This window comes from Calonectris borealis, chromosome 20 (assembly GCF_964195595.1).
Source record: "Calonectris borealis chromosome 20, bCalBor7.hap1.2, whole genome shotgun sequence".
Classification (NCBI taxonomy): Eukaryota; Metazoa; Chordata; class Aves; order Procellariiformes; family Procellariidae; genus Calonectris; species Calonectris borealis.
In genome coordinates, this window is record NC_134331.1 from 11,634,111 (window position 1) to 11,704,655 (window position 70,545).

The 70,545-nt window shown below is 53.1% G+C and overlaps 1 protein-coding gene across 1 annotated transcript; it reads left to right on the forward strand.

Moving 5' to 3' along the window:
• Positions 1-16,435: 16,435 nt before the first annotated feature.
• On the forward strand, positions 16,436-52,634 carry HS3ST3A1 (heparan sulfate-glucosamine 3-sulfotransferase 3A1). The gene is made up of 2 exons (XM_075169812.1): positions 16,436-17,007; positions 51,626-52,634. The coding sequence occupies exons 1-2, from the start codon at positions 16,436-16,438 to the stop codon at positions 52,242-52,244; spliced, it is 1,191 nt and encodes a 396-aa protein (XP_075025913.1). The 3' UTR covers positions 52,245-52,634.
• Positions 52,635-70,545: the final 17,911 nt, after the last annotated feature.

Consider the following 70,545-nt stretch of genomic DNA (forward strand, 5'->3'; position numbering starts at 1 on the left):
GTGAGCCACCTGGTGAAAGACAGAGACCTCAGCGCCGGCTCTGAGCTTATTACTGAAGACCGACAAATGCTTCTAATTGGGTCGGTGGCAACAATATTATTGACAGCAACAGAGAGAACAACCCGCTACAGTTTATTTGCTTTGCCGTGGGTACCCGTGCTAATAATATGTAAATTGAGGTTGATGGATAAGACTTTGTGGAGAGCTGCTTCTCCACCTTATTAGATTAACACAGAGACCTAAGCAAAGAGAGAGATGTTAGGGAACGAGGTGAAGCCTGCGGAGACAAGCGCTGCTCTGAGGTGCAGGCAGATGTGCAAAGGGAGTCACGCGGCATAAAGGCATTCCGTGTTTTCAGCCAGCTGCACCCAAGCGGGAGCCTGGGGGGAGGAGGGTAAAGGAATATTTTCCAGAAATCCAACCCGTTTGCTGTTGGGTTGAACACGGCAGTCCTGAAACCCCACCATGCTGCACGTGAACGGGGAGTTTTCCCAAAGGGCTGCTACTGCAATCAGAGCAAAAATCCCATTTTCTCAACTGTCTCCCAGTGATGGAGATCTCAGAAAATGGGAGAAATGAAATTAACTGGGAGAGGGTGCAGGACTCGGAAAGACTTTTGCCTTCTGTTCCTGGTTCTGCCGTATATTTGCCACACACAACTTATTTCCCAGAGGCTGCAGTGCTGTCCCCGTGTCACCAGGGATGATGTGGCACTTGATTTGTTGCTGTTTGCAGAGCATTTTGAGGTCTTTGCTTGAAAGGAGCTTTTATTAAAGTTCCTGCATGCTAAGAACTGCCTAGGACTAATAAACACGGTTTAAGAAAAGTAATTTGGGGACGTGACAGCAGCTTGGTTCTGTGTGCTTTTGGGCGCGTAATCGTGCGCGTGTGTGTGTGCGTGCGCGAGTGCATGTAGTTCACAAATTCTCCTGAGATCCCCCTTCCATTTGGAGGCAAAAGACTCCCATGTGAACATAAGACTTGGTATGGCAATATTTTATATGCAAGTATTAATCCTCTTTTTAAGCAGCCCGTTTATTAAAACTCGGCAAGTTTCAATTTTTGAAGCTGGGTTCCTGAGATGTCATTATCCTCCTGCTGGAGCAGATTAGCGGATTGCTAGGAGGATGCAATTTGAGCTCAATTAATTCTGCTTCAAGTCCCAATTCAGTGTTGCTAAATAGCTTTCAAAACCTCTCATCAGGCTATCTGGCACTCCGCTGCCTGGTGCACGCTGCCTTGAGACTGCATTTCTGCGGGGCCGTCCTGCCCGGCTCTGCCCGACGCCCACCCCCGTAACTGGCAGACACCGGTCGTGTTTGCACCATTGCTCCCTTTTTTCTAGAGGACTTTTACAAGACTTTCTGCTCAGTTACTCTAAAGCATCTTGTGTCCAGGGAGCAAATGCTGAGTTGGTCTTGCAAAATACCAACCCCAGCATTCCATTTTTCTTCTGTTTTGTATCACTTCTGTTAAATTAGTTAAACCATTGGAGCAATCATTTTCATGTCTGTTTGGAGACAGCAATGAGAGGGAATGGCAGAATAAAGCAGAAAAAATATGAAGCAGTGAAATAAAAATAGTCAGTTCACAAGACAGCGTTTCTTTTTTTTCCTTGGGTAAGACTTGCCTTGACTGTCATAAGCAAGATTAAACCAGAGCCTTGACTTAGCCTACCGGACCCAGAGCCTGCAAATCCTCACTCACGTGGCTAGGTTTATACGGGTGGAAATTAGGCTCCTGGCGCGTGTAAAGCACAGACTGTAAATCACCACCGGAGCAGAGCCATCGACTGCTCGTTTTTCCAGGCAGAAATTGTCTTTTCTTTACATGCCTTTGCAAAACCTGTAAAATTGGGCCCAGATCCAAGACTATCCAAATCATTATTAATCTTGACCTAGTTTACAAACAGGTATCAAGTCCATTTTCTTTGTTCCTGTCCTTCCTCTCTCTTCCTTCCTTGCTCTCCCTCTTGTGCTCACACGTATATACTGCACGTCCTCTTTCCTGCTTCCAGCCAGCATCAGTTACCATGAACCTACCTTATTTATTGTTTTAAACAGAAATACAAACCTTATCACGATACTCAACCACTTCCCAGTCTGCCATATCTACTCTCACTGGATGCTCAAAAGAGAGGGGAGTTTAGGTACCAGGAGGCCATCTAAGGCATCACCATCAGCATGAATACGGAGCAGATGACTCTTGTAGCTGCTTCTACTACTTTTATTTTAAGACAAGGAGGACTTCTGAAATACAGACCATCCGAAAGAGAAAGGACTGGGGCAAGTGGAGGGATGGAGCTGTTTTCTTGGCGAGGGAGATGCAATGGCCAGGGTGTTTCCAGCAGTTGTGCAGAGGGAGGTAAAGACCCATGACAGCTGCAGACTCATCACCCACAGCCTCCTCTCTTCAAATGCCCAAGCTGCAATGTAACAAAACAGATTCTGAATTGCCAGGTGGGACCACAGGGCCCAAACAGCAAAAGCTCTTGACCTGGGTTCTAAGACACTAGTGGAAATGCCCATGTTCCTGTCTTCTTCATAGTGGTCTTCTAGATTTCTCAGGGACTTGCTTTTGTGCTGACATATACCTGCCCATAAACTTTCAAGCATCCCCCTAGGGCAGCTACACTTGAGAAGGTTCAGTCCCGTGGCATCGCTGCCGGCACAAAGATGCAAAACAAACCAGACAGAGACTGTCCCATACACTGAGCTTGATGCTATCATTTACGCCCAACTGAGTGTGCACATCAGCCTTGGGAGCTGGCAACATTTTGCACATGAGCTGAGGACAGTCCAAGGCACTGGCAGCGCAGATGAGCCTTTCTGAACATGTCTCCAACTAAAGGGAGAAAATAGGGCTCGCTGAGAAATGTCAGCTTCAAAAGGATTCCCCTGGCGCATTCCAGACCCTTGGCCCACCAGGCAGCAGCCTGAAAAAATACTTAGTCCCTAAAGGTCAGCACGCATCACAGCAGTGGCCCAGCCGGGGAGTGAAGGGCACAGCTGAGGGACATCGGGGAAGGTCCACAGGTGCCACGCGCCAGCAATCCCCTGCCAAAACGCCTCTGCTGTCTTGGCGTACTCTGTTTTCATTCCCCTTTGCGTTCAGGTTGGGACAGAAAGCCCTGTCCCCAGCTGTGGTGTGCACCCACATCTGCCAGCGACACCCAGCCCGCGGAGCAGAGCGGGCTCCAAGTGCAGGGATGCTGATGGCAGTGAGACCTTGCTCCCCGGGATGGATGGGGAAACCTTGGGAGAGATGCCACCGCCTCCGTGGTTGGTGTCTGAGTGCCATGGACCTGCTCACCTGAACCCTGCGGGGTGGACCACAGCAGCATGGGGGCAGCCAGCACCTTTTGCGCTCGATGAGCCCCGGCTGTGACGAGGAGGTGACCTGCACCCCTGCGCTGTCCCCTCTCGCTTACGCAGCCAGCAGCCTCTGCTCTCTTCTGAAATGTTCTCCTTCCCTGCTATAAAGCTTGCGGTGTCAATGCCAATTGCCCTCTTGCCTGTCCCACATCTTACAGTTGAACACACAGGCGGATTGCTTGGCTTTCCTGACGCTGTCCTTCATACGCGGTGATATTAAAGTGTGGGAGTGCTCACAGGGGCGTATGTTAGCACGTATTCCCCAGGGATTTGCTCTGACCCACCGATCCAGCTGTGCCCTATGGAGATGACGTCCAAGCAGGGAAATCTGCATCACCCTCCATGTCCTGCAGCACAAGCTCTGGCTCTGGTGGGTCCGTACAGCCATGGCACCACTGGGACGGGCAGCCTTGCATGGTGGCAGAGAAGCCAGGTCTGTGTTCCACCTTCTCTACCCAAATCACCACTGTCACGCTGGTGGAGATGCTCCCAGGGGGGCTGAGGGCATCCATCTCCGCTGCCGGCCACCCCTGAACTGGCGGGTACTGGGGCTGCCTGTTTTCCCATGCGCGGCCATTGCCCCAGGGCAGCACATCCACAGCTGCCGGGGCTTTGCCGCAGGTAAGGGGAGGGTATGGACACAGCCACGGTTGCAGAGCATGGTGGAGCAGCACAGTGCCAGTCCTTCAGCTGTTGTTTGTTCTACCATTGGTGTGCAGAGTTGGTAAAAGCAACTTCGCGCTGCTAAAACACCCTTTCTCAAAGCCTGTGCCGTGGATTGGAGGTCGAGGTGAGCATAAAGTCAGTGCAAGTTGCTCAGATGGGCCGATCACGTCCAGCCCACCCTGACGGGGCTGAGGCTGAACCAGGGGCTCAGAGCACAGTGTGGTTCGTGGGGCTTCACTACCCCCCTAATGTGGCTGCACCCCAGCCCAGCCCTCTCTCAATAATGCTGAGCAGCCCTTTCTGCCTGCCGTGGCTGTGGTTTGTCACTATTGACTGAAGGGAGCTGGATCGATACAGAATCTGTGTTGCCTTTCTGGTTGGAATCCTCCAAAACACAGTTAAATGCTTGGACAGGCCCAAAGAAGGATGTTGCAGCTGGGGATCGTGACCCCAGCAGATGCCTGCTCCCGTGGGGCCACCCTGCCTTTCCCAAATATCCCCACGGGGTGATTCCCTGCTCGTGGGAACGACTGCGAACTGCACAGACGGGGCTCGGGTGCCAGCAGGTGGATATCAGCTTACCACCCCAAGGCAGGACAGCCTTGTGCATAGACCCAGCGGGCGGTACTCAATAACTACCACCTGGGATAATCTTCATTTTGGAGCATGATTCCCACCTTGAAGCCTTTAGGCTGTGCAAGTGTCCCAGCAGAGCTGAAAGCACCAAGCCACCCAACATCCCCCATGAGAAGGCTGAGCTGCCCTTGCCAGGGCTGTACAGAGCTGCTTGGAGGTCAGAGCCACAGCCCTGCAGACTGCGATGCCGTAACAACTTCTCTTTACACATTAATTTTCCTGGGAGAACCCCAGGACTTGGAGGGTTAATAAGAGCATCAGCTAAACGGGGAGGGAGACTCAGAGCAGCTCATGTGGATGGCGTTGGGGGGCTTCAACTGCTGCACCTCCCTGCTACAATTTCCAAGGCGGTTTCGCCAGCTTACATCCACATCAAGTCTTTTACCCACCGCTGCGTCAGTCAACCAGCAGCTCATAATGCCCAGCCCGTCTGGAAAGAGAAGAAGCAGCTTCCAAAAATCGCAGCCCCGAGTCTCACCGCCAGCACTAGCACCGAGGGCAGGGGCAGGAGCCGAGTAGGCCCGGAGAAGGGGCAGGCAGGGGATGCAGGGGAAGAGTGGGCAGGGAGGAAGATGCTTTTGGCAAGCAGAAAAAGAGCGAATTAGTGGAGATCTTGTTATTTTTTTTGATAACTGTGAAACGCGGTCATATTTTTCAAGGACCTTTCCCAGTGATGCCATACCGCTGGAGGTGATCTACCACTAAAATTACCATTACTGATGGATTAAACAAAAACCACTCCCACCTTAAGCCTTGGTGCTTAGCCGATGCACCACCTTCCCTTGGTGAAGGCGGTGTTGGAAAACAAGACCACCACCACCAAACCCCTTAAACGGGAGGTTCAGAAGGGCTGATCCAAGGGTGAGGATCAGCTCCACAACACCATCCAGAAAGAAAAATCACCTGGCATGTCTCTAGAGCGATTAGATCCCGAAAGAAGGCGATTTGTTAACGCCGCGGGTCCGTCTCTTTTGTGCGGAGCCCAGACATCTGGCAGAAGCACGAGGTGCCGGTGGTGGCCGGCTCCATCCCCATTGCCGGCCAGCGAGCTGTGCTCATTGAAACACTGACCGCGATTCTCATGCAAATGGCCGGACGGCGAGAACAGATGTGAAACATTTGGTTCTGTTCTTGTTGGCTTGTAAAGAAATAATGCGACTGGAAGGGGGGAAAAAAGGGGCCAAGCAGGGTGCGGGGGGAGAAAGTTTATAACAATGGTTCTCCCTTGGTGGCCCGAAGCGATGGAGTTTATGTCAGGCTGTGCCAAATTCATATCTCTAAGTGAATGGGACTAGCCCTGTCAAGCTTTGAGGTAGGGGCAATACACAAGTATTATAAATACAGGGAAGTGTAGAAGCTGTGTCATGTCCAGTGTGGAGCCATCAATCATCTCCTCCCCGTCCTGAGTTTATAAAGTGGTTTCTGATGGTACTTAGACAGTTTACGCCGGCCGTGTGGACTGGCTGGAAAAGCTGACTGCATGCTCCAAGTATGTCGCGTTTGCTCTCAGGGAGCTCCGGTGATGAGGTGCCCTGGCAGGTTTTGTTGATATTAGCAGACAGAAAGGAAAAAAATCCACCGCCGCAAAGAAAGAGGCAAGCCGAAAACACAACCCACGCTCCGAGTGAGCCCAGGCTGGAAGGAGCAGGGGGTGTCCGTCACCTCCCTCCCCACAGCCTTGTTCAGTGCACGGGATGGGGAAACGAGGCCAGTGGGAGAAGACATCTGGTAGTGACACGGATGCACGATGATGCTCAGTCTTCTCTGCTGTTTTTCATCATTCCCCTGGAACTACTGAGTTACTGTTGTCTATTGGTATGGGACGCCCGTCCAGACATAGATATGTCTTCAAAAATGTGTGAGACCCTTTTGCTGTGGACATCCATGCTGAGAAACCTATGAAGACACCCAACCCCCAGCAAAAAATATGCATGACATGCAGATGCATAGAGCTTGCACATTGCAAACATGCAGCTGCTCCCCACAACCTTCTGCATGCCCATACTCCATCTGCCCTCCGGTGCGTGCATGCAACTCAAATGCTTGTACACAGACAAGAGCATCCCTTTTTGCACGCACACACACTGGATCCTGAGCTTGACTTTTCCCTTCTTTATCGAGCTGGATACCTCTGAGCTGGGACACAAGCTCACAAAATGAAGGGGAACCTCAAGGCTGAGCTTTTCCCACCTTCAGTAGTGACTGAGCCCTCCCGGCATATTGCTGCAGGTGCCTCTGACAGCTCCCAGGAGGGAGGGAAAGGCTCGTGGGTGAACACGGAGGCCTGGAAGGGAGTGGAGAGAGTGGGAAGGTGGAGTCTGGGGAGTTGGGGGGCTGAGAAATGGCAGATCTGGGTAGTGCATGGCAGATGTGGAGGCCAAGAAGGGCTGTTGTTGGTTATCAGCATGTTCAGACTAACCTGACCTCATCTCAGCCCTCTTCCCTGTGTAGAGGTGACCACGTCTCCCTGGGCTTGTCCAACTGAGGCGGGTCGGGTGGACCTGTCTGATCTCCACCCAACCCCACCGCTTCTCTTAGCCAAACCTCAGGTGCAGCTGCGGCGAGGGAAAGGTGTCTGCTTATGTTTCGTGAAGCGGTAAAAATCATGTTTTGAAACAGCCGAGCTGACGACTGCCTGCGCAGCTCAGTAATTACACACTCGGCGCTGTGCTGTACATGCAAATTAGGCCTAAAATGACACCGGGATGTTGCGCTCCCAAGTTGTCAAAAAATCAGTCCTGGGATTGCCTCCAAAACTCTCCAGCGCCTGGGATGTGCTCCTGGGGGGAGCTGGCTCTCAGGGTCGTGAGTCGCACCCCGCTCCGGTGGTATCCAGACCTCATCCCAGCGGGGCGATGGGCTTATCCGCGACTGGCGTGCGGGTGTGAATCCCCGTAAACATCCCAGTGCACACCGGCAGGTGGGTGCGGACGCAACAGGGCAGGTTTCCCCCCCCCCCAGGATTTTTCTGGTGGGTTTAGCGTGGCGGTCGCCGCTGCTCGGCCATCGCCCAGCCCTGTCTCGAAGCCTCAGCCAGTTATCCAGGCGTGACTTCACCCGCCGCTGAAGCACAGCCATCTCAGAGCTGGCAACCTTCTTTAGCATTGCGTAGCAGCAGCGCGGGCTGTCTGAGGATGGGATGCTAAGAATACAGTATTCAGCCCAAACTCCTGGGGTGATGCAAGCAGGCCAAATTTCCCATACAAGGCAGGAATGCGCGTCTCTCATTCCCCCTTCCAGCAGGAACTAATGCTATGTTACTGCTTTGCTTCCTTTTAAAGTGCTCTCTTCAGCCCAGCAAAGCCAATAAGCTGAGCTGTCACCAGCTCCGCTCAGCCAGGACGGAGCGGGAGCGGCAGCGCAGGGTCTCCCGGGGAGGGAGGCAAAGCCCGTGCCCTTCCCTCGGCAGCCCCCCGGGATTTGCTGGCTCTGATGCCGGTTTGCTGGGGGTACACCATTGCCCCCCTCTGCCTCGGTGCTGCTGGTTACACCGTAGGGCTCGGTGTTTTCTGGGTGTTACAAACAGCCCGGGAGCACCGTGGGGCTCCGGGCTCAGGTTCTGTTGCTGGACCAGTCGTTTCCAGCTGTGGTTTCAGCCCTCCTGAGGGGAGGTGGGATATTTCAAAGGCATCACATGGAAAGAGCAAGCCATGAGGCTGAAAGCGGCACCTCCCCTTTCAACCCCCACTAGTACCATCGCTGTACAAAGGACAAGTTATCCCTGAAAACCTGCTGTGAAGGGAGACGCTCATGGGCTTTACAGCCAGCCCCTTGTCAGTGCCTCTCTGGCTCTCCTGCCCAGTACGCCTGCCTTCTCCCAGCCCTTCGGGAGCCTGATTCAGCCCTCGATGCTCTCCAAGCATTGCTTGATATCCAATAAAGTCAATGAAAAGACTGCCCTTAACTTCAGAGCCCCGTGGTTAAGCTTTTGGGGAGACCCAAGGCTTTGTATGCTCTCTTATGAGGACCAAGGTGAACCAGATCCATCCCCACTTAGGGTGAGCCTTGTCTCCAGTCCGGTCCTTCAGGTCATTTTCTCCAGCTGGCATGTCCATCCTGGACCGGGACAACCTTACCAAGTACATCTCCATCAAAGCCAACCTTCCTTCACGAAACACGCCACTTTCCCCAAAAGCACACTTTTAACAGAAAAAAAGAAAAGTTTTATCAATAGTTTGAAACCAGCCTTCCCTGTACGTTTAATATGGAACCATAAATGCAGATTTAGGGTTTAATTTTCCCTGTATTGTTTTCATTGTCTGGCTTGGCTTTTTTTTTTAAAAAGTAGAGAATAATATTAAAAAGTACAAAAGGCCTGGAAGGTATTTATTGTTGTTCCAACCCGTAGCCAGTCACAACTGTATCAAACCTCGCACAATGAAGCACGCAGCGCACAAATAAAACGAGACACAAACAAAGGTAATAAAAGAGACAAGTATCTGTTTCAAAAGCACTGGAAGAGCAGCAGGAGTGTAACTACTTCATGTTCCAGCTAATATAGCTGTCTGGAGTGATCCTCAGAAAGCTATACCAGGGAGCAGTTTATGGGTTTCCCTTGGAGAGCTCTTGTAAATATTTGCCTGCAGTGGCTGAGGACCACTGGGAACGCTGGGGAGGTGTTCATCATTTCGGTTTGCCAGCCCAGCTAACAGACCCGCTGTCTGGGGTGTCCGTATAGCACACCCTGCACCGCGGGCTGTAGGCACGGACGTGCAGACAGGGCATCACGCCGTTATTCTCAAGACGTGCCCGATGCTGGGTTACTCCGAGAGTGATTTTTCCATGGATGAGAGCTGCTGAGGCGTAACAGCTTGCTTCAGGTGTGCCGTTCCCCTGTGTGCGGATTTGTACTGAGCACCGCGCAGCCCCAGGCAGCCGCCTGCCCCAGCTCTCCGGGTGGAAATCCATCCCGCAGCCCCTTGCTGCCTGGGGAGGGGTGGATGTCATTCGAGCCAACCCAGAGTGACATAATGCCTTTCCTCATTGATAAAAGCCAAGATGAGAGCCGGGCTCAGCACCCAGACCCCTCAATGTAGCACCTAGACCTCTCAATGTATTTCTCAGATCCCCCAGTGTAGCACCCAGACCCCTCAATGTAGCACCTAGACCTCTCAATGTAGTTCTCAAACCCCCCAGTGTAGCACCCAGATCCCTCATTGTTGCTCCCAGACCCCTCAATGTAGCACCTAGACCTCTCAATGTAGTTCTCAGACCCCCCAGTGTAGCACCCAGATCCCTCATTGTTGCTCCCAGACCCCTCAATGTAGCACCTAGACCTCTCAATGTAGTTCTCAGACCCCCCAGTGTAGCACCCAGACCCCTCAATGTAGCACCTAGACCTCTCAATGTAGTTCTCAGACCCCCCAGTGTAGCACCCAGGCCCCTCAGTGTACCTCCCAGACCTCTCCATGCTCTTCAGGCTCACAGCTCTTTGCAACCAAGCGACTCCCACCATGGTACTGGTCTGCCTGGTGTAAAGGGGTCCTTGCCTGCTCTTGGGGTGCATTGGGGGGGCTGCAGCCGTTGTCATGGTGCAGACAGCCTCCCTTATGCGGACAGGATGGGTGGTTGCTTGCCCGTGGGGTACATTGCCCGTGACTGGCAACGTACCCCACATGCCTTGTGTGTTTTAGATGGCTGAGGAGTCTAATAGATGCAGTGCCAGTCCCCTGAGGATGCTGCTTGCAGTAAGTGCCACTAGCTGAGGTCCATGGGGCTGTTCCTCTGCTGGACCTGCCCGTGGATGAGCACCAGAGGTGGGCTCGGTGCACCAGAGGTGGGCTCGGTGCACCAGAGGTGGGCTCGGTGCACCAGCGAGGGCCCTGCTCCCTTCATGGGCTGCAGGAGGAGCTGGGGTGGGCAAGCACCCAGCGGAGCATCTCAGCCAAGCGCCAAGTGCCGGATTCGCCCTGCCTGGCTCTGCTGTCTCCCAGCCCCTTCCACCATCACAGCAGTGGCTTCAGTAAACAGGGGAGAGGCGTGATCGGTCCCGCTGGCCCTGGAGGGTCCATAACCCGCTCCAGTCTTTGGGAAACCCTGATGCAGCTGCTTTCATGGGAGGCTGAGCCATTAACGAGCTGCGGAGGCCCTCCAGATAAATCATCAGCCCGTATATCTCGGGGGATGACAAACGGGGGTCACTTAAACATCAGCCCTTTTGCCCCCTAGATTATATAGCGCATGACGAGGCGCCCCGCTCCAGGCCGTGCTCTCCTCTCCTTTATGGCAGAGGCATCATGAGCGCGATGGGCGCTTTGGGAAGGGCAGGTCCAGAGATCAGGACCCTGCCTGCAGCAGCCCCGAGCTCCCGTCGGAGCTCTGAATCCCATTCGGTCTCCTCCTCTTACTGGTTCTTATTAATTCATGCTCCCGATCTGAGGCCTCCCAGATGTCCTCACATCTTGTGCCAGCTCTCTAATCGAGTTGGCCTGTTCTCCATCCCCGCTGGGCAGGAGGTATCAGATACAAGGTGGACAGCGTGCCGTGTCCAGACATCAGGTACAGAGATACGTTGCCTCCTGCCTCAGCCAAAGCAGGACTAAGATTTCAGCTGCTTTCTGCTCACAGGTCTGTTTGCTTTCTGGGTGCAGGCATTGCATATTCTGCAACAGGCCAAGTCATTTGGTCAGGTTAAGTGAGTGCAGGCTGAAAATACTCCCTCAAAACATTTTTTTCTTTTTTTTTTTTTTCTGGTCTATATGATATTTCCTGTGGATACTCTTGTCCTTCCAAAAAAAAAAATATTAAAACCAAAAGAAAAATCCCGTCCCTACATTTTTAGTGTCTATGGCTCAATATTTCAGGATACCTTTTCAACAAAACCCCCATCACTAGGGATGCTGCTCGGCTCTCCAGCACGTCTCCAGCACCTGCCCCTACCTGCTCGGCCCCCGCGGTGATGCTCCGTGGGGATGCAGCTCCCATTCCCGGTGCTCGCATGGCTCTGCCGCTGCCCTGTACGCCCTCGGCACGTGCTGCGCCTACCAAGGGCTCTGCAGATCCTGTAAGAGAAAGACCACAGTTCCTTTTTTAATGGTATGGGAGCATTCGGCTGGGACCTTGCTGCACCAGGCTCTGTACATCCACACATGCTCTGCCCCAAAAGGCTTGGTGGAGCCAGAACCCACCTGGCAGCCAGAGAGTGCCGGGACAAGGCCAGCAGCCACCGTCCTCCTGCCACCGCTGCCAGCCTGGGGCTGGGGACATCCCAGGGCTGCCCTGGTGACAGCAGTGGCTCATCCCTGGCACCCAGGCCCGCTCTGGGGCACTTCCCACCAGCCTTCCCCACGCCACACCTCGCTGGCTGCTGGTCCCACCGGCTCTGGAGGACAATGCATGTCCCTACAATCCAAAGGCAGAAAGTCCTTGAACTTTCTGTGTGATTTCAAGGGGGGGGTAAGCCCAGGAGATTACCGAGATCAATAGAGGATTTTGGTAAAACAGGACTCACCATTGACTCCTCCCTCTCCTCCGGGCTCTCAAATCCTCGGCTGCTGCTGGCCTGTCCCCATTAGCTATTGTTCCTATTCATTTTAGATGAAGGGGCTTTTGTTGCAGGAGCCCATGCAGGGTCACATCGCCCCTCGGTTATCAATCTGTTTCTCTCTCCTCTGTCCCATACTCCATCTCCCCGGTACAATGGGATGTTTTCTTCGGCAGCAGCTTCCTGACAGGCAGCGGTTCCCTTTGCCTTCAGACCTTATAATCACTTGTTAAGCTGCGTTAGCCTCGGGCTCCCCGGTCCCTTTTCCACCATACTCCCAGTTTAACCCCTGATCCCATCTATGCTACGGGTCACCGGGAAAGGGGAAAAAATACAGCCATCCCAGTGGGGCTGGCGCGGGCTGTGCATGCACGAGGCATCCGAGCTGGAAGCCTTCCACTTTCCCGATTGTACAGGAGCACCTGGAAATATCAGATGGTGGAAGCGAAGTCTTCAGCTCTTGTTTGCCAAAGCGACGGGGGATTTGGGTTGCTGAGCTTAAACCTTTGCAGACTCACTTGCCAAAGGGCTCTCCCGGTAAGCAAGTCTGTTTCCTTGGTGCCCCGTGAAGGGACCCCAAAAGAAGGGCATCCCAAACCAGCCCATTTGGAATAATTTGGGACCTTGCTAATGGGCTGCTGCTGGTGGTGGAGGGGGATTTTGGGGATTCTTCCAGGCGTGCTGGAAAAAGAGCCCCGCTCGCTCTCAGAAGTAGCACCAGAAATGACTTGTGCAGCGGAGCATTCCTCAGGGGGGAGGCAGGAGGGGAGCAAGCAATAAAATAATAAATAGATAAAAGGAGAAAGGAACAACCGCGCAAGGTAAGGAACGAGTGCAAACAGGACCACGGAGGAGAGCCTGCCAGGACCATCCCCGGGCTGAGCCCACACCAGCAGCGGGGCCGGTGCCAGGGAGCCGTGAGTCACGGGCACGATGCGCAGCCCTGCGAGCTGGGATGGCCGCGCTCGCCTCCGCCCTGCCAGCCCACCGGGGAAGGCGATCGCACGCCCACGCGCCCGCCACGGCACATGGAGCTCCCGCGGACCCTGGGGGATCCCGGCACCCCGAGGCATCCCGCTGCTGCCAGGCTTTGGGAAAGCAGGTGTCTGTAATGGGGTGTAGTGAAAGGCTTTGAAATCGGTAGATCGATCAATGCGGCAGAAATTTAAGGGGAGAAGAAAGAGGCTGCACTCAAAATGTTAAGTCAGTTGTGTAAGAGGCTGAGTAAAATGGAAAGCACCTTTTGCTCTAAGCCCCTAAGTCATTAAAAAAACCCCACGTTATCGCTGAGAAAGATTATTTTTGCATTAGGGCTAAAACAGGTAAGAGATGTAAATTCTCAGAACTGGATGTCATGGCATCAGCCACCCAATTTTTCTGGCTTTATAGTACAGTGTTCACCAAACGGTCTTTGTACCGAGAGACACTCATCTAAAAATAAGGACAAAACCAGTCTGCTAATAAACCTCTATGGAATCTTATATTTGCAGCTGTACTAGCAGAGTCCGCAGCAATATGGGGTACAGAGGGGTGAAACTATTCATTTATTTCCCTGTATTACCCTTTCTACCAGGTAAGACACCTTCCTTCTCGGAGAGCTGTTGCTGGCTGCCGGAGCCACCGGTGCCTTCAGCCCCAGCAGGCAGAAACGATGAGTCAGGTTCTGAAAAAAATCACAAGATTGCCTTAAATATCGTAAGGCTGTTTTAAATACAGATATATTTGGCTTATTTCTTTCTAGACGCCGAAACTTTTTAAATAGACTCTGGTCATATTTTCCCTAGGCAACTAGCGACTTTTTAAAGGAAAGCTGAGATTCTCACCAATATTTCCAGGAAAAAAGCAGGAAACGTGAGTCCTGCGATACGATCACAGCAGATACACACACATCGTCCCTCTTTCACACCAATTTCACTTCTCTTCTCTTGTTTTCTCTGCTTGAAATGACCATTTATTCAAACAGAAAATGTAGCATTGTTCTAAGTGTCTAGGAAAAAAGTATCCTAATAACCAGCATAAAGAAGTCAAACCACTTTGCATTGATCGCGCTCCTTCTACAGGGCCCACTCCAAAGCCCATTGATGTCAGCAAAGTCTTTTCATTGACTTCAATGAGCTTCGGATCACAGCGCAGATTTATAAAGGCATTTAGGTTCCTAATGATGTAAGTAGTTGCCTAGAGGTGTTAGGGGCCTAACCTGCGTATAGCCTTTTGTAATTCACACCAGGCATCTACTTACATGTTGAAGCATTGAAATACCTGAAACGCTACAGTATCCTGAAGTCACCAAACACACCGAGTTGGAATTACGCTCACTAATTTTAGATAAAGTGATCTGGCTGCGTTGCAGCTGGAGTGGGTATGGATTTGGAAATCCATATATTCAAGATAAGTTTCTTTGTCAGAGAGGAAAAATGTCATAAAGTTGGGAGAAGATCTAATAGAATAATTCATTGCAAATAACATTTGTTATTAATTTTGGCCTGTTTACTATTTGGAAACACATTTTTACTAGCCAGCCAGCTCTGCAGATGGCTGATTATTATTCATTGCAATTTTTCCCCCACTTTTCATTTAATAATTTGTGGATACACCAGCTTTATTTCCAAGTAGTTGAAGTTTAATTCCTCAGCTAGGTCCACACTAAACAGAGGGGGAAAAAAAAGATTTAAGTCAAGTGTTTCATGTGCAAGTTTATTTAAAAATTCTATAATCTATGACAAACATTTCAAATTAAAAGGACATTCCCACAGGCAAGGAAATAATGAAGCCCTTAGAATCAGGCAGCCGAGGCATGAAGCTGATAGCTATTTCCACATTTTATGTACTCTCAAAGGAGAAGAGCAAATTCTGAGAGCAATATCGTGTTGTGTTTGTAGCTATTTCGTACCAACTGCGGGCCAGATTCTGCAGCCAGCCTAAGGGTAATTTGTTCAAGTGAGTGGGGAAAAGTCTGATTTCAGGTCTTTCTGTGCTGTATTCAGCACAGTGCTTAGCGTTAACTGTTGGCTGTAATCCTGCAAATATATTTTACATGCATGTCAGTGGTTGCACCCATTTTAAGGGGGACTATTCTTCCATGTAGAGGTATTTGTGTATGTATGTAGGGGTGGGTATGATGGTTGGGCAAATCAGGAATTTGTGCTCAGGTACCCGAGGGATGGGGGTGGGTAGTTCAAAAATCTGAGTGGACAGACAGAAAGGTGGATAGAGTGCGGTCAGACGGACATCATGGTCTGATGACACTGCACACGCTTAACGGAAAAGTCCTGCGGAGTTCGGCTGACAAATGAGCCTGTCTGCGGGCAGCGAGGTGGATTTCCCACTGCAGCTCCAGCGGGCGGCTGGAAACTAAGTCAGCATCCAGGGAGAAGCTGTAGAGAACTGAGATCTCCTTTCTGCCCTATGGGACATCCCCGCACCCTGCGGGACAGCCTCCTGGGCACCCCCGCATCCCTCTACCCCCCGGGACAGCCTCCGGGGCACCCCTCTACCCCCCGGGACAGCCTCCAGGACACCCCCGCAACCCCCGGGACAGCCTGCCGGACACCCCCGCAACCCCTGGAACAGCCTCTCGGGCACCCCCACATCTCTCTACCCCCGGCACAGCCTCTCGGGCATCCCCACATTCCTCTACGCCCCGGGACAGCCTCCGGGACACCCCCGCACCCCCCAAGACATCCTCCGGGACACCCCCGCAACCCCCAGGACAGCCTCCGGGACACCCCTCTACCCCCCCGGGCAGCCTCCCGGGGCATCCCGCACCCCCCAGGACAGCCTCCCGGGGCACCCCCGCACCCCGCTCCACCCGAATGGGCTGGGAAGCGGCTTCCCCGCGGGGGCCGCACCACCGCCCGCACCCCGCGGCTCTGCCGGGGCCGGGCCGGGGGCGGCTCTGCCCCCCGCCCCCGCCGCGCCATTGGCCCGCCCCGCCCGCCCCGCTCCGCCCCGCGCCCGGCGATGTCTCCGCCGAAGTTTGCCGCGGCGGGCGCTGCACGTGGGAGCCCCGCGCCGAGCCCCCAGCACCGGCGGGCTCCCGGCACCGCTTCCCCGCCCGGCCCCGGAGCGGCAGCGGGGGCGGCGGCTCCCCCCATCCCCCCCCCCCGCGCCCCGCCCGCGGGGGATGCCCCCCTGAAGCGCCGCCGCGGCGTGGCCCCCGCGTTGGGGATGCGGCAGCGCGCAGCCCCCCGCCACCGCTGAGCGCTGCGCGGAGGGGCCGCGCCGGGGGGCGGCCGCGGAGCATGGCCAAGGCGCCCGGCCGCCGCCTCGGGGTAGCATGGCCGTGAGCGCGGCGGCCGCCCCCGCCGCCGAGCCGCTGCCCCGCAGCATCTTCAAGAAGTTCCTGGTGATGCTCTGCTCTCTCCTCATGTCCCTCTACGTCTTCTACTGCCTGGCCGACCGCTGCCAGACCCTGCCCGGACCCATCATCGCTGCCGGCGCCGCCTCGGAGGAGGAGGAGGGCGGCGGCGGCGGGTACCTGGGGGGCTCGGCCGAGCTGCCCCCCTGGCAGGCGGCGGCAGCGCGGCGGAAGCGGCTGCTGCAGCGGCTCAAGCAGCGGCGGCGGCGGCAGGAGGCGGCGCCGGGCGAGGAGGTGCCGGCCGGGGGCGGCGGGAGCCGGGCCGGCGGCTCGGGCGGCGGCGGGGGCAGCGCGGCGGGCACGCCCGGCACCCTGACGCTGCTGCTGGGCGAGGGCAGCAAGCGGCTGCCGCAGGCCATCATCATCGGCGTGAAGAAGGGGGGGACGCGGGCGCTGCTGGAGTTCCTGCGGGTGCACCCCGACGTCCGCGCCGTCGGCGCCGAACCCCACTTCTTCGACCGCAACTACGAGCGGGGACTCGCCTGGTACAGGTACGGGACGGGCTGGGGCGGGCGGCGGCACCGCTGCGGGGCCGGGGCCATGGCCGAGCCGGCAGTGCCCCCCGCTGGCCGCGGAGCCCTTCCGCCGCCCACCCGCGTCTCCCCGACCCGCAGCTCCCCGACCCTCAGCCCCGCTGCCCCGACCCCTCCTACCCCCCCAGCCCTGTCTCCGCTCTCCGAAGCCCCGTCCCCGCTCCCCAGACACCCCCCCCCCCCGCCGATCCTTTTCTCACTCCCCAAATCCCCCACCCTCGCCTCCCCCAGCCCCCGTCTCCGTTTCGCAATTCCCCAGGCGCTCTCCCCCCGTCCCCTCTCTCCACCCGTTCTCCCGTCCCTGCTCCCAAATCCCCCAGCCCCTCTCTCTCCCCACATCCTCCTCCCCGCCACCCCATCCCCTAATCCCCCACCCCTCCTCTCCCCCGACGCCCAGCCCCACTGCCCAGCGCATCCCCCAGCCTCCCTGCCCCGGTGCAGGATCCCCCCGGGGTGCTGCCTGCAGGGGCAGGGGGGCAATGGGAAAAGTAGTGGGTGGCCCCATCGCCCTGGGGACTGCATGAGGATGCTGAGGCAGAGCTAAACCCCCCAAGGAGCCCAGGCCCCCCAACATCTTGCTGCTTCCCGGCTCTTCTGGGGGGGTGGCTTTGCAAAACCTGTGGCTGATCTAACTCCCAGACGAGGTGCCCCGCAGCCCCAGCTGCCTCCCCTGGCAAAGCATCGTATCATTGCCTCCCGCAACGCCCAGCCCAGAGATGCAGCCGTTAAAAGCAGTTTTCCTATATTCGGTGAGGAGAAAAAATGTATTTCCCATGCAAATGTTTCAGCAGCCCGGTAATGAATAACCCAAAACGTCAGTTCCAGGCGCGCAACCCACACACACACCTTGCCTAAGAAATGAGCAAAAAAGGTAGATGGGGTTCTTCTTTCAATTAATTATTTTTCATTAAATCAAATAAAAGGTATCCCCTTTAAAATGAGACAGTAAACGTTAAAGCCAAGGGGCAGGATTCTCATTAATATTGTTTAGATGTTTTCCTTGTGTGTTTTAAAGTTAATAGAGGAGCGTCTTCTGGCAGATTCCTGTAGAAAGGATTGGTTAGGGTGGGGAAGCGAAACTGCTCTTTTGCAGAGTGTGTCTGTGTTTGTGGCTTTCTTGAACGAACAAGCAAAAAGGAGAAGGTTTCGGGTACCCCCGGAGCTTGTTTTACTTTCGTGTTAAGCCCAGCTATTAGCAGAGAGCAGAGGATGATTTTGGCTCAGCTTGCAGTGACAGTATTGAAATGTGGAGTAGGATAGTACTGACAGTCCGAGTGTTTATGTAAAAGTCTTAACACGTGGAAGTGATGAGCTTCCTTGTGTATCCGCCAGTGTCAGAAACACGCCGGGTTTTTGCAGGCAGCAGAGTGTGGGTTCTCCGAGAAGAAAGATTTCCTTTCGTGTGGGCTGAAGCTGTCTACAGAATTATATTTTTAGTGTGCGCTTATCCAATTTCCACATGCTGACCCTGTATCAGAAAGGAAACATTAAAAACGAATCTGAAAAACCTCAAGAACTTTAATCAAGTCTTGACTTTGAAAAATAAACACATGGCTTTGGGGTGGCATCTACTGAAATTTATGGTGGATATGCAGAAAAGCTCATTTATCAAAGATGCTCTCGAAGCCTTGAGGAGCAGATGGCAGTGGGATAGACCCGCTTCTGGAAACAGTGCCCGAGCGAGGAGTGCAGACCTAGACAGAGGAGGAGCCACAGGCATTCAGGGCATGGTACAGTCCTCGGTGTAGGGGATTTAATTTTCCAGAGGTTTGGTCTTGATCTTGCAGCTCTTGCTCATTCGAGGTGCTGCCCTGCAGGCTGTTTGTGTAATCGTTATGTTTTAGCATTTGGTACATGAGCTCTCCCATTAATTGCTGCAGTTTGTTTGTTCTGGTATTTGATGTACTGAATTTCACCTTTTTTTTTTTTTTTTTTATTAGCCCTGTGGAGGCTGAGGTACAGTGAATTCTTTGTACGGGATTATTCCTTTGAGACCTAATCTTGCTGGCTTTGCTTGTATGACTAATCTTTATTAACACACAGAGTCCCGTCGTGATGGCAGAGCTGCGGTGTCAGCCCGCTGGTAACCAGTTACCAGCCTGTTATAAATACTCATTTAAAAAAAAATCTGTCTCTCTCCACGGGTTTGCTGTAATCTTTGATGAGGGTTCAGTGCCGGGGAAATTGCCAGATGTTTGCCAGGGGTCCTGATTTCTTATCTTTGGCATCAGAGGCTTGGGTTTCACGTGCATTTCTGTTTCCCAGCAGTCAGACTAAACAGCATCATTACAAGGTATAAACAGTTGGGTTTGCTTTCAGCGCCCGCAGGAAGCCGGCGCGGGCAGCGAGCGCCCTGTCCGAGGGAACAAAAAGCTCTTGGCTGTTTGCAGCGACACAGGCTTGCGAACGGAGAAGAGCCAGCCAGCCTTTGCGGCTGATGGTCGATGCCGTTGGCACTGGAGCGTGGAGGTGGGCTGTCACAAGGATGCCACACCGGCACCGTGGTGGGGTGGCTGTGGGGTCTCGGGCACAAGGGGGACCCCGGTTCCTCCTGGAAACAAGAGAGCAGCTCCATTAAGAGCTGCTTGTTACACAGCGTGAGGCTGGGTAGGGGCTGAGCCGTGGCTGCAGCAGCAGGATGATGCTCTCGAAGCGGCCGGTTAGATGATGGTACCTGTAGGGCAGCGGCTCGCGAGGCACGGGCTTGGCACGTGAAAGTCCTGTCACTGCTGGGGTGCCACACAATGCACGAAACGCTGTCCGTTAAATCAAGTGGAATAATCGCTCGCCTCTTACAGCCTGCGCTGTGCCTGGGTAAGAAGGCAGCTGTCCTACCGAGAGGCTGATTTTATAAAAAAACAATTTGAGGGATGTAATTCGGTAAGCGTGACACCTCCGTGTGTGCTCGCGTGTGGGTTGAATATCAAGGGAAGTTGTGTGCCGAAAGCAGCTTTCTCCGTTTGGGGTTTACAAGTCCTCTCTTCGTACGGGGACAAAAGGAGGGAGGGGGCAGCCCACAGTGCTCGCATTGACTTCCCAGCACAGAAATCTCCGCTCCAGCCCTGAACAAGGCTATTGAGCCAACAGAGTTCAATAGCAGGTGAGCATGGGTTGTAACAGAGTTCAACTGCTATCCCCCACCCCGAATACGGCCCTATACAGCCTGGGGAAAACTCCAAGAATAGGGGCTAAGCCAGTCGAGTTAAAAAAAAAAAAAAAAAAGCCTGGATTAAAAATAAAACAACTGTATTTGTGGGTGCTATTGCGAGTCTGGCTGGTTCCCTCTGATCCTTTGTTAGTCTCGCGCTGATTGAGCTGCCTGTTGGAATGTCATTATGCTGTCAGTCACCCCAGGAACATTTCTTTCGTATGTTTTAATCTCCCGCCTCTGTAGCACCGATGCCAATTTCTCTCGAGCGAAGCCAAGCTAATGTCATTAGATTACACCCGATCCCGGGGAAGATGAAAGCTGATTCAAAGTTACTCCGTCAGGTTGGGAGTTTAAGCATCGCTCCTCCCTGATGCTTCCAGAGCTGGGGAGTTCTGTCTCCTAATTAATGTCCTCTTGGGATTGTTCTCCAAGGCTTTTTTTTTTTTTCCCCTTTCTTTCTACTCTAGGCAACCCCTGATGTTTCTGAGTCAAAGGGAATAGAGAACGTCTCAGTTCTGAAGAGGTCTGGGATGGAGGCGAAGGAGGTTTGTTTGGGGGGGGGACGTGCTTACAGCAGCTGGGAGCAGCTGCAGCCCACCTTGTGCCCTTTCCCATCCTCCGTGCCTCAAATCGTGGTGAAATCGGAGCCCTGGGGTGGAGGAGTCGGGCCGCTCCTGTAGCAGCGTGGAGGTCCACGGGGTTTTGTGGTCACCGTAATTCTGTGAGCGCTTTGTAAGCGTGGAAGTGAGGATGGGAGCGTAGGGGTGGGGGGCAGGAGTGTGTGTATGATGCCAGGGGAGACTTCGGGGGAGCGAGTACAATCCATGAAAGGTGGAGCAGGACCAGATGGCCATCAGAAGGAAAGACCTTGTTGCAAAACCCCCAGCGGGAGGGAGATGCTGTAGCAGTATTTGCCTTAAAGTGATCTTCTCCTACCTTTCTTCAGCCATCCTTGCAACCTCTGCAAGAAACACCAGGTCTGTGACTGTGTCCAGGGTGTGCCCAGCCCAGAACATGGGTTGTGCTGTTGGACATCGAGTTTGAGCCGGTTTGGGTTTTCCGCTCCCTGCAGTGTGCACGCCTGCTTGTAGAAGGTCTGGTTTAGCAGCACTTGCTCCTCATCCTGGGAACATCTCGTCTCCCAAACACATCTGAATTACTAATAGCATCAAGCGCAGCCTGCAGCAGTTTCTCTGGAAATTGCAGCCTTGGACAACCACATGCTGAAGAGGATCAAGGTCCTTGTTTATTTATTAGCTGTGTAATCAGATATCTCCCCGTACTGAGCTCACGGTGCCAGGTGCTGTATAAAAAGGGAACAAAAGATGGTCTTGGCCCCCAAGCGCAGGTAATTCACTGTAAACAACAGGCGGAGGTAGGCTGAGACGGGTGCAAAGACGGTGGAGAGTATGTTGGTTGGTTGGGCAGCGTGGGTCTCCTGGAGATGGAGGATGAGGTGGGTTTGTGGGTGGTTGAAGGGACCTCTCCTTGCTGGGGAAGAGCAACGGGGAGAAGGAGCTCGTTGGAAATGCTGTTGAGATCAGGGCTGGGGTCACTGAGGCTGTTATAAAAAGACAGTAACTGGTTCTGGTGCTCATGTGCTTTGCCGCTGCCTTTGTGCGTGATCTGGACTCGGATACTCCGAGGTATTTCAGTAAAGATTTGAAATAGTTTGAATGTTGGCACCCTACTGCTGGGGAGATGTCTTAGTGTGCCTCAGTTTGCCCATCTGTAAAGTGGGAGGGAAGTCACTGCCCTGTGCTGCACGGGTGGACAACAGGGTTGTGACTCTGCGGCACCTCTCTCTAGCACAGAAGTGCTATATGGAGTCTTGCTGGGCTATGCTGTGGGTTAAATAACACCCAAAGCAGATGAACCCCACCAGAGCTGCTGGCAGAGGTCCTGCAGCCTTGGCACAGCTTCGGCTCGCTGTCCTCTCGTGGCGAGGTGGAGTGCCATCTAGTGTGTACACCTGATGGATGGCACCTTCCAGGGATGCCACCGTCCAGACACACACCCCTAGCAAGATCTAACTGCAAAGAGCTGGGGTTGGGCTCTTTCCCCTCTTAGTCCTTAAATAAACCCCAAAGGGTTATTATTTTTGGTGGTTCTTTTAAGCATTTTGCATCTATACATATCACTTCTGCTTTCTGTTAATGGAGAAGTTCATCTGCAGGGTTCGTGTCCGTTCCTGATGATGGGGTGAGCTCCTGAGTTGGCATATAAGGAGAAGTCAACCCCATTCCCATTAGAAAGCATCAAAATAAGTAGTTAGGGTTTTGTTGGACTCTTCTCTCAGCAGATCCTGTGGTCTGCACGGGGATATATTGGGGAGGTTCAGAAGTCAATAGACCCTGTCCTCCTCTTCAGTACTGCTTCATGCCCCGGTCCCTGGGGTGTGGGAGCCTGGAGGGGATCGGCACCTTCCTCCTCCACCCTATGGCTCTGCCTGGCCCTGGGGTGCTTGGAAACCGGGGCTCCCCTGGCCCTGCCTGCTGGTGCTGAGCAATCTTGAAAATATGGCCTCAACTGTCCAAGATTTTGTCAGTTGAATTCATAGAGCCGGGTCTCGTGAAAAGCAGCGCGAAGCTCCAGCTGGCTGGGGCGAGAGCCCATTTATGGCAAAAATTGTGATACTCTTTAGAGAAGCAGCAGATTCACCCGGCTTAAACCATTAGTCCTTCTTTAAGGTCGGATCTTGCAAATCCTCACCTATGCACGTAGCCCGTCCTCCTGCCATCGGCTCCGCTGCCTTCGGAGGGGCTCCTGCGAGTAATTACATCGAGTCTGGGGTCCGGGGCCGTGCTCTGGCCGCACCAGCACCACCAATATGTCTGTTCACCGCAGCTGAGCTAGGATTTCACCCTGACCTTTTGAAGTCTATAATAAGAGCAGTTAGGTCTGGGGAGGGGGGAGGGAGCTGGTGCCTTCCCAAAGAGTTCAGAGCAAACAACAAGTGATCAGAAAACCTGAGAATAAACCCTCCCACACACCATGACCCCCCCTCCCTGATGTAGGCATTAAAACTCCTGAGCTGCTAATTATGCTTTTCCCCCGGAGAATATCGAGGTAACCCAAACCGCTTTCGCGGGGAAACAGCAGAGGCTGGCGAGGGGGAGCAGGGGCGGTTGTTGCGGCCATAAATCTTTGCAAATTCTCATTACGTGTAGGTATTGTGGAAGGGAAGTGGATTAGGTTGCAGTTAAAGTTGCGTTGCTGGGGTTGGATACGGGGGTCTTACCCCATTACAAAGCCCTGTGTGGGTCGGAGGGGCTGTTCATGAAGGTCTGTCGGACCGGGGCCATCCCGGGGACCGTGACAGTGGCCGGTGTCTGTGCCTGTCTCCTGCATAATCCACCTCCTGGGAAACTCAGCTTTTCATGGGTTGGAGTTGAACATGTAACCTCCAAACTGTGCCCTCCCGAGCCCTTGCGACTCCCCGGGGGGTACGGGAGCAAGACGGTGCCCGCAGTGAGAATGTAAATAGAGTTGCTGGAGGAAGTGAATTATTCTTGGCATTTCTTTCATCGAATGATGTGATTCTGCTGGAGGAAATCTTTCAGCAAAAGAAATCACCGGTTCCCTTCGTGCATGGCAAGACCATCCTTCTTGCTTCCTGGAAGCGGGGAGATTCATAACATGCTCTTTCTGTTGCAACACCATCTGTTGCAGAGAGCAAAGATCCCTGCTCAAACTCCCCCAGGCTCGAGGCTGCTGCCGGGTACGTCTCTGGTGGGAGATAGAGGAGAAACTTCCCATCGCTGCCCCGGGGGAGCTTTGGAAACCTCGTGTAGTTGTTTTCCCCACTGTCAAGCAGCCGTGCCCAAGCGTCGCAAAAGAAAATCCCACCTGGGCAACTCCAGGCACCCGGACACCCTCCTTGCCCAAAGCCGTGCAGATCATGGATGCCAGCACAGCAGCTTCAGCAGGATCCCATCTAGCTGCCGGCTGTGAGCAGGAGATGGAGCCGCCTCCCCTGCCCCGGCCTCACCGCTCAGCTCCAGTTCCCGAGTGCAGCCAGTGGCTGGAAACTGGGATGTGACAGTCGGATCAGATCTGACCACAACTGCCCTTCCCACACCTTCCCCTGGTGAGAGATGTTCAGGTTCAAGCGCAACGTCGTGATGGAACGCTGGCTGTTTATTTATTTATTTATATCTCTCTCTAGTGGGATCTTTTTTTGTTGAAAATTTTAAAAAGCCAGGCTGATTTGTTCTAACAGCACCCGTTGGAAAAGGGCTCCCTCCCGCAGCCCGTGCTCTCTGGGGAAGCCTTTTATGGGAAAATATCAAATCCAATTGTTTTGATTTCCGTGTTTATCTGATGCTTTGGGGGTGTGTGTGTATGCCCACGTGTGCATCTTTGGGCTCTCACGTGTTGCGTTTTGTCGTTAACATTTCCTTTCTGCTTTCGTGGTATTGTATCAAAACGTGGAGTACCAGATACCAGCATCTTTCGACATTACTTAAACACTTTTGCACTGTCTGAACTGGACTGTTTGGGAAGCCCCTTTTTCGGGAGAAATTCCCAAGCATTGGCATGTTCCAGCTCTGAGTAAAACAAGTGAGGAAACATCTGGATTTCCCACCTGGGGAAAACTCTGTGTCCTGACCCCTCCGGCATAGGGTTAGCGAGTGAAAGGCAGGAGATGCGATGGCCTTGGAGAAGGCAAGAAGTGCAGAGAGCCCAAGGAGGTGGCCTGGGTTGGCCGAGACCCTCAAAAACACTCTGCAGGATCAGCGACCCCATGGTGCTGACGTGCTCCGAGCCCCCGTAACGTGCCAGCTGGAGATGCCGCTTTCCCCATTTTTGCATCTGGACTTTGTTGGCTCCGGAGTCCTTCCCCCGGCTGGAAATTTGCTCCTTAAATCCCTTTGGTCTCAAACGTTGCTGGACTCCAGGTTGTGCCTTGCCAAGTTCTGCCTCAATAAAAAGGTGTTTGGGAGGACCCTGGGTGCAGCAAGGCATGGCTTCCCCTGCTCCCGCTGGACCTGTGCCCACAGGGGGTCCCCAGGCCTGGACCAGGGGAGCAGTGGGTTACCCTGGATGCAATTAGTATTGTGCCATTAACGCGCTGTGATTTGCATAGGTAAAACTGGTGACCGCAGGAGGAGGCTGTATCACGTGCCGAAGCCAGAAGTGGGGGAGATCCCCCTCCTCTGCGACACTAACGCTGGGCCAGTAGCCTCAGACGTGGTGTTTCTTGCTTTCCAAAACCATGCTGGAGGTGTTGGCAGAGCCGCGGCACGGCCGTCCCCCCCGGGTCTGGCAGCCGGTCCCTGGGGGGGGATGGTTCCCTGGCCATCAGCAGCATCGGTGGAATGGAGGACGCTCCACTCTACCGGTGGGAAAACAGGCAGAGAAGCACCCAGAGCCTCTGGCAGCGCAAGGCTTAGCACATGGGACCTCTTGGCATCTCCACGTGCTGCTGTTGATCTCCTCTAACTGTGGTGGGAAAGGAGGCTGGTTGGTACAAGCATCGGTGATGGGTGTTCGGCGTGTGCTGAGCTTCCCTCGCCATCAGCCATGTCCCCCCCTGGTGCTGCTCTGCTCCTCAACCTGCTCCTTGTGCTGAAGGTCATGGAAAGTTCCCCTGACTCCTCTTACAAGGGTTGAGGGAAATAATCCCCGTGTCCGGGCTAACTTCCAGCTCAGGTAATTCTAGTCTCTGCCCCTAAAAATTAACTCTGCAGTTTTAACTGGCTCCAGTCGTCTTTGTTCCCCATCCACGGACCTGCTGGGCACTGTGCTGCTGGCAGAGACCCACCACGGGGCTTGGGGCCGTTGGCTTCTGATGGCTGGGAAGTGATCTTTCTTCTGGTCTGCGTGATTTGGGTTTTCCTCTGTGCAAAAGCTGTGTGTCATGGCAAGGGATAAAGCTGATATTGTGCAATATTCCTGCCCTCTTGCACTGCTGAACCGCGCTGCGTGAATATTTATATTTGCCTGTAAATGTTTGCCTGGTATTTATCAGTCTTGTACCTGTGTGACAATGGTTGTTAGCTCCTTCGTCATCTCTAAAGAAGGAAAAAACCAAAAGCCAAATCTCGCCGCGTGCAGCAAGCAGAGCGCAGGCAGTGACGTGCAGAGCTGGGTGAGAGGAGCGTGGTTCGGGGTCGGCGGCTGCTTCAGCCGCCTCCCGTGCAGGGCTCGGCGAGAGCCGGCTTGTGGCTGTTGGTTCCACCAAAGTCTGGCTGCCCTGTGGTCCTGTCCCAACCAGCTCCCCCAGCAGGGCAGGGCCACGCAGAGGAAGAGGAGGAGGAAGATGCTGACCACAGGCATGTGTGCACATGAATGCACTGGTGCCTCGGTGCTCGCTCTTCCCCAGCCCGGCTGCATTAGAGCCTTAGCTCATGGGCGGTTTACTGGGTTCCTCGCTCTGCCGACGCGTTAGAGATGACGCAGCTTTACCATGCGCTGGGAAAGTCCTTTCCACCTCCTTCTGGGCTGGGGACCATCGCTCCTCCAGCTCCCCTGCTGTCGCAGCATGGGCTGCGTCTGCAAGTCCGCTTACTCGCATCTTTACCTCCTTGGGTGCTCACTGTCCACCGTACGTTTCCTCCTCCCCTGCACTGATGTGCTGTGTTACCGAGGGGCCGTGAGCTGTGAAAATCTCCCGGGAGGGATGCTGAGCTCTGCTAACAACTCTCCCCGCAGCCTGGGTCCAGAAGCTGCTGAGAGGGAGATTTTATGGGGTGGCTGAGAAGGCAGCGGCCGTCCTTCTCGTGTCTCCATCTGTACTATCGGCAACAGGTTGGAAAGAAGCAGAAATAGGGATTTTTTTCCAACAGTGTGAGATTAAATTGTGAAACTGGCTGCCACGGGAGGTTTTTGGCTAAAAGACTCTAAAAGGGCTCCAGAAGTGCTTAGCAAAGAAAGATGCATCAGGAGCTGTTAAGCACGAGGGACCAGAAGCAGCTGAGGGAGTCCCCGAGCCTTGGCTGGGGACCTGGGGGTTTGCTCCTGCTGCTGGCACAGGAATTAGCTGGGGGGTTGGGGGGACCCCGGGGTGACCCAGGGAGGCTCATCTTCCCGTAACTGTTATCAGGGGAAAATATGATCGGTGTTATTTGGTTAGAAACACTTTCTGGAAGGGGATGAATTTTCCAGTTGGCATCAAATGGCCGGTGGTTGATAGCAAAGAAGGGAGCGTTGCACTTTGCACCCGTGGCCTGAGTAATTTCGGTATAAACGACCATCGAATGCCCGCACCCCGTCAGCTCTTGTGCTGAAGAGCCTGGATGTGTTAGTTCACACCAGCTGCAAGGAAAAAAAGAAAGAGATCTCTTATCGCTTACCGGCTAGTGAGAGCTGGGTAAGCACGGCTGAACTTTCTGAAGCATCCCTTCGGATTTATGTGCTTCCGAGGTACCCGAGGCTGCTCCCCCTGCGCAGCGGCAGCAGGCAGGGGCTGGCAGCGACCCGGCCCCGTGGGCTGAGCTGCTGCAGCCCCCCCCGGCACCGATGTTAGCTTTGCAAATTTGGAGTGGTTCAGGGTCTGACTGCCGCCCCGGCTCGTCATTTCTGCCCATCTGCCGAAGGGTTTTGCTGCCTGGACGGAGGGCGTGAGCCCTGCTCCTCTGCCCCGGCAAACCTGCCTGGGTTTAAAGGGCTGCCGGAGGTTCCTGAGCAAGCACCAAAAAGCCAGCCCGTGGGTGGATGTGGATGGCTGGAAGGCGATACGTGCCCCAGGAGAGACGCAGCGGGGGCGGCTGCATCGCCCGGTCCTGCGGCAGGAGGTCACGCAGCAAAGGGGGACGCGTGGCCCTGGGGGCAGGCTGGAGGGGAGGGGGGAGCGCAGAGCTGCGTCCTGGGGCCGCCGGAGGGAAAACTTTCTGCCAACACTCGTCTTTCCAAGGAGACCAGCAATGCCCGCTTGCCAGGAGCAATCTCTCCATTTCGTAGCAAAGAGGTGAAGGTACGAAAGCCCGGACATTAAATTCCTCGCACCAAACACTAAGGAGTTTCTTGTCCGGCTGCTGCTGCTCCTTGTTTGCGCTAGGGTGGCCGGTTCCCACCTCGCTGGTCCCACCTGCGGCAGGGTCTGGCTCGGGCTGGACCCTCCTCGGGGCAGGAGGGGGGATTTTGTTGTGCACCTGCGGGGACAGGAGAGCTGAGCTCCTGGGGATGGCGTGGGCATTGCCACCGCGCAGATGACGCGTGCTGCGTGCCTCTTGTGTCCAGGGCAGCGAGGAGGCTTTGGGACACGCTCAGCATGGCTGGGTGGTGTTCTGTCCCGTGCCTCAGTTTCCTCATCTGTGAAATGGGGTTATGGTGATGAGCTGACTCAGTAAATACTAAGGTCATCGCTAAAGGTGCACCGAGGGGGGCTGGGACTTGGCTTTCCTGCAGCCGGTGAGCATCAGGATCTGTCCCTCCAGCATCGCTCTCTGTGGGTTGCCTTTGCTCCGACCACAGGCAGATGCAGAGGGTCGGACGCAGAGTCACGTCGGGTGTAAATGTTGTTTCCGCATGCACGGGGTGTGATCCCCGCTCAGCCCAGCACGGGAGCCGGGCTCGGGGCAGAGCTGCCTTCGTAACGAGTCGTGATGCCGCTCCGCCGGCTTGCTCCTGTCTCTGCCGCCCTCCTTCCAGCAGCAGTAAATCCTCTGGAAGAGCCTCAGAAAGAAAGAATTTAGTAGGACACGCAAGCGGTTAGCCCGGGAGCCTCCCAGGGGGCCGAGACGGGGGGAAGGACTTCGCGGCCTGACCCAGATGCAGTGCACAGCGTTTAATTGAGTTTGACCGGCTCCAGCGCCACGGGTCGGGGTCAGCCCCGGCGGCGAAGCCTGCCGAGGCGCCGGAGCTGCTTGGTTTGGCACTCGGGCAGGTTGAGCTCTGCCCTGCCTGCGCGGGGGGTCGCGGCCCTCTGTCACATCGTGGGGACCCGCTGCCCCCGCGGCGAGATGCGGCCGGGTCGGCGAGCCAAGCCGTGAGCTGCGGGTTTTCAAGGGGGCTGCGCCTGGGAGTTTTACAGGCTTCGTCTGCTCGTTGCTTCCTAATTGCAATTGAGTTGTTTGGCTGAGTGACAGCGAACTGCCGGGTTGCCGCTGATGCCTGGATGTGTCCCCGTTTCTGACGCACCCAGCCCTGCAGCCCGGCTATTCAAGGGGTTTTACGCCAGTAAAATCCAGCATTCAGTGCCCTGCCTTCCAGCCTGCCCCAAAACAGAGGTGGGAGGAAGAAATCGCTGCTTCCCCATCGCTGCCTGCCTCTGCCGGGTGGTGCAGCGGGGCAGCAGCTCGCGTCCCCGGCCGCCGGAGCCGGGCATCGGCATCGCAGGCAGTTTTCTGCAGCAGCTAAGAGGAGAAGCCATGGGCTTGATTTGTCCCACCAGCCTTCCCAGGCCAGACGTAAAACCTCTGGATTCTTCGGTACATGAGAAAGGTGCTATTGCACATTTTTTTTAATTATTATTTATTTTTTGACAATATAAGCATCTCCCCAGAACATGTTTCCGCTGCTTTCTAGGCTCTCACCCCAGGGCAATGTCCCCAGCCCTGCTCTCGCTTGGAAGGTGGCTGGGCTCGGTCACATTATAGCCCTGGGAAGGTAGGTGGGAAAGGCATCAGGGGTGGTGATCGCAGAGGCGAGGAAGGAATTTGGGTGTGTTTCCTCTGGAGTAAATCTGGCTTAAAATTAGGAGCGGCTCTGGATTTTATTAAAGCCCTGAAAGCAGTGCTTGGCTTCGTTGGCCAAATCCAGCATCGTTGTAAAAGCTGGTGTAAGCCCACACCTAGAAGAAGGAGCCCCAGCCTGGGTGACCTGCAGAGCCATGCTCAACCCTGGCCGCTCCCAGGGGCTTTCTTGGCCATCACCCGCCTGGGGACATCCAGGGGTGAGTGGGGTGGAGGAGTGCGGAGCCCACTGGGTGTTTCAGCATGGACGGGCCATGCATCCTCCTTCTCCCCTCCATCCCTGGGAGCTTCTGACCATAGCCCATGGTCAGCCCGGGGTGGGTGCCCTGGTAGGTCTGCCTCTGCTCATGGTCACCTTCGTGGTCACCTTGGGTGCTGGGAGCCAGCTCTTCCTGGAGCCTCCCCTTTTCCTTACACATTCCCCAGTATAAAGCCGGATTTATCAGACCTGTGGGTTTTGCACCGGCAGCTGAGCCTGCTCTCGTGGGAGTCTGTCTGTCTGTCTGCGTGGGCTGTGCTCTCGCCTGCCTGCAGCTGCTGGGCTTGCCCGGCGTCCCTGGCTCCCCGGGCGGCTCTGCCCGATGTGGGGAATGCATTCAGGAGTTGTTTGACCCCCTGGCTCCCCAAAGAGGCATCGGCAAAGGGGTCCAGAGGGACATCTGTCCTGGCTGATCTCCTAAGCCAGGCATTAAATGCACGGCATACCCTAGGAAAGGGCTTGGAAGGAAAGTGCACAGTGCACTGAAAGCCGTCCGTCCCTGCACTGCCCTCGGGGGGGGCACTTACCGCACCCCCACACTTAGGACTGGAGCCCTGAGATGATCCTGCTCCTGCCCTGGCAAACCTTTCCCAGCTCACTCCAAGCCCTGAGGTCCCCAGAGACGTAAAATGGATTCCAGCAGGATCCTGGGGGTGAGGAGAAGGGAGAGACCCGGGTGCTCTGCCTGCAGGCACCCTGGCAGCGGGCAGAGCCACAAGGTACGTCCCTTGCCAGGAGCCGCGGGCCGTGGGGCTCCCGGGGGGAGAAGAGTCGGGAGGGAGCTTTAAGGAGTGATTAACAGCCTCAGCCGCGGCAGGGCCATGGGTCAAAGAGGCCCAATTATTTCCTGGTGATATTCCTGCTGGAGGGGGTGATAAGCCGACACGGCAGATACGGGTCCACCTCACCCCCCGGCTTTGGAGCAAAGCGAGGGCAGGGACAATGGGGGACACCCCTGAGCCCCGCTCACGCTCTCCGCAGAAGGACTTTCAGACACAAGCCCATGGGTCACCCCGACATTGCTGACTCAGGCATGGTCCCCCGCCTCAGCCCAGATTTCCAGGAATGCCGTTCTTAGCATCTCCCGCTAGGCAAATCATAGCCATCCTATGTTTAGGGGAAAAATTGGATTTGCCTTGTAATCTAATCAATGTTAAATAACAGTAATTCTAACTCCGAGGCTCTATGTTTAAAGTGCTGTTGGTCTCTGGGGATCATCGGAGTTATTTAATCTAATGAAATCACCATTACCGCCTAACGAGGGTGCACCACAGGGGTGTCTCTCCTGGGAAGGAAAGCAATGGTTGAATAGCTGGCAGTCAGGGCCAACTATTCAGAGGGGGGCAGAGTGCAGCAAGTTGAAGGTTGGGACCCAGAGCTCTTTGCATCTCTCTGACATCTGCCTATCGGTAACTGTCATTGCTGAGGACGTGTTGGGGGTGAGCATGTGCCCAGGTCGCTCCCGTCACCTCCCTGGGCAGGCTGGGCCACACCGGTGCCACCTTTCCCCTTTGTCTGGCTCAAGCAGGAGTTGTTGGACTCGATGATTTTAAAGGGTTTTTTCCAAGCTAAATGATTCTGTGGTTTTTAACCCATCTCAATACTTCATCCTGTGTCATGACTTGCTGTGCGACCCCCAGCAGGTTGCTCTCTGCGTTGGCTCTCCCCTGGGGTGCTCCGGGCTGTGTCGTCTGCTGGTTTTTAAGATGTTTTCCCCCAAACCTGCTGTACTTTCACATTTTCACTAAGCGGTTTTTCCTTATCTCCTTTTTAGAGGGAGATAGGACCTGTTCCAGTTCACATTTCCCATGCTGGCTTCGCAGCAATTTCTGAGCCGCCAGTCGATTCGGTCATTACGGAGCGAGCCGAGCCGTATTGAGCCGGTTGTTTTCCTACGCGCTGAACTTACTGTGCTCAGATCTGTTGGAGTTGTATCAGCAGCAGGCAGGGACTCTGCTGCTGTCAAATGCCAGCAGTATCCCGTGTAACCAGGGGAGTGTTCCTTCCCTGTAGCGCGTGCTCTAATTTCCCACTATTATTTCTTTAATAAGACTGATACTTACTGTACATCGCTCATTTACTGCTAAAATGGGAGCCATTAGAGCAATAAGTGGCAATTACCTTCTGAGCGGCGTGGCGTGTGAACCCGACGGCGGCGGCTGGAACCTGCCTTTCAGGAGCAAACGCGAGCGGCGGCGTAACGCCGGGGTGGCTTTTAGGGACAGCTGGGTGTCTGTCGGGGGTGCCCGGCATCCTCCGGAGGGAGGATTGCACCCATGGGTGCTGGGGGAGGACGCATCTGGCTTGATGGCCGGGGATGAGGAGGGGTTGCGGCTCTGCACGTGCAGCGGCAGGGACATGTTGCCTACCCGGTGGTTGGGCTTCCTTTGCGCAGCCCGTCCCCAGGGAGTGGCTTCTCTGCTGGAAAACAATCTCCATGCTGAAAAAAAATAGAGGAGGAACATGTCTGGTAATTTAATCATATTAAGTGCTCCTAAAAAATCACGTCTGTGCTGGACAACAGCATGCCAGAGGTCTCTGGAGGAGCGGATGCAGCAGGACCAGCGAGGATTTGGTGCAGAGAAATGGGGCAAAGGAGGGATTTCTGGAGGAGGGCGGGTGAGATGTGCCAGCAGGCAGCTCTGCGCGCCCTGTCCCCGCACGCCGCCCTGTCCTACACGGCCACAGCCCGGCCAGCGCTGCAGGACGCCTGCCCTTGTCCCCGCAGGGGCAGCGCTCTGTCCTCAGTGCTGGCACGGATGAGCCCCACGGCCACGGCACGGGTCCCCTCGGCACGGCGTGGGAGCGCAGGCGATGCCTCGCGTGCTCCCAAGGAGCCGCCGTGGGCGAGGACGGTCCCTACGGACGGCTCCTCAGCGACAGCCGGGATGTCTGTGTTCATTATGCACATCCCTTTCACGCCGCCTTCTTTATTCGCGTGCTATCTAGTGTCATTAAGATATCAAGTTCATTTAGGTACATCCACATTGGCAGTTTAATTATGTCTGGGTACTACTCTGTATTTTATTCATGGACTATCTGGGGGCGGTTGTCAAACACAAGCCCAGGAGATAAAGGTTCGGTGGCTGCAGAATGCTAATGTCCTGCTGGTTCCCTTTTGACAAATACACATGCCAGTTATTACCAAACTGATTATTTCATTCATTAACACCACATACATCAGCTCCCTTCACCCGGTATTATTGTATACATTCATCTTTTCATAAACAATTACCTGACAAGGTTGGGAAAGGCAAGTACTGGGGAATTAATGCTCTGATGCGAAGTTCCTGGCGTGGGTTAGTAACAAGGTGCGGGGGGGGCGGAATGCCCCGTTAGCGTGATCGCTTCATTAATCAAATTAGGGACAATAGCACGTCACATGTGTGCCATGTTTCCCAACAATACCGAACCCGTTCGCATTATGCCGGGGGCTCAGCGGATGGGGCTCCCTGTCCGGTTTGCGGTGCTGGGGGAGATGAAATGAAAGCCAGGAGACCCGGTGGGAAGGCTTGGAAAGCTTTCACTGCAGCCGGACCATGCGTTTCTCATCTGTCCTTTTGGGTTTTTTATTATTATTATTATTATTATTATTATTATTATTATTATTATTATTGTCATGAGGAACATTTGCATGAGAACAGGTTCTTTGTTTATTGTTTGTGCCTTTTTTCCGGCTTCCACATACCGCTTTCCCGGAGCTGTAACCCTCCACGATAGCATTAGCAGTGGTGGTAGGAATGATTAAGACACCGTTAACACGCAACCGTCTGGGGGACAAAACCCCCGGGGTCTTCTTTCTACATTTTTTAACTGTAAAAGGCTGGCGACGGAGGGGAAAAAAGTACAGGGAGACATGAACAGTTGAAAAATAACCAAACTCATGAAATAAATGATTCCTGCAGCTTAGAGGTCGTGGTGAAACCCAACGGGCAGGACCAGTGACGCTGCTCGCCCTGCTGGAGGGTGCTCTCACAGTCTGGATCTGCCGCAAGTGGCATCCTCCAGCACGTTACGTCCACAGTTAACCCATGTGGAAGGAATCGGACCCGGAGCCGCTCCCAGCGATTTCCCTTGAACACACAGCCCACGAGGTTTCAGAGTGTTGTTGATCCCGTAATTATTTCTATAAATACGTTGTACCCTCAACTGTTGCCACCGGGAAGGAGCAGCTGCGGGAGGCCACCACCGCAGCCAGAATCAATTCCGCTCTTCACGCCAGCAGACTCGCTCGGAAAGCAACGCTTCAGGGGTCACACTTCTGCACGACTCCAGCGCAGGATTTGCAAACTAAAGAAAGGATCTGAGTGAGATTTAAGTGCCTAACTCCCTTAGGCCCCTTTGAAAAAAGCCCCACTGGAATAACTAAGAAGCTTTCACTGCTTTTGCAAAAGCATTAATCCTCCTTGCGATCTCCCGGAGTCTCTTTGATCACGCTTCAAAATCTTCATCTCCAGGGGTCCTGTCCGGGCTTTCCAAAGTGGCTTAAGAGCAGACCTCGCGCTGCTTCTGGGGGAGACCTGGGCTCCTAAGAATCACTTTTCAAAGCCCCCCTGTGCCTCTCCACATTGGGATGGAAAGACCACACCATGCCGAGTGTCCCAGTGGTGCCGCTGTCCTGCGAGGTGAGACCCCACGCCCCGGCCACGGGGCGATGCCCGCCCGTCGGGATTTGAAGTCCCTGCTGCTGTTAAGAGTATCAGCGCGGGCTTAGCCAGTTTTTCCTGCATTTTCCTACATTTTCCTGGGGAGCGCAGTGAAAGAGGGAGCACGCCCAGGCTGGGATTTCTCCTCTTTGTGGATGCTGAGAAATGAAGGGGGAAGGAGGGCTGGTCTTGCTAAGCAGGGCAGCCCTGGAAAACGAGAGGCTGGGGGTCATTCATCTTCAGGAGTCGATCTGAAACCCCCAGCCCGTGCCAGTTCGGTGCTGAGTGAGGAAGATGAGGGTTTATTGGCCTGGATCCAAATGACTCAAGTTGACTCATGAAGCTGAGGTCACTAATTGTTTGTTTGGTTTTTTTTAATCCGTGCATATTCTGGAGAGCACTTTTCTTTCTTTCTTTCTTTTTTTTTTTCGTTTTACATTAGTGAGCTGGACTCACCCTTAGAAACCTTGGTGTCCCGCTAATGCCCAAGCATCCCCCGCGTCCCCCTGCCTCCCTGCGCGGGGAGGTGGAGGTGAGCATGGTACAAACCTACGGACCCGCCGGACCTGAGCTGGACGCTGGGACTTCTTCCTCCGCTTGCTGTACAATTTACTCATGAAATTTAGAGCTGCTATCAACTAAAACTTCCTGAAATATGTCAGCTGACTCTGTTTGATACCAGGTTAGACAGTGATGCATTCCGTGGGAGGAGGTGGAATAGCTGAGCACAGAAAAGAGCTCTTAATGCGCGACCTTGTGAGCTGTGGCTAAAATCCCTTAATAGACTGTGGGGAGGAGGCCAGGGCACGATTGCTCAGCGCAGTTTCTTCGGCACTAGCCCCTGCCTTGCCCAGAACTTGCAAATTAGGCTAGGAGGAATCTTTTTAAGCTTTCTATTTTCTGGAGACTTTTGCCCTCTTTGCACTTGACTGCTTTGCTCCAGGAATGAAAGCAGGGAGCCCTTTCCCAGCCGTTAAAGTTTCATTTCGCAAAAGGACAAAGAATTGGCACGGGAAGGATGAGGAATGACTGCAAGGGTAAACTTGTGTGACTCCATATATTTTAGATCATAGCCTGAGGTCAGGCTCCCTTTTTTTGTAATAGAGAGAGAGGATTTTTTGGCCTTGCAGCAGGAGGAAACGTCTAGTGATCTATAAAGAAGTCACTTCTCAGCATAATTTAAGAAACAACCTCTGTTCTCCAAAGGGGGGTCCTTTGAGGTGTCTGGCTCTTCCGTAAAGCTCCCCGTTGATGTGCACACACAACTCCGCATGAAGCATCTCCAGCAGTATAGGGCATGTCACAGTATTCTTCCAAACTTAATAATCGCTGCTGAATTGATTAGGACTCCACAACAATATCTTAGAGGATGGATCCCTTTATCTCTGCAGAGAAGGGAGAAGGCCCTTCTCCCCCCTCCCAGCAAACCCCATCAGTTGGGCTGTTAACCCGCAGGGGTGTCCGAAACTCCCCGCCAGTGGTTCTGTGGCCCACGTGGGTCTCAGCCTGCTGCCTCCGCTGCCCGTTTTGGCTATTATCTCCGTACCTTGGGCTTCAGCTTCCTTAGTTTAGCTACTTTAGTTCCTGCACTCACTAGGTCCTGACTTTTGGTCTTTGAGATCTGGTGGGATTTCTCCTCCTCCAGAGGGAAGGAGGATGGAGGAACATCTTTTTTTCCCCAGTCACCTCTATTCAGTGGTTTTCTGTGTACTTCCAGTTTCCAGACAATATTTCGTTCCTCTTCACACTGCCTGCAGCTTCTCAACCACTGCCCCTCTCTCCTGCTCCGGTTCCTGCCCGAGCTCCTCTCCCATCTTCCTCTTCTTCCATGGGAAGAACGCACGCATGGCTACGAGTGTGCATGGCTGAAGGTGTGTTTGTGCCGAAGAAAAATGAGGCAGACACGGAAAACAAGCAAATCGCATTATATATTGCAGGCAATAATGTAGCTCCCAGGGGAGAGAGATAATACAGTGAGAGACAAAGGAACAATAGACTTTGCTGGCCTGAGCGCTCACGCGATTGTGGCTTTTCTGGAATTATTCTTGACTTCCTCTGTGTGAGTGGTGAATCGGGCCGCGAGCTGATAAGCGATGAGGATGCGGTCGGGGGCAGTGGCGGGGATCGTTTTGTTTGGGAGCCCGTGCCGTACATGTTGCTCGTGGGGGGAGACCCTCGCTCCGCACAGGAGCCCCGCAGCGCGAGGGATGGGGATTATTTTAAAGCTGGCTGTGATTTTTGTGGTTTGGAAAAACACGCCGCTGTCTGAGGGACTTTGTCCGGAGAATTGTGTTGATTTGCCTTCCCATTTAGGGGTGGGTGCCATTAGCAGTGGGGGGGGGAAGCAGCAGAGAGTCCCTGAGTCTCGGATGCAGAAAGAGGCATCAGGATGAAACCGCTGGCGTTAACCACGCAGGGTGCTCCCCCCACGCCGCGTCTGGGGCTTGGGGTGCTTGCAGGACACGACGGGGCTGTTAGTCCCCAGGTTTGCCAAGTTAAGGCAGAGGCTATCGGGGTAGGTGATGGGGATGGCCTTCCTCACCAGCCCGGGCGGCAAGGAGCCTTCCAAACCAAAGCACTGCCGGCTTTTGGGAAAATCCCAGCCAGGACGCTCTCCTGGATGCCTCCTTCTACAAAGGCAGCCAATGCTTTGAGAAGTGCTTCAGACTTTCCTTCTTTCCTCCTCCTTTCCTCCCTTTCTCCATTTCTTCTTTTTCCTTCTTTCTTTCTCCTTCCTTCCTTCTCTTTTTTCTTTCTCTTCTCTATCGTCTTTCTTTTTCTTTTCATCTTTTTCTTCTTTCTTTTTCTTTCTGTCCATCTTCCTCTCTTCTGCTTTTTCTGTCTGTCTGTCTGTCTTTCCACCGTTCTTAGACCTCAGCAAATTCCAGGAAGGCATCAGTTGTCTTTAACACCCAAAGGAAAAATCGAAGGGAAGGGTTCAATTACTCACATGAAAAATGAGTCTCCTAACCGAGGTCTATCCATTTGCTAGTTGTGCTTGTTTTAAAACTGAATTATAGAGACTGCACATTTTTCTGGAGACAAATGCATTAATTTTTCTCAAAACAGACAAGAGGGAAGCAGAGGGAAAATAAGATAATAAGAGTTTCCACAGTGATTTATATGCCTTTGTGAAAAATAATGGGGGCAGCCGGCAGCGCGCACCGGCAGCCCATGGGGGAAGGGGCAGGGGGGTGGCAGGGACGACTGCAAGGAAAACTGCCAGAAGTCCAAGTAAGATTGTTGGTGTTAGATGATATAAGATCACTTTATGTCTCTGGCTGGCTTGAAAAATCTCTCTTTCTCTCTCTATATATACACACATAAAATACATGCCATATGATGCACTTAAAATCAGCACAGGCTATACTGTTTATACAGGAAAGGATTGTGTTTCTCGCCGACCTCTCCCCAGCCCTCCTTCTTTTGCCGAAGGATAAACTGGGACCTTTAGAAAACAAAGTGGTGGCTACAATTTTTAACAGATTTGCTCTTGCATATATTTATATAGGGCAGGCGAGCCCTTCCCCAGGGCCAGCTGCCTGTGCTCTCGGGCGAAAATTGGGGGGGGTGAGTTTATTTTTTTTTATCTGTTCACTTTGGTTTGATTTATATGCTAAAAGAGATATATTTTTATTATAGTGCATAGTAAATTGGGTTTCTTTATTGCTCGTGAGAGCTGTTTTCCAAAATTGGACTATTTATATAGTACACTGATTGCAATGTATTTCTGATCTTAATGTCTAACCGTAGGGAATAAAAAAAAATGATACCGAATCGTATTTTTTAAAAACTACAACCTCTTTCTAAGTAAGATGAAATGAGTAACTTTTTCTCGGGAAGATGTTGCGGCACTCAGCAGCTCCCAGGAAATCATCTCGGTTTAGCAAGTAAAGGCTTTTGGTGGGAACTGGAGACTCTGGAAGGGTTTGAAGCAGTTTTGTGGTTTGCCCATTGGTGTAATCCATCGGGAACAGGTCCGGGAGGCCAAAGGCCACCGGGGCTGTAGCACCTATGCTGATGGTTCTCTCCAATTACTTATAGGAATGATTCAATGAATTTATTCCCCGTTGGTTTCCGAGTAGAAAACCCCGTGGTGTTCAGGCGGATACGAGAGCAGAGGGAGGCTGGAAGTGATGCTTTAAAGCAAAACCTAAAGCCGTTCCAGGGCAGATGGTTAATTGTGTGGTTCAATTTATTTGCCTAATGCAAATCACATCCCGTTTGCCCATGGCGCCGGGGGAACCGGATTCCTGTTTGTTTTGCTAAGAACTGGGCTGAGATTTCACTGCACCTTCTGCAGCTCCCGGGTGAAGCTCCCCTGCAGCGGGACGGCTTTGTGGTCCGCAGCAGAGGATCACCGTATCCCCAGGGCTGGGGGAGAGGAGAAGCACCAGCTCCCACGGAGAAGGGCTGGGATGGTGATGAGCTGCCAGCACCGTCTTGGTTTGCAGGATTCAACCTCCCATCTTCATGGCTCCAGGCCCGTGAAGGTGCTTTAGTGGGTGGCAGCATCCCTTTCTCCCATCCCAAAACCAGGCACCGGGCTGTGTCTGTGGGTCTGGGCCCCCCCGGTCCGGTCCTCTCCAGCCTTGGGGGTGTTTCGGGGGGTTCCCAACTTCCCAAATGGGCCTAATTGAAACCTAAAGAGATTTTTCACAGATTCACGGCTTTTCAAAGGAGAAATTTGCATATTAATAAGAAGCTGTTCAGACTGATTGGCTTAATGTGTTTGGGGTAAGTATAATTAAATGTCAAGGGAAATATATCATGAAGTAATGAAGCTGAAGCTAATTTATCAAAAAATGAGTCCTAGAGAGGGAGACATTGCCAATAATAAACAGTTCTTTAACCTTCCTCTTTAAGGTGATCTGCTTAGTCAGGGCTGAAATGTGCGGTCTTGAAGCTCTTCGAGTGAGACGTGAGGTGGTTACTGGTTTGGGGGGGTTGAGGTTTTTCCATGTTCCTTTGCCCTGGCACCCCAAGGCTGAGCCCATCAAGAGGGTTCACCCGCGTCCAGGTGGGGTCGGGGCAGCTCTGGTCCCTCCGAGGCCACCAGCAGCGCCTGGGAGGATATCTGGGGGGATGTACATGCGTAAGACTTCAGGGGTGCCCTTAGGGAAGAAGAACAGGCTTGAGGTTTAATTATATCAGATGCTGGGTCACTTATGCCATTTTTTTTTCTCATCTCTCAGTCTTTTCTCTTTACTCCGTAAGTTTTTCAGAGCACATGCCATCTCCTGCTCTGCTCACGTACTAGCCGGGGATAAAGATCAGCCCATACAGGCACAGCTTCAATATGAACAAAAAATGCACATTCAGAATTGCGATGCAGGTCCCCAAACTGGTTATTTTAACATCAGAATTGAGGAGGGTGAAGTCCAGGCTGAAGGCCATGCCGGTCCCTCCGACTCTTCCACAGGGAGGAGGTTGTGAGCTCCCTCCCCACGGCAGGGCTGTGCAGTGGGCGAATGGGCGTGCACTTTTCAGCAAACCCGTTGCTTTGGGTGAGCGCTGGGTTCGGAGGATTCGTTTCCAGCCAGGCACTGACTGTCCTCTGCCACCCGCCTCCAGCGGTGACTTACTCCCATGCGCGGTGGGAGCGGGACTGGGAGCTCTCGATTTGCACTTTGTGCACTTGCAAGGGAGAAAGGCAGGGCGCAAGGCTGTAAAAGGACGGTGCCCATTGTCTCAGCTGGAAAATCCTCCTTTGGCATGATTTGGCATAGAGGGGAATCCGCAGGTTGCAGAATAATAGAGGCATCTGTAGCAGAGAGCAGAACTCGTGTCCATTTTCATTAAGAGGCACCACAGTTACAACAAAAACCAGCACCAAAAAGCCAACAGAACCAGCCACCAGAAGCCTGAATTTAGCCAAGCAAATCCATCCGGGAAATGAGGAGTCACTTTTCATTTGGGAGCTATGCTGGAAATATGATGAAATCACTGTGGGCCTGATTTACTCCCTTGTAAGAATTAGCTGGTGCTGCAGGGTTTTGGCAAACGGCTCATGCCCTGCGCTTGGAGCCCCGACCGCTGCCGGGGTGAAGCTCTCACCAGGGAAGGTACGTGGTGCTGGAGAGGCCACTGAGATGTCAAAAGACGGGGGGGTCAAAAAACACATGTGGCCACTGCCGGAGGTGATGAGCGCTGGGGTCCAGGTCTGCTGAGGAAGGGCAGGGTTTGTGCTCCCCGGTGCATGGCATACCCCAAAACTGCACTGACTAAAGCTGCTGCAAGTGCCTTGGGGGAGCTCTAAGGCTGGCTTAAAGAGCAGGCTCGTGGCCAGGCCGAAGGGGAACCACCGCAGGACTCCTCGGCGGCGGAGATGGCTGATGAAGGCATCCCCAAGCCCAGCAGAGAAAGCTCCTTGGTGCCTGGTTGTATCTCCATTCCCATACAAAGGACAGAGACATGGTGAAGGGGTCTGTGGCCAAGGGCTCCGGAGCTCTTCATCTGCTTCTGGTAGGCGGATGGCTGGGGTTTACCAGCAATGCCACTGGGCAGGACCCAGCATCCTCCCAGATGGATGCAGAAATGCGCCACGATGATTTGGCTTTTTAGCCATTGGAAGAAAACAACTAGAAAACGCCCCTTTTCCAAACCCCAGCTGGTCAGCCCGGAGGAAGCGGCGGTGCCACCCGTGATTGCCTCAGCTCCGTTGAGTTTCTTGTTCCAGCAAAGAAAATCAATGGCTTGCACGCTAATGGCATCAGAGAGCTTCTGCTTGTCGATAGCACTTAGGCACTGGCGGTCTCCAGGAGATGCCCCAATGTGCTTCCCAGCACAGCAAATTTTCAGGAGCCTCTCAGCACGGTTCCTTCTCCCGGGCCGGTCATGGGACGCCAGGACAGTGGTGTGGCCTCTTGCCACCGGCATCGCCTTCGCTAGGAGCCAGGAGACCACCGGGGACCTGCCTAAGCACAGGGCTCCCTGCTTACCTGCCGCCCTCAGAGCAGCAGCTCTGCCCGTCAATAATTAATCAGAGCAATTAGGCAGAAGGCTTGCACGTTGTAATTAGCTCTGATCAGTGCAATCTGCCCCGGGGAGGGGCAGCGAGGCAGGAGCCAAGCACTGAAAGCACAGCGGGGGGACGGCGCAGCCCCTCTTTGCGTGCAAATGCTCCCCTGCCCCTTCGAACACCCCACGGCCCCATCGCTCCAGGGCGGGGGAAGCGGACGCGAAGTCACGCGTGTGCCTGCTCATCGGGTGGCTCTCGGGGGCAGGATGAACCCCTTATCTTGGGGACGCTGCCGCTTCCTGCCCCGTCACCCCGGCCCCGGGTCCGTGGGGCGGCAGCCGCCCTGCCCACGGCCAGGGATTGTTCCTGCTCTTCCTGAGCGAGGTCGCAGCCCCGAGATCCGGAAGGAGAGTATCCACCTGCGGAGGTATCGGCCACTTTCTCCGCGGCCTTTCTTTAATGGGTTTCCCAGCTCCTCGGGAAGGAGAAGGCTTCCTGGCTGTGACCCTGGGACGGGGGTGACACCGGCTGTTACTCCCGTGGACGTGGCGCTGACAGCTTAGTGTCCAAGTCCCTGTTTTGGAGGCAGTGAGATTGCCGGAGTGGTTTTTCTTAACTGCTGAAGTGGTTAAACCCGCTGGTGGCAGGGAGCAGGGCTGCTCGCAGTGCTCGGCGTGCAGCAGGGGTGCAACTGGGGGGGGGTCTGCAGAGAACCCCCCCCGAGAGCCCGGCACAGCCCCTGGGTTGCACTTGCTCATAGACGCCTTTGCTGGGAACCTGATGGCACGGCATGGGTGGGCACGGCCGCCGGCCTCGTCCCTCCGCCTCACCCTGCCCCAGGGTGGGACGCTTGGCTTTGGCTGCCGGGGGTTTGGATGGGGACAGGGCCGGGGGTGTGGATGGGGACAGGGACAGGGGTTTGGATGGGGACACAGCCGGGGGTTTGGATGGGGACAGGGCCAGGGGTTTGGATGGGGACATGGCTGGGGGTTTGGATGGGGACAGGGACAGGGGTTTGGATGGGGACAGGGACAGGGGTTTGGATGGGGACAGGGCCGGGGGTTTGGATGGGGACAGGGCCGGGGATGTGGATGGGGACAGGGACAGGGGTTTGGATGGGGACACGGCCAGGGGTGTGGATGGGGACAGGGACAGGGGTTTGGATGGGGACACGGCCGGGGGTGTGGATGGGGACAGGGCACACGGCCGGGGGTCCCTATGGACCTGCAGGCTGCAGTTTAGGCGAGGTTTGCACCACGGGTGCTGGCTGCATCCCGTGTCAGGCTGTCAGCCGTCTCCTAAACTTCAGAGGGAGCTTAACTGGGAGGAGAGGAGGGAGGGACGGGAGGGCAGCTCTGCTAAGATGCTGCTTGACAGATACTGCGTGGAAACAGATGCTACCGGCTGCAGATGTAATGAGATACATAAATACCGAGACTTGCTCAATAAACGCCGGCATCCGCCGTAAGGACGAGCTCGGGAGCTCCCGACATGGCGAACTGTGCGCCAGCAGCAAGCAGAGAGCAGATTCGGGGGGGTGGGGAGGAGAGGCCCTGCCTCTGCCAGAGCGTTTTATCCAGGAGGGTGGCACGTTAACGGTGCGCCACGTTCATCCCCTGCGGCCAGCGCTGTGCCCGCAGCACCCAGCAGTGACCGTCCCTGCAGGGCTGCGGCGCAGGTGAAGGTCTGCCTGCCACCAGGTCTGCTTTTTGGGGTATTTTCTAAGTGCCTTAAAAGTGATGATACGCCCGGTGTACTTTGAGAACTGCCCTTTCATCCCAGCATAGCTCACTGCATGTTTTCACGTATGCTTTGATTTTAAACCCCTCTGGAGTCTTGGGGATAGTAAAAAACCTGTGTCCTGGGAGGGACCTCGCTGAGCTGGGCGCAGGGAGCGTGCCAAGGTGGCAGGAGGCTCCTCAGCGCATCTCGGGGAGCAAATAACCCGGGGAGCATTTACCGTGTGCAGAAATGAAGCCAGGCGTCTTTCCGACCACGGCCAAGGGAGCAGAACCACGGCGATCCCAGCGGGCGATGCACTCATCCTGCATGGCTTGCAGTGGTTCAGTGGGGACAGGAGAGCAGAGGCAGAAGAAAACCCAAGGCCCCGACTCCACCGCAGTTGCTTCGCGAGGGTGCAGGTGCCCTCTGGGAGATGACGGTTGTGTTGTAGGTCCCCCCCAGTAACAGCCAGATTTTCCTGAGGATGGGTAGGGATGGGAGAGACCCACGGTCTTTGCTGTCCCCTCCCAGGGCCGTTCCTGCCTCTTATTTTGCTCCAACCTCAGCCCAGTCCATCCTCCATTAAAACCAATGGCAAGAGTCTCCCTTTGATATAACGTCAGTCGGACCTGATTTTACATCCAGCAGTGCAATGAGTGATTTTCTTTTTTCCTTCCAGACCTCTCTGATCTTTTGCCACTTTCCTTTCAGCTTCCTCAGTCCCACAGCTTTTCTTGGAGGTTTTTTTTTTGTAAATTTTTATCAGATTCTTGAAATGCATCTTTCCGTCTATTGATTTCACCTGACACCTAAAGGAAGGCAAAGCAGGAGGCTCAGCTAACTCCGGCCTCCTCACAGCCCACCAAAGCAAATTTAGAGCCTTGCTAGAGCTGCCAGGGCAGCACGGCCCCTGGGCTGAGCCACCGGCCCCATAGGAGGGACACCTTCATCTCTTTAGGCAGCGTCTTTTAGTTTATATGTACATACACGCTACCGGTTACATCACGTTATCATCACTCTTGCCAGAGCATCCTTCTTTTCAGTCTCCTGTACACACTGTAATGGGACTTCTGGGCTCGAGGGTGGGGAAACGCGGGGTTTGATTTTTTTTTTTAGAATTTTCTGTTGCAGAGTCTCTACTTAAAATGATCTGGAAGAAAAAGAGAAATGGTAGTGGGAGGAGGAGAAGACAACTTGCTGGTGGCTGCAGTAGCACAGGGAGCAATGCACACCGCTTCGGGGGCCATGAGGCTGCATCAAGCCGCGGTGCTTGCTGTGCCTCAGTTTCCCCATCCTCCTTGTTCGACAGCTTCATGCTGGAGAAGGCTCCATGTTTCCCCCGGGACTGCCAGCTGTGTTACATCCACACTCGTGCCCCGTCCTGGAGACAGAAATTCTGGCAGCATTCCTATAGAGAAGCGAGAGGTGAAATAAGCCCCCTCGGACAGTTAATTCTCCCTCTCTGCCCTCTTCTCCGTAACAGTCAGTGCTTGACGTACAGAAGGCACAAGTGCGAGAGGCGGAAAACGCCGTCAAGTGGGACTGCAGGGCAGGAGAGTGCCAGCGCCCGTCTCGGTTACTGCTTGGTTTTTCGGGTGGTTGGTGGAGGGGGGGTTCCCCTCAAGCCTGGGACGCTGCTGGCTCCCCGAGATGAAAGGAATGTATTTTTTCTCCTCCTTCTCTTCCTGCTCCCACACACAAAGACCAGATAATTTTGCATGAACAAGCCAATTTCGTTTTTAACCATGCTGTCGCTTCATGGTGCAAAGGCAGGACTCGGGACGGGAGTTTGCTGGTGGGAGAGTGTCCGATCCTCCCCGTGACCCCGTGTTAGGTTTCTGGGAGCAGATTTGGCCCTTCCTTGCCGGAAAGGCTCTTCCGTGGGATGCGAGGTCCCGCAGCTGACTGCGGAGCTGTCGGGCTCTTTCGGAAGGAGCAGCATTTCTTTGATACGGTTTTTCCTGCGATGACCTCTTCGGTGGCACTTCCTTAATAACAACGCTGGCCATCACAAGAGGCTTCCTTTCCCACCGCTCCAAGCCCCGGCCAAACCCTGGCCATTGAATCTGGAGCAAAGCCAAACTGCATCTGGTTTAAGCCGAGCAGGGCAAAAAATAACGGAGGGCAGGTTTTTTTCTTTGACGATTGCTCTGTGGTGTTTATTATCGCACTGAGTGGCAGCTCACCTCGAGCCATGGAAACATCCCGGTGAGCCTCCTTGGATTCTCTAATCCCAACATTTGTTGGTGTGTATCCCCCTGCTTGGACCTGTCGTTTAGACTTTTGGCTCAGATGGAAAAGGCGCCTGGAGCCTGGAGCAAAGTGTCCCCCCCAGCCCAGGCTGTCCGGGGAAGGTGTCTTGGGGTGCGGGGTGGGGGTAAGCAATGCCCTTCTGCGTCTGCTGCGTCTCATAACCCCGCTGCAACTTGCAGGCTCTGTAACGGGAAGATCCCGAGAGCTAAACTCACCAGCGCCTTCATGACTTTGTACCTTTGGGAGAGCCCAGCTCTGTGTGAAACAGGCTGTGCGAAACTCCGGCTTCACGTTTCCGCTTCATTCCCATCCTTTATCCAGCGGATGGGTCCCGGCCTGCGTGGCCTTTCGGGGCTGCGGCCAAGTCAGCGGGGACGCGGCCAAAGATAAGGGTAAACATCGGCGTGCCAGAGAAGGGGGCTCTGCAGCGGCAGCTCCTCCTTTGCTGCTGCAAACGGGTGGGGAGAGCACCATAGACTCATTCAGGTTGGAAAAGACCTCTAAGATCATCGAGTCCAACCGTCAACCCAACACCACCATGCCCACTACACCATGTCCCTAAGCGCCTCATCCACACGTCTTTTAAATACTTCCAGGGATGGGGACTCCACCACTTCCCTGGGCAGCCTGTTCCAAGGCCTGACCACTCTTTCAGTGAAGAAATTTCTCCTCATGTCCAATCTAAACCTCCCCTGCCGCAACTTGAGGCCATTTCCTCTCGTCCTATCGCTGTTACTTGGGAGAAGAGACCGACCCCCACCTCGCTACAACCTCCTTTCAGGCAGTTGTAGAGCGCGATGAGGTCTCCCCTCAGCCTCCTCTTCTCCAGGCTGAACAACCCCAGTTCCCTCAGCCGCTCCCCATCAGACTTGTGCTCCAGGCCCTTCACCAGCTCCGTTGCCCTCCTCTGGACACGCTCCAGCACCTCCATGTCCTTCTTGTAGTGAGGGGCCCAAACCTGAACCCAGTACTCAGGTGTGGCCCCACCAGTGCCCAGTACAGGGGCATACCAGCAGCATGTTGGAGGGGTCACGAGCAATGTCCCCAGGCTGTCACTGCCATGCAGATGCCCCGGCTGCGGGTGTTTCTACATCTCAGGTCTTGGTTGATGGTGGGTTTGCACTTTCAGGCTATATCTCTGCTGTGTTTGCTGGGGTGCTTGCAGACCCGCTCTGCTCGCCCCTCGTGCACCGAGCGAAGCCGTGACTGCCCCGGGGACGGGCTGAGCGTGTGCCCACATCTCAGCCACCCCCCAGTTTGCTGGTGCTGGGACCAGGACATCAGCATTTGGTGAGCAGGGGACTGATCTTTCTCCGCTGCTCATTTGCCTTGGGTTGTTCCGCGCTCCGGCACCGAGGAGCTGCGTTGCTGCAAGCTGCAAACCCCTGTGCTGGGCCAAACCTGTTCTCCGCATCCTCCTCCTCCTCAGTTACGTTGCAATTGCCATTTCAGGCAGTGCACAAACTCACTTTTCTGCTGCAGATGAGCTTGAGGTAGACCTGGCCGTGCAGTCGGATGGAGAAGGAGATGGAGAAGGATGGAGAAGGTCTGCCAGACCCTGCAGCTGAGGCGCGGGCTCCACCCAGGGCAGTGCCGACCCCAGCAGCACGGGGTGGGGGGACGACACCATCGATCCTCTCTACGGCATCAGGCTGGCACACCTTGTTCTGGATGATGATTTCAAACCCTCTAGCCTGGACACCCGGCTCCGATAGGCTGATTATTTAAAAAAAGTCATACTAGGACTGCCAGGGAGAAGGCACCCACCTTCTGGGGGTGAGAGGAGATGAGTCCTGCCCTTAGCAGATGACTGGGGCAGGTTTTACTAGAGGCCAGAGAGCTCGTGGGGCTGATGGCTGTAATCACAGCAGCTTTATTTATCGCTCTGGGTTGCGATGAGGCCTGATGAAGAACTGCCCTTATCTGCCGACTTCAGCCTCCCTCCGGGAGAGAGCCGGACTAGATTTATGTGGGAAAGCCTTGCAGCAAGTCCATCCACTCTGCTTTTAATGCCTTGCACGCTGCGAAGGAGCCCAGGAGGTCCCGAGCAGGACATGGCTTGGTCCAGCTGGGAGCAAAGCAGCAGGTGGACCTCACGCAGCAAGGTCACCTTCAATTTTCTGGACCCAACACCAGGAGCAGCTCCCACCTCTGCGGGAAACACAGCGGCACGGGGCTGCCGAGCCTACGTGAAACGGGCTGTTCCCTCCCAAAATCTCATTTCTGGAACAACTGGTGCTTGTTTTCTCGCTAATCACCAGCTTCTCGTGCTGCTTTGAGTTGGTGGGGCAGCAGCACAAGTCAGCTGAGGCAGAACAGCTGCCTTAGCCCATTTCCCATCCCCTGATGCAGCTGGGAGGGTACCCAGCGTGGGCTGGTGGCAACCACCACCAACACGCAGCATTGCATCCATTCCTCCAAGCTGGATTTCCAGGAAGACTCAACCCTTGGGTGCCCACTCTTGTAAGGAGGGAGGCCGATATGTTGTCCTGGTTTCTTGACGTAAAGTGAGGCTTTCTTCCCCAGAGCCGGGCTCTTGCTCAGAACAGGGACTGGAGATCAGGCGGCGTCTCTGTGGACTCTGATCTCCGGGGCTGAGCCAACACCCTGCTTGCCCTGGGAAACTTAAAGTCAAGCTTTTTAAAGGCATCGTTGTACCATCAATAAAGAGATATAAAAGCCATAATGTGACACCGAAGATCAGCTCCCACACCAGGAGTGCCTGAGGGTTGGGAGACTGTTGCTGGGACATCCCTACGTGACCCCAGCGCTAAAGTGCCCATGTCAAGGACCTGCACGCCGGGGTGCACCAGGAAAGCCCAGAGCAGCACCGCGTGCGTCGCTGGGACCTGTAAGCACCTGGTGCTCAGCCCTTGCACAGCACCACCCCCAGCCCGGCCCTCCGAGGCTGCGCCTCTCCCACCTGGCTGGGTGCTGGAGGGTTTGCTGCAGCGGCTCAGGGGGAAGACAAATCCAAACCGTTGCATTACCGAAGTGAAGTCCTGCAAAGCCTGTTGGGGTGGGGAAGGGGCCACAACCCCCCTGCAAGCAGCAGCCCGTGAGCTACCTCCGGGGACTTCAGCTGGACACAGGAACGGCTGTCTCGGACACGGCTGCTGGGAAGAAAGTACGGACCTGGAAAAGGCCAGATATGAATATGCATGCATAGCCGAAATGCTCCCTTTGAGGAAAGTCTTCCTCCCCTATTAAGCAATTAAATAAAGCCCCAAGCTCTACTAAAATTAAAATAACAGAATCCATTTATTCTGGCAGGGCCCACTGGTGGCTGCTCTTGCCAAAAACATTTTTGTGGTTCTTGTCTTTTCAAGTGGCTCTTTTGCAATAAAACCCAGATGCCATTAGTCCAGGGAGGCCTCCAGGCAACTGTTTACGTCCATGAAAGATGCCCTTTGTAATTAATTAATCTCCCAAAAGCTGTGGTAGCACATTCCCCGTGGCTCCTGGCGTGTCCCTGCCCGCCGGCCCTGGCAGCGGAGGTGCGGGCTCATTCCTGGGCGCTGAAGAAAGCTTTTGTGTTGCAGCCTCGCCACGAAAGGGGTTAATCTCCTCCTTGGGAAGACACAGCGGAGATTTCAACACTTACCAAAACACAAACAGAAGTCAGCTCGCCTTCCCGCTGCCCTCGCCCCGCTGCCGGTTCAGCGGCTCCTGCTCTTGCTCAATGGCAAATTACAGTTGCAGGAGGCTGTTATGGGGCAGGGATCGGCTGGGGACCAGCAGGCAGCGGGGAAGGGGGGGGCACAACCTGGTTCCTGCGCTCTGTTGGGGGTTCAGGTGCTTCCAAATGATTCAGTCGTTGCAGGGTTTCCAAAGCGGAGGGCAGCTCCACACCACCTGAGAAATGTGGGCTTGGTGCACACGGGAGGAAAAGGTGATTCATGAGACTGCCCTGAGCAAAAAACCATGCGAAGCGCTGCAGTGGGCCGGAGCAAAGAGCCGTCCAGCCTGGTACCATCTTCCAGATGGTGGCTGGTGTCAGGTATCTACAGAAGAATGTGCGAAAGCTGGTGGGTTGCAGGGCTCCTCCTGTAATCTCCTCCCAGCTGAGGGCAATCGGGGCTGGGGACTCCCTATGGCTGAAGTGGCTCTGGGACTCTCCCATTTCATTGCCACCAACTCGTTTCATCCACCATGAATTTGACCAGTCTGTTTCTGCACCATTTACACTTTCGGCCTTTGCAGCATCAGGTGATGGCAGACCCCACTGCAGAATTATGTGTCTGCTTGGCAAAGGCCGTCCTCGTGCTGGTTTTCAACCCGTCTCCATCCTTAGTGTCAGCAGTGATTCCCTTTATCTCTTCACATGCTTCAGGATGTGCGAGAGCTCTCTCATACCCCTCAGCTTGTTTCTTCTCCAGCCTGAATGTCCTAATTCAGGGAGTTTCCCCCGAACAGAAACCCTCAGCAAAGACCAGCAAACATTTGGCTTCTGTAGGACCATATCTTTGCTCAGCCTCTCTGTAATGTGGTTGCAAATAGAATTGCTTTAGGAAGGGTCAATCCTCCCTGCCTCATTTGTAACGTAACGACTCAGCCTGGGGTTTGGTTGTTATTGGTGTTTTTAGCTGTTGTTGGCTTTTCATTGTTGCTTTTTTGATAGATGAGTTTAATTTTGCTGGCATATTGCACAGGGTTGCAAGCCAGATGTTGCTGCTGCAAGACGGTAACGGTAACGCAGGCGGGGAGCAGTTCATCACGGCACGTGGGTGTCGCAACCGCGGCGAGGTCAAAGACGAGGGGTCAGGGTGTGGGGGGGATGCCGGTCCCTGCTCCTCGGGACCCGGGACCGCAGTTGCCATGAGAACTGCTGGTGGCACGGCGGTGAACCTCGCCGGCGCTGCAGCCACCTCCCATCCATCTCCCATTCCCCCCGGGAAGGACCGGACCGTTGGAAGGAGACCAAGCTGCAGAGAGGAAAACTCTGCTGAGAGCCTAGGAGGAGGGATGGGTTTGTGTAACCGAATGATGATGGTGTGAATCACGGGTGTTTTGCAGATGCTGGCTCCTGCCCGGGGGCGATACACGGGGAGATGCCAATGCGAGGGGATGGGATGCAGTGTGGCAGGCAAGGGGGAGCAAGGAGAGGAGCTGGGAGCACCCAGGAGCAGACAAACGGCCGCTCATACGGCTCCTGCACCTTCCTGGCTTGCCTTGTTTAACACGGAGGAGCTCAGGTTATCCTCTGGCCAAATCCTGCGGTCCTGTAGCAAATCAGACCCAACGCCTGGCCCAGGAGGGCTTTGAACTCTCAAGGGGACCATGGAGCAGGATGGACCCTGGCCCGAGCCCCCTTCCCGCTCCCCGCTGGGAGAGCTTCCCGAAGCAGCCTGCGTGTAGGATTTCTTTGGGTGGAAGAAGGAAATCGCTGAGGTCAGGGGGCTGATACTGCACATTTTTATGTGACATCAGCTTGCTGCCACCTTGAAAATACCAAAAGACAGAGTCTTACATCCTGGCCCTTGAAAATCCCTTGTGCCCTGCAGGAAGGGAGTGTTGTTACTCCAGAAATTCACTGTTATTCCAGGGAATTTAAGCCAATGTGCAGGAAACCCCAGTGTGGGCAGGGAGGAATTTAAAGGGATAGGACATTAGGGTTGTAGAGATGTGCTCTGTTCTTGCAGTGCCACTGCAAGAAGGGAGGTGGGAAGCCCCTCAAGAAGCCTTGAATAGGCAAAGTAGGTTTAGGTCTAATTCTAGGTAAACAGGCAGCCAAAGGAAGTGGGAATCAGAGTGTGTTTAGATGCTTTGCTGAATCAGAGCTCCTGACCATCCACCAAGGAGGAAAGCAACTGGGCTGGAGGCGTGAGGCTCAGGAGCATCCTGCCCTGGTACCGGGACATCCCCGGCGCGCTGCCTGCGCTCAGACCCCCCCACCCCGCCCAGGGGCCTTCGGCACTAACGTGTCCCCCTCTCCTTCTCTCTCAGGGACCTCATGCCCAGGACCCTGGAGGGGCAGATCACCATGGAGAAGACCCCCAGCTACTTCGTCACCAAGGAGGCCCCAGCCCGCATCTCCTCCATGTCCAGGGGCACAAAGCTCATCGTGGTGGTGCGGGACCCCGTGACCAGAGCCATCTCGGACTACACCCAGACGCTCTCCAAGAAGCCCGATATCCCCACCTTTGAGAGCCTGACCTTCAAAAACAGGACTACGGGCCTGATCGACACCTCGTGGAGCGCCATCCAGATTGGCATCTACGCCAAGCACCTGGAGAACTGGCTCCTCTACTTCCCCATCGGGCAGATCCTCTTCGTCAGCGGGGAGAGGCTGATCAGCGACCCCGCGGGGGAGCTGGGCAGGGTCCAGGACTTTCTGGGCCTCAAGAGGATCATCACCGACAAACACTTCTACTTCAACAAAACCAAGGGGTTCCCGTGCCTGAAGAAGGCGGAAGGCAGCAGCAAACCCCACTGCCTGGGGAAGACGAAAGGCAGGACCCACCCCGACATAGACCAGGAGGTGGTGCAGAGACTGCGGGACTTCTACCGGCCCTTCAACATGAAGTTCTACCAGATGACGGGGCAGGACTTCGGCTGGGACTGAGGCTGAAAAAAATAATTTAAGAAAAGGAAAATATAATATAATATATATTTTTTTTACATATCAGTAGAGAGGGGGGAAATACAGAAAAAAAAAATAATAGTTGTGCTGAAATATGGTTTGTTCTGATTTTTTTTTTCTTTTGACACTGCTTTGTTTTCTTTCTTCTCTGAGATGGGGTGATGTGTCGACCAGAAAAGGAGGCTGTGAACAGCAACCCGGTCCTATTGACATTGCCTGCAGCTTGGCTGCTTCCTTCCATGGCCCCAAGGTTTAGCACTGTCTCTGTAAGAAAAAAGCAGGTGCAAAGTGTTCGGTGTCCTCAGGTCCACCTCCAGAAGGGACGGGGTGCTTGGGGGAGCTCAGAGCCCTCCTGCAAGGTCAGCCAGCTTTTGGGTTGCAAATGCCCTTTTAGACCAGACCTCACCACTTTTGACAATGAAACAGAAGAGGCTTAATATATAATTTGGCTTTCAAAACCTTACCTTAGGGGATTTTCTTATTGCATGAAACCTTTGGTGAAATTTTTTTAATTTATGCAATTTTTGTTTGACTCTTGCCCCCCCCAAATCAAGCTCTTTTCATCAACCAAACTTATTTTTCATCCTATAGAAGCCAAAACCAATATTCCTTTGTTTTGTTTTGAGACAAAACAATTTTGGTAGCCAAAAGTGAAAGAAAACAAATGATTCTTTTGACTCTATGATGAAAATTGCCAGGTAGTCAAAAGGCCTCATTCACAGGAGTTGGCTCTAAACCAGTGTTCCCCATTGCCAGCACCGCGCACCCCTTTTGCTATGCGCTTTTCCCAGGAGGCCCATCAGAAGGGATTTGGGTGATGGCCAAGGAAGGTCCACACTGCTCATGGTACACCTATCTTGAAGGTGATGGAGGACCCACCATCCCACCACGCGTATGCAGGAAGCAAGTTCACAGTGTCTGGTGGATGCTAGTTAAGCCATAATGAAGAATGTTGTAAGTTGGGGCAGTCTTAAAAGAAAAACAGCGGAGAAAGGGTTGTTTGGGTAAAAAAATGAACACAAATCATGTGCAGAAAGGGGAGAGAATGAGGAGAAGTTTTCTTGTCCTTTCCTAAAGGAGAACCGAGGGGGAAGCAGGAACAAGAGCATTGGTTCTGCAGGGCTTTAAAAATTGTCAGGCAAAATGAATCTCCTGTTTGCAACATCTAGGAGCTTTAAATTCTTTGCTTTGATCCTTATCACCTTTTTTGGCTGGTAGAAATGTCTCAGAGACAAAAATCTATTAGTGAAGCAGGATCTTGTATTACCATGGGCTCATTTGTCTGCTGGCTCTTATCTTCAGCATTTTCTGGACTATAGGAGTACCTAATTATCACTTGCTGTATAAACACAACACGATGATGCTCCCTCTCCCGAGTCTAACTTTAAAAAGCCCTTGATGGGATAAAACAAAGTGGGGGATCACCTGGTAATCTGGTTAAGAAGCAGCCTGGGGACCAAGCTCACCAAGATCTTAATAAAATCACAGCAGAGCAGAGATTTCAAGGAGTCCAAAGAGAATTGTATCTGAAATTACATTTTAACCCAGGAGGGAGTCATCTCCTCCTTGGGCTGTCCTGCTGGACAGGTTAGGAAAACAGCTTGGTACCTGCTCAACTTCATGGCAGCAAGTTCCACTGAGGGGTTGAGCCACATCCCCTCCTGGCTGCCCTGAGCCTCCCCCTTCCTACCCATCCGTAGGTGCCTCCCTGAGGATGCGGAGTCCTGGGACCTTCCTATCCCCTGGAGACAAAAACCCACACGGTTTTGCATGCAAGGCCCATTTCCCAAGGTAATTAAAATAAAGTCATTAGCGTTGTGAAGCCCCAGGACCTTCTCCCACCGTTGCTGCCCCAAAGCCTTACCTGAGCTCAGGTTTCCGTGCCCCGGCTGGTGGAGCGGTGGTGATGGCTGGTGGCCCCAAAGCCAGGCTGTGCTCAGCAGTCTGTCCTGGCATGGCACGGCTCGGTGCCACCCTTGCTGCCTCCACTGATACCTTCACCCCCTTCCCACCTTTCTTGTTCCAGTGTGTCCCATTTTAAGCCCCTTTTTGGCAACGTCCTGTGCCACATCTGGGTAAACGTTTTACGTAACTGCCTTCTGCAAACCCCTTACAGCAGAAAGGCAGATGAGGGATCACACAGACCCCCAACAGCCCTTTCTCTTACCTGCCTCCCTTCAGCCCCTCAACGTTCATGCAAGAGATGACATGAGGAAATCAGAGACGGTCAAGCAGCTTTGGCTTCACGGGGTCATGGTCCCTCCCAGCACCTCTGCAGTTCATTGCTGGAGATCAAAGCTCCCAAATCAGAAGTTGGAAGAGTGTTGGGCTCTTGGTAATGGTCTCCCCTAAGTGCCACTGGAGATGGGGGGAGCAATCTGCTCTCTGCCCATGCCGGCCAGATCAAGGGCAAATGGGCTTAAGGTGTAGCCAAAAGGATGGGGGTTAATTATTGGGAAAACCTTTCTAACGGCAAGGCTTGTTGGGGCAGGAATGGGAGATGGCCACCATCCCTCCCGCACTGTGCTTTTCCATCCAAGTGCAAAAGCCAAGCTGGCGGCGAGGACAAGGCGTCACTCGCTCACGGGCACGACCGAACAGTGCCAGCACTACCGAGGCAGAAAATCTGAGGTTTTCCAAGCTGAAAAGAAGATTTAAGCATGTCGTTTCTTTGGTATTTCAAGGAGACTTAAGGTTGGGCTAATCTATACATGCCTTTGACAAGTATAAATATCACTTAAGAGTATGATTTAAAAAAATCAATATAATTATATTGCTATTGTCTCATACGGTCACATTTAGACTAGTATAAAGCAGCTTTATAGCGCTACAGATTGTTCTCCCCATACTGAACTAGCTATAGCAATATAAAGCACGTTCATGCAAATGAGTTTCTCCAACTGCCACCAAATCACCGTCATTAAATCAGTAGAGCTTTGGTGGGTGCACAAGCCGAGCTATCATACGTGCCTTTCAAAAACTCTTCCCAGCACACTGAACTCAGCTGCATAGCCATACTTTCCCAAAAATGCTTGAACGCTTTATTTCCACTAATTTCTGAGGGTCTGAATCCCTCGACGCACACCTAGTAAAACTATTTAGGGATCTGACACTGTAATTGATTTTTTTGGTCTGGGCCCTAGTATTTTTGAAAATCCCTCCATGTATGAACAATGGCTTTTAAAAAGAGGTCATACAATCAAATTGCTTTGAACTCTAATAACATTTAAGCCTCTAAACTCTTTAGGCTTATTTTAAAATCCAGCCGTGAAGTTTAGATTATTTTAACCTAAGAAGAATTGGAAGTAAACTATTGAAAACTGCACCCCTCCTAGGCCTACAGTATTGAGCGTGTGTATTAGGAGGGGAAAGCAAAAGTAGCTATAAATAAGAAAGTGACCTATAGAGTTTGATTTTTTTTTTTTCAAAGCAGGAAAATCAATACATTAACGATGAGAAACTAATTAGGTGTATTAAAATTCTTCTGGTTTCAATAATCAAATGTGCCATTAGGCACTGATGAAGCTTAGGTTTCTATGCCATGCAACATTATTTTAGGACATTTGTTTTAAAACAGAAAAAAAAAAAACCTTTATAAAGCATCCTATCAACGCCAAGTGCCAAATTCATCATAAGGAAGACATTTTTTACAATGAGGGTGGTGAAACCCTGGCACAGGTTGCCCAGAGAGGTGGTAGATGCCCCATCCCTGGAACATCCCAGGTCAGGTTGGACGGGGCTCTGAGCAACCTCATCTGGTTGAAGATGTCCCTGCCCACGGCCGGGGCTTGGACTAGGTGACCTTTAAAGGTCCCTCCCAACCCAAACCATTGCGTGATTCTATGACCTTTGAGCAGACGGACGCCCCTCCCTCGCCCCCATTTGCAGCACTGCACGGGTGCCCCGTGGTCGACAGGCAGCGGCTCTGCCGCGGGCTTGCACAGCACCTTGCCCAGCTCAGCCCCACAAACGGAGCACCGCAGCCCTGGTGCACAGAAACCACCGTGAGCTTTGGTGCAGGGGTGCTGAGCACAAATATTGCACTTATTCTGCAAAAATCAGGGTTTTTTTCCACTGATGGCGGTGACGTGCTTTGGCGCAGGCTTGTAGAGCCCAATTCAGAAAGTCAGCTGAATGCGAGACCTACCTCTAGCCTGCTGCAGCCGCAGCTTTCAGCCAAACCCAACCTGCGGGAAGGCTCTTTGCATCCCGCTTCCAGTGGCCACACCAGGAAATTTGCAGAGAAACAGGTTTTTCTTTACCAGTGCAGTTTGGCAACACAAAAACGGGCCCCATCGCTGTGATTTCTGGAAGGGCAAGGACCGGGCTGCTGCGTCCACGTTGTAGTTGGCGCTGATTTTGTGGGGAATTTAATCAACTCCTAACGAAATGCTGCCACCCAGTAATTTACACAGTTAAAAGGAATATAAACACCAATGTGCCACGGAGATCAGTGCACGAGACCCCTCTGCGTGGTATTCGGGGTGGTCTCTGGGGTGCGGCACTAAGAAGCGAAATTTCCAGCAATGATTCGGCCATGCCCACCCTGCACCGAGTTATTTTGACTAACACTGCTCCTTAGCCTCCTCGGTTCTCCCGCACACACAATGTTAGGACTCCAAATTAGGAAAAAAAAAAATTGCCCATTTTCTTAACCATTAAAAAAATTCTTGTTCGTATAGAATGGTTTCTGGGTTTTCTCTCCTCCCTCCCCTTTGCTTGGTGATATTGTCATCCTTCTCCCTTTGGTGCTATTCCAGTATGAAACAGACTGATTTTAATTTAATTTAAGAATGAAAAAGCACACATTTAATAAAGTTTACGGGTACTGAGAGGCTGTGCTCTCTTTTTGCTGGCGGCAGCAACCTGGAAAGAGTGGGCAGGTTTATGAAAAAGAGGGGAAAACACAGAATTACCCACTTGTGTCTGATTTTAGTCTCCGAAACCTAACGCACCCCAGGGCAGGTGGGGGGGCTCTGCCTGCTGCGACCTCCCCAGCGGCATCGTTGGCGTCTTTCTGCAGCCAGCTTCATGTCCCACTCCTTTCTTTAAATTGCAAAAAACCTTGAAAAGTCAGGTCTTCACGGCTCCCCCCGCCATTCACTGGCCCTGCCACGTCCGCAGCGTTTCGCCACCGAGTTTGATGAATTCCTGCTCTCCCCCGACCCGTTGGAGAGGAACGGACCCAACTCACGGTGCGTTGTGTGAAACCCGAGGTGGAAGCAATTCACCACGAAATATATACAGCGGAGCAGCCCCCGTATATCAGGTTTTCTGTGTGGTCAAGTAAAGTGATATTCTATTTACTTTTTTAGATGTATAAACAGATTAAGTCCCAGGGAAAATATGCTCCCAAACTTCATAATATTTTATTAAACCGCTGAAGTTTAATATAATCTTTTGGCTTCCACGGAAAAATGTTCCATTTCTTTTCTGAGCACCTTTGATTTTATTTTCTTTTAATTACTGTTATCCGGAGTTAACAATGCGGGTTTTGCACTCCACCCAGCAAGGACTATCCAGATTAGAAGAGGGGAATTTTGCTGAAATACAGAAATATCTATGTGGTGGTAAGGAGTCAAGGACGCCTGGGCGGAAAACTCTGGAGAAGCCAATGTGCAGAATGAATTCCCCTCCGCCAGGCAATAATAAGGCTGCATTCCTCAATTCATAGCATTTATTACCTAAGACATTGGCCAGCCATGGCTTTAGAAAAAAAAATTACACATCCTTCATCTTACGGCTGTCCACGCCGCTGCGCGGGGGCTGGAGGCTGCCTCCATCCCGGAGGCAGCGCAGCTCATTGCTCCGCGGGGAAAGCTCTCATTAATTCAGGGCCGACGCTGCCCTCGGGCTCAGCACCGCACCGTGTGAACGCAGCTTTGGATCCGTTGTCTATCCGGGTGTGAAGTTGCTAGCGAAGGCCAAGAGTGTGCTGAGCCTCAAGCGTACCGCTCAGCCGGAGACCTTCCAAACCTGATGACCAAGAAATGCCCTACGGACAGCCCGGCTCACGGCGAAAGCTGCTGGGAGCCAAGCAGAGCTCTTCAAGAAAGACTCAGCACCTGCATTTCAGCATCGTTAAATAGGAATAATAATGGTAATAATCATCTCATGGTTCTTAAGACAACTGTGTAATTTATGGAGGCCAAATTCGCTGGTGTGAGTGTTACCCGAGGTCCTCAGTGCAGCCGAGGAACTTCACACACAGCTTATCAGCCACGAGTGCCTGCTCCCCCGCCAAACCGCGTTGCAATTTCCTCTCCTGCGATCGGAACAGTCCTGGTAACGGAGGGTCCTTCTTCTCTGCACCAGCACCTGGCCTCGGTGAGCTCCTCCAGTAATGGTGATGCAATGGTGATGTTGTAGACAGGATTAGACCTGCTCGGCCAGAGTTTCTCCAGCTCATTTCTTTTGTTCTTTCACCAACGGCTGTGATTTAGGGCATGCGAGCAACGACTAAAGGAAATGACTGACGGGTATTGGCTGGGGAGCACTTACCTTCCCTTGTACAGGGCTTATGGAACAGAATCAATAGATTTTCTATACTGCTCACTGCCGGAGACCCCCATGGCTGGGCACAGAAGCGATGGCAACGGAGTGAGAAAATTCTCCTGAGAAGGACAAGTTTAAGAGCACAGAGGAAAGCGGCCGAATGCATCATATCGACAGGGTAAACGCAGTCACGAATCTAATTACCTGCCCCTGCACACGCCTGCAGCTGCACGCTGCCTTCTCCGCAGCTCACCGAGGCTTTGCTGGTGCAAAACAGCCTCGGCGGCTTCGGGGTGTGCAGAAGGGCTTGTGCTTTGACCACTGGTTCCCCCTGCGATCAGGGCAGGATCCAGCAAGGCGCAGGGCTGGGCAGGGCTGGGGGAGGCAGAGGAGAGCATCCCGCCGGGACCCTCCAAGCACATTATCAGTTCAGCAGCATCACAGGATTTGCTGGATTGCCAGGAGCCATTTCCTACTTGTTTTTTTTAATCAGCTTTTCTGACCAAAAGAGCATGTCTGCTAAGCTCAGACAGGGTCTGTTGTCCAAAGAGAAGCCACGGTCCAAGGACCCCAGTTCAGGGGCACATCCTATCCCGCAGACACGTCCCTAGCTGCCTGCTCTGGGAATTATAAAGATATAACCAATGGCATCACTACACCATGATTTAAAAAAAAAAACTCACTGTGGTTCCCTGTAACTCAAAACCCGTATTGGCCGGAGACCAAACTCCTCCATTGTCCACAATGAGAAGATTCAAAGTTAAATAAAGAAATTGTTTGTATGGCTACCCATGTTGTTGGCAGGGCTGGGGCTCAGGACACGGCCAGCTCTGCCCATATAAATTGGATATTGCCCCTGTACGTCTTGGTGAGCGAGAGGTGCCACATGAGCAAGCCCTGGTCCGCAGTTACCCGGCTGGCACAAGCCGTGTCTCCCGGAGCAGACGCTCATGGAAGAGGCGCCTGGAGGATGCTGCTGGTGTAGTGATGGACTGCCCGTATGCATCATCACATCTGCCATAGGATCAAACCGGGGCTTTCACCGCCTCAGAAAGGCTTATTAATGGAAGAGCTGACCGGTCTCCAGCCGGAGCCCAGCCCTGGCCACAGCACCCCGCACCCCTGCGTGGCCAGATCCCGGGTGCGGATCCCGCCTCGGTCAAACAGAAGCTGCGGCTCGTTTTCCAGGCAGCGCTGGAATGTCCATCCGAAGTCGGAGTCTCACGTTTCAACCACCTAAACCCCTCTCAGACACAACGCGGCCCGGAGCCGGAGAGCTCGCAGGGACAGCACAGGGTTCGCGGAGCTCCTCGGACCCTCGGCACCGGCGCTCCGGAGGGAAATGCCGCGGAGGAGCCTGCCCAGGCACAACCGCTGCCCGGACACAACCAACCGCTGCCGGCCGGCCAAGCTGGCCGGGGGAATTCATCCCGGTCTGACACCCCATATTTTAGCAGCTTTACTAAAGAGAAAGTTGTCATATGCTTCTACTTTTCGAGAAGCTGAGCTGTCCTTTAGATAGCGGCTGCCAGCATAAATATACGTGAGGAATAGGATTTTAGTTCCTGAAATATGTCTAAAAATTGTAAACAATTCTCACGTCATATGGGGATAAACAGTCAGAATTTCAATATCGTTTATAGCTTTTAAAAAACAACAGTCGTTTGAGTTCAGTCAAGCCAAGCATTTTGGATAGATAATTTTTAAACATTTGGTTTCAATTCTCCCAAACCTTCGGCAAAGAAGCCCCATTCATGCTATACTTAGCTTACAATTCCAAACGAAACGTATTATGGACTAGAAAACCGGATGTTTCTATTTCGAAAAAGAAATGGTCTCAGATATTGGACCATCTTGGAAGACCCCTTCAGAGAAAGAAAAAACAAAAACACTTGGTCAAGAAGTTTATCCAGGCTGATCTCCTCCTGCTCAAAGTTTCCGTTTTGTTGAATTAGTTGTTTGCTTTGCTTAACAAACAAGAATACTCTGTCAAAAAAAAAAGTCCTGACAAGTACCGTTTGTCAGCCTGAGAGCAGAAACTTTCCTCCTTGGCCCAATCCTTCCCCCGACAGCAAGCACTGCAGTTCCTCCCTGGCACCGGCCCCCGCTCCCCGCGCAGGCGCTTTGCAACTGGGCAGAGTGGAAAACAGAGTTCTTTAATTTCCTCTTTGCATTAGAGTTCATTAGGAAAAATCCAGAGGCCCCTCATCGAGCAAATGGCTGCATTTGCATGTCTTCTGTGGATGTTTAAATTATATTTTCCTGTAGGGGTTTTTTTTTTCCTTTTCTTGCACCTTTTTTTCCTTTTCCCTTTCTTTCCTGCACCACTGACACTGGACTCCTTCTCTGCTCACAATTAATTCCTGAAATAATTTTTTTCACTTCTGTCACTCTCAGCTGGATGGCTCACAGGAACATAATTTGCTAGTTCTGGTGTTAGGAAATTACCTGTTTAAGCTATTTGTTGGTATTAGTGATTACTCAGTGAAGTCACGTGGCACTACTCCCATTCCCAGGCTGGATAACACATCTCTCAGGAAGAAAGAAGTTGAAAATAGTTACTAACAAACTTTACTAGGTGCATTTTAGATGCTTAACGGCCCCTCCTGAAATGCATCAGAGCTGAGGCACGTGCTCGTTTCTTGAACCAGTATTTATTGTTAACACTTTGCAATCACCAAATTCTAGTTTGTGATTGCATCCATGAAAATATTTGCAGATCTGGACTTCTTAAAATTTTGTAGTCACCTCTGTAACCATTCCTAAGTACAGCCACTGAAGACCGGGATAAATAATGCCAAGTAAGACCAGGAACAGAAACAGCACCAGTAAGAAATGCGAACACCAAATGGTGCGGCATCCAGATAGAGGTTTGCAACTGTTTCCCTCAAATCCACTCGTGAAATCCACGGCTGTGTTTGCCTGGTGGCAGAGGCTCGCTGCTACCGGTGGTTTCACGAGAGCAGAATTCAGAGACCTTTACCAGAACTGCAGCCAAGTTTTGCAGGAGCCCGTCCTCGGCATCACATCCTTGCTCTCTGAATGCACAAAGAAGGGATCCTGCACTTTTCCTCCTGAACGTCCCAAAAGACAACAAAATTGGGCACCCGCGGTGCTGCAAACCGCCCGGCGGCAGCAAGGGAGCCCTGCGCCAGGCAGCCCTGTCCCCGCCAGACTAAGGAAGGTTCAATCAACACTTCTATCGCCAGACCAGCCTCCGGACAAGAAAATAAGACTTAAACCCCTTCTCCAAGCTTGTGGCTCCTATTAACACAGAACAAGGGGGAACCAAATCATGTTTCGCTGCTCTGTAGGGGGTAAATACGGCCCAGTTACAGGAGAGGGGCTCTAGGGGCTCAGGAAGCCAACCCGTCTATCCTCGACCTCAACCATCTGAACATGCTCCGTATCTCCAGCCTGCCTTGGCCTGAGGCAAGGCTTGTTTTCCCTTTTGCTTCCCAGCAGCATCCCGCTTCCCCGCCTGAGCACTGGCTACAGGAAGGTTTCTGCTTGTCTCCATCCCACCGAGGCCCTCAGCAGCCCGTACACGCACCAGGCAAAACCATCACAACCTGTTGAGACTGCACAGCCCTTTAGCGACGCCGACTGTTTCCAGACCAGAGCCACGCTGCTGGGCGAGGGCTCACGGGGAGAGCCCGAGCGCCGATTCCCACTCCTTGCAAAGCTGTCCACTGCCTGAGACCAGCCGGGGTGCAGATGGGAAAGCAAATTAATTGGCAGTCTGTGGAGCATCACCGATGAACAGCGAGGAAGGCCAATTCCCCCTTGCCTGGATCCTTTCCTTCTCACAGGAGTATTTTGGCTCGTCTCCCTTTATGGACTAGCTGCAGTTTTAGACTCTTCGGGGAGGACGCAGGAGAAGGGAGAAGGACGAGCTCCCCGAGTCGGCAGTCCCTGCCCGCGCTGCCCTGCCCTTTGCTGAACAGAGAGCCAAAGAGAGCAGCCTGCTACGTGTTCTCCCACAAAGGACCTCAGGGTCTCGCAGGCAACGAATTACTCCAGAATACAGTTGTTGTCCTCTGATCCAGATTTCCTAGACAGACACAGGCGTGCGTTTGTGCACACGCAGGGGAGTTCGTGTGGGAGACTGGAGCATTTTGAGCTTTGGCAAGGCCTCCATGCACTTCAGAGAGTTACTGCTCTGAAATACAGGGGAGGCAACAGAAAAAAAAAGACTCCCAGATGTTGCACTTGACTTTCTATCAGGCTCTGCTACCTGTGTGGCCCTGGCAGAGCACCGGGGCTTCTTGGATGCGAGCTCCCGTGCTCCTGCTGGATCCATCCCGAGATAGGGAGCTGGCTGGTGGTCAGAGAGGAGAAGCCAAGCTGCAGCTATTCCCTCCCTCCACTCCCAACCCGTGGGCTGTGCTCCAGTATCTCTGCTGAGAGAAGGAAAGAAGTTTTTTATTAATCAAATGAAATAAAGATTGAAGGGATGAAAGGGAAGGTTCAAGGGAGCTGCAGGTGGGGAGACACCGAGGAACTGGAGTGCAGCAGCTGTTTCTCTAAGGCTTGCTCTTGCAGAAGCATTATTTGTCCTTCACACCCCTTCTCTGCTCCATCCCCACCTTGGTCTTGGAGCAATGCAGCTTTTCCACCTCCTCCTTCCTCCCCCCACGCACACCCACAGCGTCTCTGGGCACTGGCAAGCACCAGCCATCACGCTCGGCATATTGCTTGCTCAGAGCTGCCCGCACACACTGCTCCGTTAAGAAAAGCGAATAATTCTGTCAGATATGGGTTTTGGGGATTTCTGTGCTCAGCCCTTGGCCACCATCCTTTCCTGTACCAACCACCCAAACCCAGAATTAAGCAAATAAACGAGCTTCAGAGCATAAGAATTATTCTCTGCCTTTGTAATCCCAGTTCCAATTTATCGGCATAAAAACTATCAGTTTCCTTTGGCTAGTCCCCCTTGGAAATTCCTTTTCCAAGTTCACCTTCCTTTCCAGCACCACCACACCCATCTCCAACCAGAAATGACACCAAGAACTCCTACAACCATCCATTCACAGAGGGTGTATCTCCATCCTCAGGCTTAGATTTAGGCACTTTGCACCATGGTGAATTGGAAACAGAGACACTCAATCATCCTCCTTTTCTTTTTATACTACATCCCACAAGCACTGAAACGCAGCCAAGTTTGGGAGGTATTGGTAGTTTGGTGGACAGCCGATCTTTGTGAAGCGATACGCAAGCCAGCTCAGGAGGATATTGTATTCCAAGGCAACTGAAGCATATTTCTGTTTTTACATCAAATTCTCTGCTACCTTTTGGCAGAAGGCTCTCACTACACATAAGGTCTTGTTTGAAGATTCAGGCACTTGGCATCCTTGCGCTCGCGTTAGGTGCTGCAGAACTCCTTCAAGTCTGCAAGGGTTTGCATTTGTGCATCATCCACATCAACTCACATCAAGCACAGCAAGGTCCTGGTCACTTCTGACCCCCTCGCCATGCAGTCAAGCGAGGGGCAAGCGAGTGTCCTGCAGCTGGTGGGTCCAGCCAGCCCTTTAGCAATCACTGTAGCAGTTTCAAGCTGAAAATTTCAGCCTCCAAAGAGCCAGAGGAGACTGTGGATGGAGCTGGCTGGGACTCAGAAGGCAGGGGGAACCTCTCCTCCCAGGGCCCTGCGCTGCATTTCCATGTTGAGCCAGTTGTAATGGGAAATGACAGCTGATGAAAGCTGCTATTCATGGCCCTCTAAACAGTTCGTTACCCCCGTCCTTATCCCAGCCCCTCGATGAGATTCGCTCTGGCTTGAGTCCAAGCCCAGAGACCGAAGTGGCTGGAGAACCCACCCCAGCTCCACTGGCCGGTGCTGTACTGGGGCGGGGGTTTTCTGGCTGTGCATCACAGCCACCCGCAGAAAAGAGCCGCAGGCTGCGTCCTGCCCCGCTGCAGAGCTGAGACCCAGCCCCAGCCCTCCTTCCCTTTACCTGATACCGTGCTTCAGGTGAGACGCCGATAGTCACCAAGGCCCCATTTGTGCATCTCTGTGGGTTTCTTCGGTATTTGAGTATCACCCAAAATCACTCCAGATGTGTACACATCTGGGGGGACGCACGCGCAGAGCAGGCACAACATTTAGCACTCCGTTGTTTATCTGTATCCAGCCCCTTTTGTCCCTGCAGGACACACGCTGATTATTTGTCACAGGAGCACTGCACCACTTCAAACCTTAAGTGCCTTCTCCAAGCCCAGGGGCTCCTAGATATCCCCCTTTTTCTCGACTTGCCAGTTCTAAAAGACTTTTCACCATTAGCAAGCAGTGGTTTTCACCACTAACCACTGGGGTGGCTTCCTGCACAAGGTATCCAGAATTTAAGTTGGATCTTGCCTGTAAGGTCCTAGGCAGCTCCACACCTTGAGATGTAGGCTGAAAAGCTGGAGGAGGATTCAGAGAAGACCCATGAGAATGGCTGAAGTCCTGGAAAGCCCTGGAAATCCCGCCATGAGTGAAGGAGCCAAGCAAAATCTATCTGGCTTAACAGCAACCTTTTCTCAGTCTGCAAGAGAAAAGATCCAAGACCTGCAATGATCTGAGCTTGGACCAGAGCCTTTGGTCACTCATTTAGGTGCTTAAGTTTGATCATCTAAATCTGGATTTAATTGTCCTCTGTTGCAGGTTGGCCAGCTGTACTACAGAACATGAATTAATTCTTCTATTTCTACCTCACATTTCTGAGACTTAGTAGATGTAAATTATTTTACCCTGCAAAAATGGACCGTGGGGGTACTGAGAACATAATTCCTGCCCATGGGCCCTAAGACTGCAAGACAGGCAGTCAAATAAAAGGGTGAATACAGCTTTTTGAAAAGAAATCTCAAAAAATCAGGTCTCCCCTCTAAAACTCTGACTGTGGCATCATTTTACAAAGAAGGGATTCCTGCACGGGGTAATTAAAGACAGACATTTCAGCAAGGAATAACTTGGTGGATAACGAGACAGTGGCAGCAGGCCAGGACCAGCCGCCGGTACCTTTCCTCCCAGAGCCCCATGATGGTGCCACAGCTTCAACCAGTGGGGATGGACAGAACTCCTTCGTCATAATCTAACCCTTCTGGGCTCATCCATCTGCTGGGACAATCCCTTCCGTCCTCGCCTTTACACTCATTGAAAATGCTGTCCAGGATTGTGCTCACCAGAGCTTTGGAGTTGAGGTCTGGTCCATGCCATGCATCACTAACGAGGTGCTCTCTGCAGAAGCACTTGTGCTCCATCCACTGTCAAAGCCAAGGGGGTGACCTGAGAAGGATGTATCAAATAAGCATCATTAGCTCCTTAAAGCCAAGTGCCAAAATTTTATCAGCCACCAACCTGAGAAGAACCAGGAGTATTGAAAGACTCCTTGTCACAGGGGAACACCGATTCACTCCCCAGGTCTCCAGAAACCCAACAAAGCTTCTTTTTGCATCTGGTTGTGGAACAAGACAAATCCAACACTTCTGGACACAGTGACACTCTGTCTCCCTTTGGGGGGGGAGAGGAAGGACGTCCCAAGCAACCGTTACTGTATTAGGCCAAATACTGTCTTACTCTTTTCGTGCCTGCCTGTATCCATCTCCTACCCATCTTCCCTTTAGCTTTTTGAGGCCAAGGACCTACAGCAGCTGGATGGTAGCCATCCCTTTTTGGTGCTACCACAGTAGAAACCTTCATGCCCAAAGGAGCTCAGTGTTCAGCTGCTCCATAGGAGTGGGATAGGGTGCAGCCGGGATTTTCAGAGGGGCTGGTGGGACCGTGAGCTGTTGACTCTGAAGAGGAAGGACCAGGAAGGATTTCCGTTTCCACAGCAGGCTTTCAAAAACATCAGCAGCCACAGCTCACGAAGCAAAATCTCTGTTTGTGAGTAATAAAGCCAGACAGATGCCTCCTGCATGAAAACAGCCAGTGCCTCTGAGACAAGAGGCTCTAAATAAATAATCAAAAAATCCTAGAGCTGAATGCACAGTTGCTGTTTGCATCATAAATAAATGAGGAGGCTTTTATTTACTCATTCTGGGGGCAGAGCACATAACAGGGGAGCTTCTCAGAGCTCATGCGCCAGAGATTGTCATTACTTCAGCACAACCATTTGGTTCCCACCAGCTGCTTGCTCCTGTGCTGCTCCTGAGGAGACGCACAGCTCACCAGCGAGAAGGGAAAACAAATACAAGGTCTCCATCATCAGAGAACGCTCAGCTCCCTGCTGACCTCTCTGGCGAGGGGGGGAGGACACGGAGCCAGCGCCCAGGGACGCGGCTCAGCCGCCACAGCCCTGCTAGCTGGGGAGGTGGAGGTTGGAGGCTCCATCACACCGGGAAGATCTCTAGATCCACCAAAAGACAGCCATGTTTGTCAACATCAGAGAGATCTCACCTGGTGGTAAACCATCCTCCTCTCACGGCTCCTCAGGAGCAGTTGTACAAGAAACACGTAGGTCCTTCCCACTACCGAAGCTGAAGGACATCATTTTCCATCAGGAAGCCATTGCACAGTTTGAGGAGAAGGCCATGCTCTAAGCAGCACTTTGAGAAGGAGGAGTCCAAAGGAAAATTAGGTTTTTTTGATCAAGAAAAATAGTCCCACAGTGGTGGAGAAAGGCCAGCCACTGGCCCAAAATTCCATGAAATATTTCAAGAAAAACTCTACCAAAAAATACCAAACTGGAAAATGGCAGTTTTGCAAGATGCTTTCCACAGAAGACACCTGCTCAATACCTCCTTTCTCCCCACAGATTTCACTTGGGAAGGGAGCGAACCACCAGCTGTTCTTTCTGTGAGGCCATGAGCAAATCCTCTACCCACCACCACTCCTCGGGATCAGATCTGCTCATGGACAAGCAACTACAGTGAAACCAGCCTTGCAAGAGGGGCAGAAGCTCCAGTGCCGACAACCAGCGTTCAGATCAGACCACAAAGAAGAACAGAAGAGAAAAATTCCCATTTCTTTCCCTCAATATCCCAAAACCAGGGAAAACAGTTAGTGCCATTTCCAAGGAGAAAAGCCACCTTTTCAGCCACAAAATATATCCCTGGAGATCCAGCAAGCTCAGGTTTGGCTTGGTTTTATTTAGTTACGTATCAAGTTTTATTGATCCGTTTGCTTCAAGCAAACCAGCAAGCGGTGAAACCTTTTCTGCTCTTTATGTCCTGAAAATTGTGTTTTTTCCTCTTTGGGTTCGGGGATGACAAACGGGCAGAGCTCACGGAGGCTCAGAGCATGCACATGCACCCTGACCCCATCCGTCAGCTGTAACAGCATCTGGAGCCTGCAGCTCTCTTTTGGCTCATTAATAAAACACAAACGGGTCCAGGGAGGTCCCACCCCTGGACACCACGGTGGCTCCATGCCTTGCCGGTGGCACAAGGAGACCGACACGTGGGCAAGAGAAACTGTAGTGTAGAGCCAGGAACTGAATTCAAGCCTTGCATCTGAAATGCAAGGTGGCCCTTCCCCATAAGTCACTGGCCTGCAACTCCACGTGCATCTTTGGTGACAGAAGGTGGCCAGTCCTGAGCAGATGCAAGATGAGATCGTGGGCCTTTGCAACGCAACATGTGGGAAGCCCAAACCAGACCCTTTAGGAACAATTTCTCTCCAAATGAGATTGTTATCTAATCCCATCACTAACTCAGCTGTCTATTCACACGACTATTTTATCAGCCACCTGACAGCCAAAATGCATTTCTATGCTTGAATGGTTCATTGCAGGATCTGTACTTCTAATATGGCTGTGAGAAGACCACGGCTTTGAGCACTGATCCCACTGAGACCATCTCCTCTCCTGCCTCTGCACAGGGGGTTCCTCGGTCCACAGGGTCCCAGTGAGAAAGGCCCATTGCCAGCCTCAGATTTGGTGCTAGGATTTATACCTCTTTCCTCCAGGAACATGAGCTGCTCCAGCACTCATCGGGCTGGCACCAAACTGCTAATACTCTTCAAAATGAGGGCTGGTAGAAAAACGTGTCATAAAATTTATTTTGCAAAGGAAAAGTCATTTTTAGTTTTTCTTTTTTTTTAAAGAAAGTTATTTCCTCTTCCCGCACCACCACGACTCAATCCTCCCCCACCCCACTGAAATCATGTCTCATCTTGCAGAGGAAATTTTGATTTTTCATCGGAAAAAAAAAGCCAAACAACCCTAAGTGAATTATCTTGGCATGAAACCGATACGTTTCAGCTCCAACATACTGCCACAACACCTCTGGCATTAAGTACCCCAACCAGGGAACGGCAGCAGGAGTACAGCTGCCATGAGGACGGGCGGCAGCACAGCCAAAGCAAACTGGTTTGGTTTTCCAGTAAAACATGCCACTTTCCAGCTCAAAAAAAGGTCGGTTTACCTTCTTGTACACGCTCATTAGAGTATAGCCTCTTGCTACAGAAGCAGGGTAGGTTTCCTATAGGACTTGGTGGGTTATTTATTGCCGGGGATGAGTAGATAATTCCACATCGCATGGTTAAGACGAGATGCTGCTGGCCCTAGGGGATGGGGTCCTGCCTCTGCCGCTGCATCTCTTAGACCTGCCTTCACCCCGGCGTACCCCGGCACAGCTCCCACCGACCGAGAGGGCGGTGGGGTCCCGCAGGGAAAGCAGCAGGTAACCGCGTATTAAAACCCATACCCACATGGGCAGCATGGCACAAGTGAGGGTTGCTCAGGCAGGAGGAATGCTGGCTTGAACTCCGAAGTGCAAGACTTTGCAGCTTTATCAATTGCTGTTGTTAACACAGATGGGGTTTGTGCAGCTTCCCAGCTCTTAAGAAAATCAAAAAAAAGCAAGATTTCACCCGGTGGCACTACCTGTGTCAGAGATGGCACACAGGTGATGCATTTCAACCTGAAAGATTAAAGTTTTGCAGTCCTGTAAAGAACTGTAAAGAAGCTCCGATAATGGGAAATGTCAGGAAACCTAATAACAACAGAGATTAGCGCCCTGCCTATAGCATATTGTTGCGGCGTTCAGCCAGCTTTTTAGATATAATGTCGACAGCTACGTACAAGCTGTGAATAGTTTCCTATCTCCTCTAGCCTTGAGTCTCCAGTAACTTGACTGACTTCCCTAGAGCTGTTTTGGATTTACGCTGGCTCTGCTGAAATCAGTATTGAGCAGCCAGAGCAGACTGAGGCAAGCCAGTCCCACCGCTCCGAAACCAGAGGAGCCGTGTTGCTTTACGCAACGGGAGGATGGAGGAAATGCGCTTTGGATCTCTCTCTTTCCTTGGCAGAAATCCGCATCCCTCTTCCAGCTCCAGTAGAGCTGTGCTGATTTACGGCGGTGGGGGATCGGGTCCTCTGCTCGTAGCTCTGCGGGATGACGGAGACAGTGCTGATAGCGGAGACCTGTCCCATTTCTAGTCCCAGTAAGAATTAACCGCCCAGTTTAAGCAAGAGCAGTGGGCAGGTTTTTCCAGGCTGGATGGAAGGTGAGCACGCTGCAGGCCAGCGGGCCAGACAAGGGTCCTCTGCTAACGGACACCCCCGCCGGCCCCCCAGTCCCCACCGACCGGCTCTTAACGCTGGTCTGGGAAAGCGGAGGTGGTTCGCAATCACCGGCTGCATCACTGCCTCTTCCACTCACCTTCCCACCGCCGCTCCGCATCTCTGCCCTCGGCTCCAGAGCCCAGCTTTCCCCATCAGCCGTGGCATTCCCGCGGGCTCATCAGGGCATTCCTTAAATCTCTGCTAACAGATGGGATTTTGACAGGAACGTCCCCTTAAAGTCCTCCCTAGTCTCAGTGGTCTTCTATGGTGTTTAGGGCTGCTCTTCTGCATACGATATC

Coding starts and splice junctions, on each gene's coding strand:
- HS3ST3A1 (XM_075169812.1), top strand. CDS start 16,436: ATGGCCGTGAGCGCGGCGGCCGCCCCCGCCGCCGAGCCGCTGCCCCGC. Junction 17,008..51,625: donor CGGGGACTCGCCTGGTACAG/GTACGGGACGGG, acceptor CTTCTCTCTCAG/GGACCTCATGCCCAGGACCC.